At 41.6% G+C, this 71,439-nt stretch overlaps 1 protein-coding gene and 1 non-coding gene across 4 annotated transcripts; one reads left to right on the plus strand and one right to left on the minus strand.

Annotated features, from left to right (window-relative positions):
* Window positions 1-5,181: 5,181 nt before the first annotated feature.
* LOC106995551 (ribosome biogenesis protein BMS1 homolog) lies at window positions 5,182-59,064 on the plus strand. Of its 3 annotated transcripts, none has more exons than XM_077946305.1 (23): window positions 5,182-5,704; window positions 7,495-7,703; window positions 8,607-8,797; window positions 9,978-10,057; window positions 13,108-13,296; window positions 14,377-14,519; window positions 15,250-15,371; window positions 15,714-15,901; window positions 16,606-16,745; window positions 18,710-19,470; window positions 19,661-19,762; window positions 20,712-20,869; window positions 24,329-24,410; window positions 44,188-44,261; window positions 44,909-45,085; window positions 47,797-47,985; window positions 48,069-48,249; window positions 48,496-48,554; window positions 49,659-49,781; window positions 50,689-50,836; window positions 51,223-51,398; window positions 57,924-58,085; window positions 58,529-59,064. In XM_077946305.1, exons 2-23 carry the CDS (start codon window positions 7,528-7,530, stop codon window positions 58,757-58,759), a joined length of 3,852 nt encoding a protein of 1,283 aa, XP_077802431.1. In that variant the 5' UTR covers window positions 5,182-5,704; window positions 7,495-7,527; the 3' UTR covers window positions 58,760-59,064. The 3 variants fall into 3 exon arrangements, with proteins under 3 accessions (XP_077802431.1, XP_077802430.1, XP_077802429.1); XM_077946304.1 differs by lacking the exon at window positions 5,182-5,704 and adding an exon at window positions 5,879-5,934; XM_077946303.1 differs by lacking the exon at window positions 5,182-5,704 and adding an exon at window positions 5,879-5,914.
* Window positions 32,110-32,213, minus strand: LOC144331460 (small nucleolar RNA U13). The gene has a single exon (XR_013398523.1). It is a non-coding gene; the product is annotated as a small nucleolar RNA U13 (small nucleolar RNA).
* Window positions 59,065-71,439: the final 12,375 nt, after the last annotated feature.

A 71,439-nucleotide genomic window follows, 5' to 3' on the forward strand; every position in this document is an offset into this window, starting at 1 on the left:
TACAAGATGCTTCAGGCTCCTCTTATGTATTTGCTACCCTAGCCCTAGACTCAGCCATTTCTCCAAGGAGCTCTGGTTCCTTTTATTGGAGAATGGTTTTAGAAACCAAGATCTGGGAGCTCAGTGTGCACACTAATGCTGGGATGTCATTGCTTTGGGGCATACTAGGCAGAGCTAAGACACACACATGTGTGCGCACACACACACATTTTGACTCTAATCCAGCACCACAGTGTTCATTCTAGCTTCCCCACCTTGCTCACTGTGACTTCTCTCTCCAACAGTGAGAAATCTGACTCTCACTATCCATGACTCATTTATTCAATCTTAATATGCAAGTAAAGCCATCTCTGACTTGTTAGTGCATACCCCTTGGAAAAACAAATTCACCAACTAGAGTACAATGTTTGTGAACAATTCCTTTCATCCTTAGTCTTTTCGTTTCTAGTCATAATATTACTTTCCAAAGTTACTTAGGCCAGTTTCTTTTTTCTTCACCTGCTCCAGTGATGTTATATCATACATTTATAGTTAAGTTAGGTCATTTGTTACAAGCTGCATTCCATCCTGGGATTCTCCAGACATCTTGGCTAATTTTTAAATTTTGCATACATTAAAGTTCCCACTTCATCACGTATGGTTCCATGGGTTTGATCAGGATATAGTCATGTAAGCACCTCCTCAGTATGATACAGAACAGTTCCATCCCCTTAAAATTCTCCTATGCATCCTCTATGTAGTTAATCTTTCCTTTTCCTCAGCCCCTGGCAACTGCCAATCTGTTTTCCATCCCTACAGTTTTTCATTTTCTGGAATGTAATATAAACAGAATCTTTTGGGGATGACTTTTCCCTTAGCAAAATGCATTTAAAATCCATCCATGTTATAGTGTGAATCAATAGCTCACTTCTTTTTATTGTCAAATGATTTTCATTGTATGGATACCACAGTGTGTTCATCCATTCATCTGTTGAAAGACACCTTGGTGACTTCACTTTGGGGTAGTTATGCATAAAGCTGCTATACATATTTTTGTGTGAACGTAAGTTTCAAATCAGTTGGCTAAATAGCTAGGAGCACAGTTTGCCATATTAAAGCTCAGTAAATAGTTACAAAGTAAACACATTCATCAGCTAGCACCAGCAACAGAACAGCCCTCACCCAGTTATACATTCCCTCCTCCACAAAAGTCACAATTATCTTCACTTCTGTTGCCACACATTAATTTTGCCTGGGTTCAAGCTTTGAATGGATCAACTGATATGTTCTTCTTTGTGTCTGGCTTCTTTAGCTAAGTATCCTCTATGTTGGTGCATGTGTTGGTTATTTTCATTGTTCTATATAGTTCCATTGCAAATATATATTACAGTTTTGTCTCTAGGTTTTTGCTGGTGGATGTCTGGGTTTTTCCCAGTTTGGATAATGCTATGAACATTTCTTTCTTTCTTTTTTTTTTTTTTTAGAAGGAGTCTCATTCTGTTGCCAGGCTGGAGTGCAGTGGCGCAATCTTGGCTCACTGCAACCTCCACCTCCCAGGTTCAAGTGATCCTCCTGCCTTGGCCTCCCAAGTAGCTGGAACTACAGGTGCGTGCCACCAAGCCCAGCTAATTTTTTGTATGTTTAGTAGGGATGGGGTTTCATCATGTTGGCCAGGATGATCTCCATCTCTTGACCTCGTGATCCACCCTCCTTGATCACCCAAAGTGCTGTGATTACAGGCATGAGCCACCACACCCGGCCAAACATTCTTATATGCCTTTCTGTATCTACTTCTGTTGCTGGCTCACTGGGTAAGTGCATGCTCAGTAATAATAGACATGCTGAATCATTTCCAAAGCATTTATACCAATTTAAATTACCAATAGTGCCTTATGTTTTAACAGGAGCCCTCTGGCTGCTTCATTGAGAACTGACTGTTCAAGGGCAAAGGTGGGAGCAGGGAGGCCAAGAGAAAGGTTTCACAGTCATCCATGTGTGATTGCATGGGGCACAGCCCAAAGGGGTAGCAGCGGAAGTAGTGACAAGTGGTTGGATTCTGGTTGTACTTCAAAGGTAGAGTCAACAGGAATTTTCTGATGGATTGGAAATGGAGGATAGAAAAAGCGAACAGACAAAGGTGTGTGGGAGGCACTTTGACTAATCATCTTTATGGATGGAATTGCCATCAACTGAGATCATAAGACTGCTGAGCAGTTGGTTTGAGAGGGAAGATCCTGAGTTCTGTTTGGCATATCACTTTGGAAATGTCTATTAAATATCCAAATGGATATGTCATGGAGGCAGCTAGAGTTCAGGTTAGAGGTCTGAGTCATTGATAAAACTTTGGGAGTTGTTGGCAAATGATAGTGTATTGGTCAGAGTCTAATTAGGAAAGAGAAGCCCCACAGTCATTTGAACAGGAAACGTGTATATAAAGAAGTGTTCATTGCAACAGGGAAGTGGAGTAACCAGGCACAGACTAGTAGGAAGTATAGAAGGAGCAACCACTAGTCTAGGGCTGAGGTAGAGAGCCCAGGAGAGTCCTCTCCTCTTAGTGCACCTCCCTTGCACCTCATCAGAGGAACCCAGTCATGGTCCTCTGCATGTCAGGAGAGTCACTGGTGCTATGTCACTGGAACTTACTAGAAATACTTCTTTAGGTGCTGGGGAAAGGAGTGGTGTCTCAGAAGAGTTACTCTATAACAAAACTGCCTGGAGCTGGTGGGAGGAGTGGGACCTGCTGGGCACTGGCCACTGGGTTTCTGGAGAAGACCCCCACCTGCAGGAGCCAGGCCAAGCAGCACAGGAGAACCAGGAACAAAGACTGCTTTCGCCTGCAAGGTCTCTCCATTGCTCTCTACTGACAAAACCTAACATCATGTCTGAGGGAAATATTTAAACAGCCCAGTTCAGTTTTTGCAGAGCAGGCAATGAAGAATGAGTTTATAGCAGAGATGCAATAAATTGATAACTGTATTAGTCCATTCTCTCACTGCTATGAAGAAGTACCTGAGACTAGGCAATTTATAAGAAAAGAGGTTTAATTGGCTCACTATTCTGCAGGCTGCACAGGAAACACGACAGCTTCTACGGAGGCCTCAGGAAACTTTCAATCGTGGTGGAAGCTGAAGGAGAAGCAGGCATATCTCACGTGGCTGGAGCAGGAGGAAGTGGGGGGCGGGGAGGTGCTACACACTTTTGAACAACCAGATCTTGTGCGAACTCTATCACGAGAACAGCACTAGAGGAATGGTGCTAAACCATTCATGAAGACTCTGCTCCCATGATCCAATCGCCTCCCACCAGGCCCTACCTCTAACATTGGGGATTACAATTCCACGTGAAATTTGGGCAGGGACAGACCCAATACATAACAATTACTGACACAGATGGAATATAAAACTGAGACAGAATGAGATCATCCAGGGAATAAGTATAGACACAGAAGAAAAGAAAACTGAAGCCCGAAACCTATGGCCTTGCTCTAATTTAAACAGGTGAGAGCAGGGGAACCAGCAAAGGCAGCTGAGAAAGAGCAACCAGGGCTGCAGGTGGAGTCCTGTGAGACAAGTGAATCAAAGAGAATAGGAGAGGGGCCAGAGTATGTATTGACCGTTCTTTTATGAAGTTTTGCTGCAACAGGGAACGTAGAAAAGGTGCAGGTCCTGGTATAGGAAATAGGGTCGAGTAATTTCTGTGTTTTGAAGATGACAGAAATAGCTGCATGTTGTGTGATGATGAGAAGAGTCCAGTAGAAAGGAAAATACTGCTGATGTTAGAGAAAGGATAGGCTGGCTGGAGTGACACCCTGGAGCAGTAAGAGATGATGGGATTTAGCAGTCCAGTGCAGGATTCTTTGGCTGGACATAGCGGTTGTTCATCCACAGTCACAGGCAGGCAATAGGAGGCAGATGGGTGGAGGTGGAGGTGGGAGTCTGTGGAAGACTTTGACCAATTCTATTCTTTTAGTAAAGCAGGAGGCAAGGAAGGGAGAGGCAGTGGGAAGGATTGAACAGAGAGAAGGAAGTGTGAAATATTCATTTGGAACAATGGGAGATTGAATAGACCAGGCAAAGAATGATTAAAGTGAGGACTGCTGGCATGGTCCTGTTTTCCTCCAGCCATGTTTAGTTGCATTGTTGTGGCATGGAATAGATGGAGAGCTGGGTTTATCCAGTGCCCCCATCTTACCAAGCAGATAGAAGGTGACAGGGAGGTGCATGAGTTAAGGAGGTGTGCAAGGGATTAATGAGAATGGTTGGCCATGGAGTTTAAGCTGGCTCACTAGAGAGGGCCATAAAGGAAGGAAGAAACAGTGAACAGGTAGTAAGATCTGGATTGGAGGTGCTGGTAAGGTTGCAGGAGTTTTGTTTCAGGGCGGTATAGGGAGTGACCTGGATAGACAGGAGGTGGTGGTCAGAGTGGGATACTGTGGGGGTTGCAGTCCTTGGACCTGACAAGGTCTGAGGTCTGATCATGGAGGGAGGGGGAAGCTAAGGTAGGGCAGAGGACTGGAGTGGGCTTCATGAGACCAAAATGACGTTGGAAGGATTATCTATCTGGATACTGAAATCTTCAAGAAGTAAGCGGTGTAGTGTGAAGAAGTTACAATATTCTAAGCTCTTCACGGATAAGGGAAGCATGTGCCACGTAGGTAGCCTCTCTAGTCCAGCACCCAGTATATAGCATATGCGGAGTGAATACCTGGGGGCTGCTGAAGGCCAGAACAAGGTGCCTGTGAGAGGACCTGATGCCTGGGGTTCTCGTGACAGGAGTGGGCCTAGTTTTTGGTGTAGAATTGAGCCTTGAATGCACCAGCGGGATCATATTGAAAAGAAACCTTCTAAGACTACAGGAAGATGCATCCTCTGACAATGTACGCTCTGTAGGCATCCCAAGTAGCTGGGCTGGGGATTAGGTGGACTCCAAGGCATTTCCTCATGTGGCAATGGGCGGATCCCTGGGAAGGCAAAGCTGTGCAGGAAAAAAATGGCAAGATGCTCTATTCCCTCAGGGAAAGCCCTTTCCTGGGAGCAGGGAAGGCGAGGCAGTTTGGGCTTGGTCAGTTTGTCCCTGCCCTCAGGGTTTGTTGGTCCTGGCAAAAGAGGGCCTTTTATTTATTTTTCTTAGAGACAGTGTCTTGCTCTGTCGCCCAGGCTGGAGTGCAGTGGCTCATCTCAGCTCACTGTAAACTCCACCTCCTGGGATCAAGCGATCCTCCCACCTCAGCCTCCAGAGTAACTGGGACCACAAGCACCACAGGCGCCCGGCACAACGCGGCTAATTTTTTTTTTTTCTTTTTTTAGAAAGAGAGAGTTAGTCTCCCTATGTTGCCCAGGCTTGTCTTGAACTCCTGGGCTCAAGCGATCTTCCCGCCTCGGCCTCCCAAAGTGTAGGGATTACAGGCGTAAGACCCCGCGCCCTGCCAAAAGAGGGCTTTAGGGCACCCCAGAACGCGAGATCCCCCTCATCTGTCATCTTTAAAGAGGAGGAAGTGGACTCCAAATCGAGCGATAGTCCATTCGTCCCTGGTACGGTGACTGCCGGGAGGCCAAGACCAAATGTGTCTCCTTCCGGCTTTTGCACCACACTAACTAACCGGCGCCAGGCCGCAGAGCCGCCCTGGCCTTCGGCGAGGACTTGGGCGAGTGCGGTGCTCGCTGCTCCAGAGTCCCACCGCGGAAGTTGAGGCCGCGGATTCCGAGGGCGGGGTGGAGCGCGTTCGGTAAGTACCCGGACCCGGTGAAACGCACTGCGTGGACTGCGCCTGCGTCCGCACTCAGCTTTTCAGCAGTCTTTCTTCAGGCCCTGAAAGCCGTCCCCACGCCGGTCTCTTTTTTCTGCCTTCTTGTTTCCCTCCGGCGAGTCGGCGCGACGGTGAATTTCCGTTTCCGGCGGTGTCCATGCTGAACTGAGGAGTCGCAGTTGCCAGCAGGTTCAGTACAGCCGGCTGGGGTAGGCGGCGGGGGGGTCCCTGATTCTGGGGCACTGGGAGGATCGCGAGTCGTGCGCGTGGGAAGGTCCTTCCCCGGTCCTCCGGGTCATCTTTGCTCCCGAGGAGCGGCATATTTCTCATCTGCCGGAGGTGTCCTGTGGTAGTTGGGAGAGTGACCGGATGAATCCCTGCAGAGAGCCCGGACAGGGAGGGAAGGTGGCTGGGAGACGTAGTTTCCTGGCGACGTGGTCTCGGCAGGCGACTTAGACCTGAGCCGGATCTGTTGACCCGAAATTGTGCTTTTCCCACCAAAAAAGGACAGGGAGAGAAACATTAGTACAAGTTCCGAACTAAAATATAGCAGAGAAGAAACATAATCATTGAAATCACACAGCTCTTCAGTTTCAAAGCGTTCCTAGCGCCTAGTTCTTCTAACTCCCGGCCAGTGTTCTTGACATTATGGTGATATATAAAGACTTTTCTGTTTCCGCTGGTGTGTGAGTCTGTGGGAAGCCTCTGACTCACCTCCGTGCTCCAGTAGCACCCTGTGCAGCCTTCCAATGTCGCCCTTATTGCATGGCGCGGAAGATACTAGTTTGGATTTCCTCTGCAAGTCAGACCATAGCTGTATCCATTTACTGGCACAGTGCCTAGCACATCATAGACAGACAAAATATTTATTAAACTGAATGAATACAGTACCTTAATTGAATGAAATAGTATCCTGCTCCCCCCTTTTTTTTAAATCAAGCTGTCAGATTTTATGAAGCCCCATTTCCTAAAAAAAACTCACTAATTTAGTGATTACCAATTTATTAGCCACAGATTCCCAGGTAACTCAGAAATCACTGGAAGGGTCTCTGTAAGTTCATGGGGTCTCCAGGTATCATCTAGAACCAGTCCTGTCTCACAAGTTAATACTTGACAATTATATATTGTCTGTTGTACTCTTTATAAAATGTGCTAAGATATTGCTATTTCTCAAATGTATATAAGTAAATTGTAATTTAGGAGTTTTACAGAGTCAACAGGTACTAAAAGTAATACTGCGATCATATTGGAAGTTCATAAAAACGTTTTACATTTTTTTATTAAAATGTAAGTTTTAGTTTAAGTTGGGAAACCACTTCTTTACTCCAGTTGATACTTAGGTCTGAGCTGTCCGGTGTGGTAGCCACATGTGACTTTAGAGTTAGAATGAAATTAATTAAAAATTCATTTTTTCAGTTTCCCTAAGTATATTGTTAAGTAACCACATGTGGCTGATAGCTAAATGGCTGAAAAGTACAGATATAGAATATTTCTATCCTTGCAGAAATAGATACTGCTGATGTTGACACTTAAGATGAATAAAAAGTAACAGCAATAAAATGTAACTTTAGGAGAGGTAACTCATCTAATTTATAGCATAACAGAGAGAAATGAAATTGGCAATGGTTAAGCAATTTCTACCCTTGTTCAGTAAATAAATACATCATCTCTTCATAAAGAAATAAATGAAATTTACTGTTTTTCCCTGGGTATTGCCTGGATTGTAAAATGCTTCTCCCACCTCCTTACCCCAACCTTCTTCCTTGTAGGTTAGAGTTACTTGTTATTGGTAAATAGCTACAATGGAGACTAAAGACCAGAAGAAACACAGAAAGAAAAACAGTGGGCCCAAAGCTGAAAAGAAAAAGAAGCGGCATCTGCAGGATCTCCAGCTAGGAGACGAAGAAGATGCCCGGAAGAGAAATCCCAAAGCTTTTGCAGTTCAGTCTGCTGTGCGGATGGCTCGATCCTTTCACAGGTATGTTAGGGTACAGTCTGGTCGTTCTTCCATTGATTCTTTTTAAATAGTAGGAGCCTCTCACAGGTGACATTTGGATTCATGAGTCTAGTCCAGCTCCAAAGGACATGGAGATGCGTGGTGTGTGGCTTTCACTAAAACGTGAGAAGCTTTCCCATAGAAGCTGCCTTGCCTCCAGCATCTGCACACTGGTTGGTGTTTATTGCCCAAGATGCAAGAATTTATAGAATTTGTTTGTTCCTAAATTTTAAACTGTTTCTATGGTGATAAGTGTGCTTTTTTCCCCCTAGGTATGTTTTACATAGTTGTAATATAAAATACAAAAATTACAATATTTAATACTAACATAGCTTTATTTAGTGTGCCCTTGTGATATGCCTAGCGGTATACTTTAAACATTATTCAACTAAATGCTTCCAGCAGCCTTACCAGAGTAGGAATCATTCTTGCCCTCATTTTATGGGTAAGAAAACTGAGGTCAAGAGAACAAGTTACCTCCAATCATGTAACCAGTAAGTAGGAGAGCCAAATTTAACTCCAGAGCCTCTGCTCTGTTATGATGCACTGCCTCGGTATTTACCTTTTGGTTTTTTTAAAAACTATTAAAATCACTCTTAAAACAGTCAGATTTAAGGAGTGTTTAATTTTCAGCTCTCTATGCTATTGAAGTCATCTTGTTACATCTTTATTGAACAGCAGTTATTTGGATGGGGCCAGAAGTTAACAAGTTAATAACGGACAAGTTAATTATATATTGTCTGTTGTCCTCTCAATAAAATGTGCTAAAGTACTCATATATATAAATATACTAAAAAAGTTTACTTATGAAGTTGATAACCTTTTACTCTATTTTGAAAGTGAGTTTACTATTTATTTATTTATTTATGTATTTTTAATGAATAGGACTCAGGATTTGAAGACAAAAAAGCATCATATTCCAGTGGTTGATCGAACTCCACTGGAGCCCCCACCAATAGTGGTAGTGGTGATGGGGCCTCCAAAAGTTGGAAAGAGCACTTTGATACAATGCCTCATTCGGAACTTCACCCGGCAGAAGCTGACCGAGATCAGAGGCCCTGTGACAATTGTGTCAGGTAGGAGATGCCGCAGCAGACACAGAGTTGGCGTGGCTGTTGTCATCTGAGGGACATGCATGCATTTGTTGTTTTCTTGAGCGGAACATGTTAAATATTGTCATATCATGTTACCTGTCTTATACTTTTACTAAGTTGGCTATAGCTTCAGAAAAGGGTAAGTTCCCGGAGATAACTTACCCGGAGATAAGTTCCCGGAGATAACATGTGATAATGTTCACATTGAAAATGTGCACGTTTGCCTTATGAAGCCACATTCTGGTGGAAGTGTGAGTTTTCTCTTTTTCCTATGAGAATTGTCTGCTTTGGGAGATGGTGACCTTTCCAAGTTTGAGGGAAAATGAAACAAACTTCCAGTGGTAGAATGGGAATGTGCAGTCTGAAATCTCTTGTTATTGCAATAGTATAGTTGGATTGAGGCTTTTCTTTATCTTTGGAGCATCCATATTTTCTTTTCCCTTTTTTGAGACAGAGTCTTACTCTGTGGCACAGGCTGGAGTACAGTGGTGTGGTTACAGCTCACTGCAGCCTCAACCTCCCAAGTTTAAGCAATCCTCCTACCTTAGCCTCCTGAGTAGTGTATGCCACCACGCCTGGCTAAGTTTTCTTTTTTTCCCCCTTTTTTTTTTTTTTTTTTTTTTTTTTTGTAGAGATGGGGTTTCCCCATGTGGCTCAGGCTGGTCTCAAAACTCCTGGGCTCAAGGGATCTGCCTGCCTTGGCCTCCCACTGCACCCAGCCCATATTTTCTTGACCATTTTCTTTTTACCTTAATTTAGAAATAATTATTGTTATGAATATTCTGTTGCATTATGTTTGAGGATGTTTGTAGCTATAGTGGGAATACGGGAAGTTTTGATAGAGGTAAAGACTTTGGCCTGCAGCTGAACAGCAGGATCATGGTTATCATGGAGCCTGTGCAGTCCGAATTTTCCCTGTTTGAGCACTTTTATTCATCTGGGTAGACTTTTGATATTATTTAAATTTAGAACACAGCAAGAAAAACAGAATGGAATTTATTTTATTTTACCAGTTTTTGCCTATAAAAACGAACTTCTGGTACACTCCTGTAAACTTATATGATGTTTTACTGGATGCAGTTAAAAAATGAAACTTAGAGTTGATGGTTAGAGTTTTTTTCAGGATCTTTTTAAAGTAAAATTTTCATCTTTTCACGTATAGGTAAAAAGCGCAGACTCACCATTATTGAATGCGGGTGTGATATTAACATGATGATTGATCTGGCTAAAGTAGCAGATCTGGTAAGTCAGCAGGGGCAGCCTGGGGTGCTGATGGAGACTTAGAGCATCGTGATAGGTTATTTATCCCGTGATGAAAGGAAGAGAGTCCTATGATTATTAAAGGAATCATAGTCATCATCAGTAATACAGTAGATATGATTGAATTGATGATAATAATTATGGTAATAAATGTTGTTATATTAATAATAAAAATGGAATGTGCACAATGAAATGTATTCCAAAATCTAAAAGCAAATCACGGGATGGAGAAAACCTTTAATGAACACAACTAATAAGAGCTTATTAATATGTATACATATATATGTACAAATATATCATAGTAAGTACCATTTTTTCTTGGACTCTTCCTGGCACTGTGCTAACTGCTTTCTACAAATTTAGCTTACATAAATCCTTGATGCACCCTTGAGGTGAGTAGTTATTATCTGTAGTTTACATAAGATGAAATAGAGCCTCCCAGCAGTTAAATAACTTGTGTGAAGATGGGACCCTTGTTCCTGATGGTTCCAGAACCTTCATCCTTAATGATAATGCTGAAGTAAGTACATGAATTGCCCTGAAGAAGTGGTCAGAGTTTAGCAATAAAAAATCTAGACAGTACTCAGTGTATGGAAAATGTACATACTCTTGCATTTATGGAAATGATAATGTTCACTGTTGTGGTATTCTATTAACTTACGTTTTAAATTAGAAAAAATAAAAACAAATTAGCAAAAAAGTAAGCCATATTGATGAGGAAGTGTGGGGTGAGAGATACCTTGGTTTTTTTTAGACAGCTGTTTGGTAACAAAGAGCTACAGATTTTATACTTTGGCCCAGGAATACTCCTAAAATATGAAGTAAAAAGTAATACACATTTTAAAGTTGTGTCATTGTAATGTCAGAAAACTAAATAACATTCAAATTTTGAACATGTAATGTTACTATTAGTAAAAATAAGTGTTATTAATGTAGTGTAAGCTTACTAAATCTTATGTACTTGAAATGATCAAAATAGTTCATAGAAGTCATTTGTTTCTCTTTTATGTAAAATGTAGCAAGTTTCTAATATTAAAGACATGTATTAAGAGATGTTTTTAATTTTATTTTTAATTATTATGGATACATAATAGTTATACATATTTATGGGGTACATGTGGTATTTGATAGAAGCATACAATGTGTGATGATCAAATCAGGGTAATAAGGATATCCATCACCTCAAACATTTATCATTTATTTGTGTTAGGAACATTTCAGTTTCATTCTTGTAGTTATTCTGAGTTATATAATAAATTATAGTCCACCCTATTGTGCTGTTGGACACCAGAATTTATTCTGTCTAACTGTATTTTTGTACCTGTTAACCTTTCCCTCTTTGTCCCTCCCTCCCTGCTCCCCTTCCCAGCCTCTTAACCATCATTGAGAGAGATGCCTATTACGTAAATCTTTTAAAGATTTTTCAAAAGGAACACACACATTTGGTAAAGTACTCTAACTGTAATGCAGGATACGCACAATGTGCATTTTTCTTTTTCCTTGGTGTAACCGCTGGTCATTCAGATCCCTGCAGAGCAGTATCCTTCTAGATGCATATAAACACGCATACCACCCTTTAAAAACACAAATGGTAGCTTATTTTACACACTGTTCTATGCTTTGCTTTTTTCATATAATGTATCTTGGAGGTATATAATAAGTACTGTAACTCTGCCTCCTTTTTAATATAATATTCCATTTTATGGAGGCACCATGATTTATTTAGCCTAGCTTATGTTGATTGCTCTGCTGTGGGTTGTCAAAGCCTCCTGTGTACAGCAAAGGCACACACAATACATGAATTTGGGTGTGTACGTGCGTGTGTGGATTAGGGGAGTAACACTGGCTTAGATGACAAAGACTGGCAGCTGAGGGACTGTTTGTTCTCCGTTCTTCCTGACCCTACAACCAGCTGCTTGCCCCCTGGCACTCTGTGACATTAAATGTAGTGTGAGGATATTCTGCCTGTCCTTTGAGCTGGTCCAGTGTTGCTGGAACGCTGTGCTTGCTGCCTCAGTATGCAGTGGCAGCTGTGCTTTCTCACAAGCCCACCTTCATATATTCTGTGGTTTCGGATTTTGAGTGTTGCCTAGTTTAATCAAAGATGGGCATTTCTGTTTCCATTTTTCTTTGTTGTTAATTTTAGTTATCTATGCAAAGATAAGAACAGAAATGTTTTTAATACTTAAACTAGAAGTTTCCAGGAATCAATTCTGAAATTATTTTGCATCTTTGAAGCATCTTAAAAGTTAAAAATTGGTCTCATCTGCTTATATTTTCTTATAGACTACCATTCATCATAATCTTACTGTTTTTTTGACCTAATTCTAAAATGGCAGCTATTTAAAAAAAATTTCTTAACAATTGAGTTATCCAAATTAATATATAAGATAGAGGTTTCCACTGCGTACTTCTCAGCAAAAAAACAGATTTTTTTTTCTATGAGGAGATTGAAAGAAGAGATTGGTTTTCTGTACATATTTAATATATTTCATTGATTATCACTTTCTTCCCATTCTTTGGATGTCAGAGACCTGTTATTTGGCTTAAAAATACCTTACAGAAAACTTGATTTCTTTAAATTAGAATTTCTTAGGTAAGGGCCAGGTGAGACCCAACCTTTTCTGAGTTACTTCTCATACATTAAAATTCTTATAATGGAAGTTTGCATCCTAGTGGACATCGTCTTATGGTTGGCTTTTAGAGCAAGTCAGAGGGTGGTGGTTTCTCTGTCTGGGTGATGCCTATGTAGTTATTTGATTTAGTCTGGAGTGCAACTTTTCTGTTGAGGGCCAGATAGTAAATATTTTTGGCTTTGTGGATCATATCTTTTACAGCTACTTAGCTCTGCAGTTGTAGTGCACAGGCAGCCATAGGCAAAATGTAAATGAATTAATGTGGCTATGTTCCAATAAAACTTTAGTTACAAACACAGGTGATGGGCGGGATTTTGCCCGTGGCCAGTTGCCAACCCCTAGTGTAAGTGGTCTGTTTTGGTAGTTTCTTTGAAAAATGATGTGTTCTGCTTTTAGGTACTGATGCTTATAGATGCCAGCTTTGGGTTCGAAATGGAAACATTTGAGTTTCTAAACATCTGTCAAGTACATGGCTTTCCTAAAATTATGGGAGTTCTCACCCACCTCGACTCCTTCAAGCATAATAAGCAACTGAAGAAGACAAAGAAGCGATTAAAACACAGGTTCTGGACAGAAGTTTACCCGGTAAGAGGAGAAATGATTGTTGGATACTAGCAGTATAATCCTTTTAAAATAGACTGAAGAGGCCGGGCGCAGTGGCTAACACTTGTAATCCCAGCACTTTGCAAGGCAGAGGCGGTCGGATCACTTGAGCCTAGAGTTTTGAGCTCAGGGCAACATGACCAAGCCCCATCTGTACTAAAAATGCAAAAATTAACCGGGTGTGGTGGTGCGTGCCTGTAATCCCGGCTACTCAGGAGGCTGAGAAGTGAGAATTGCTTGAACCTAGGAGGCAGAGGGTGCAGTGAGCTGAGATCACGCCACTGCACTTCAGCCTGGGTGACAGAGTGAGACTCTTGTCTCAAAAAAATAAGTAAAAATACTGAAGAGACATTACTAAACGTATCTCTAGGATTCGCCTCCTGAATTCCGTTTGTGTATGTTCACAGTCCCTGGCCTCCTGAATTCCTTTGTGTGTGTGTGTTCACACTCTATGGCCTGCTGAATTCCTTTGTGTGTGTGTTCAACCTCTGGCCTGCTGAATTCTTTTGTGTGTGTGTGTTCACAGTCTCTGGCCTGCTGAATTCCTTTGTGTGTGTGTTCAGTCTCTGGCCTGCTGAATTCCTTTGTGTGTGTGTTCAGTCTTCTGGAAGGTTTCCCTCAAGAGAGTGCTTGTTCTGGGCCTCTTGGTGTATCTCATTTGTCTCTGTACCTGCTGCGCCAGGCAGTGTCTGGCTGTTTTGGGGTCGGGACTTTATATAGAGTACATCAGAAATTTCTCCTAGTTACAGGACCAGGCACTGCCCCTTCCTTTCTATACTGTTCTGGTCCATCGGCCACAGAACCATTTCTGTGCTCAGACGCCTCACCTCCCTCTCCTCACCGTACTTAGATGGATGCCCCGGCTCAACTGCAGAGCAGTCTGCCTCTGTGGGGTTCTAATAAGTCCTGAAAGAAGCCAGCAAGGCCCTGGAAGCCTCAGGACAGTGGCTTTGCTGGAAGTCTCCCTTCTTAGGATTGCTTCTTGTTTAGAACTTTTATTTTGTTGCAGTATTGATGAGAATTTAATTGAAATTTAATTTTTAATTTTGCTCTAATGTTTAGGGTGCCAAGCTGTTCTACCTTTCTGGAATGGTGCATGGAGAATATCAAAACCAAGAAATCCACAATCTGGGCCGTTTTATTACAGTTATGAAGTTTAGGCCTCTCACATGGCAAACTTCTCACCCTTATGTCCTGGCAGACAGGTAAAAAGTGATTGTACATTTTTTCTTCTTGGGCCATATATTTCAAAGCTAAAAAGGCTAGAAAAAGAACAGTGATAGGATTTATTTTGTGCCTGTTTGAATAGTGGGGATAGAAGTGTAGTTGATGGAAAATGTCTACTTATATCATTGCTCAAAGATTCTGTGCCTTTGGGAGTAAATTAATTATGAGATGTTTAGGAAAATGGGAGGACTTGGAAGCATTTAAGGCTACAGAATGTGGCCCCATCCTATGTTCAGCCTCAGTTTTGAGTGATGCTGCCTTCGTGCCCGGGTGCTTGAGTCCTTCGTGTGTGCCTTCAGTTTCCTTCCTTTGTGCTCTTCTTTGTGCTGTGGTTTTTCTCAGCCTGGGATACCCTTTTTCCACCTGCCAGAATCCAAGCCACAGTAAAAATCCCAAAGCACAGGCTCACTCTCTTCCAGCAAGGGATTTTCTGAATATGTTCTTCACTCTTCCCTGACCCCAGGTGGACATCATCTCCCTGTCTGGTGTCTTCTGGAATGAAAATGTCACTTTCAGCCTAGAGACACAGTTGTGTGCCTGCCCCTTTTCCTCTGGTGGATGGGGAATGGTGCTTCTTTATTTCTGCATTTTCTAGTTTTCTAAATGATGTGCTTAGTGGACAATAGTGTGATGAGTCATTGACACCTGAAAGGAGGTATAGGAACTTTGGCATTCATTTCTGCTGCATGATTGAGTTTATTTTTCTAGGATGGAAGATTTGACAAACCCAGAGGATATCCGAACAAACATCAAATGTGACCGGAAGGTGTCGCTTTATGGTTATTTAAGAGGAGCACACTTGAAAAATAAAAGCCAAATTCACATGCCAGGTATTCTCTTGTTGTAGAACATACTAGAATTACACATAGGATTCTTGGGATGACTTCATTTCTCAGGAAAACTGAAAAATGACCAAACAAGGGAAGATGGCCTCGCTGGAGGTTTTTAAAGTAACCCAGATGTGTGTAGGCCTGCAAAGGTGTTATCAAATCCCCTCTTCTCTGACCTCTTGTCTTGTAGCTAGAGGGCCACTGTTCCAGTGTGGCACAATGCCCTTCTTTAGTGTCATGGGTTAAGCCCTTGGACTATGGCTCGTTTTTAACCCCCCAGTCAACAGTAGATACTTCTGACTTCTTGTCAGCTGAAGCTTGCTTTTGGATCCTGTCTTCCAGGGGTAGGAGATTTTGCTGTGAGTGACATCAGTTTCCTCCCAGACCCTTGTGCTCTTCCTGAACAACAAAAGAAGCGCTGTTTAAATGAGAAGGAGAAGCTGGTTTATGCGCCTCTTTCTGGAGTTGGGGGTGTGCTGTATGACAAAGACGCTGTCTATGTTGACCTTGGTGGCAGCCATGGTTTTCAGGTATCGGTGAGATGGGCGTCATTTCTCTGAACTCTCATTATTCTTTCCGAGTCTATTTTTTAATCAAAAAATAATGTAGTCAGCTTTTATTTATTGAAGATTTTTCTCTTGTACTTATAATAAAGGCCCAAATGCATATTGTAAATATATAGGATAAAAAAAATACTTTTTTTTCATTGTACCAAGCAGAAGAGTCCTGTCCTCCATTCCTCCTTGATCCATGGCCCCAGCGCGGGCCCTGCTGCCATGTGGTGCCTGCATGGCCCATCCCCGTTTCTACAAAATCAGTGTGCTTGCCAGCTCTCATTGGTCTTTTTCTCATTCACAATGGTCTCCTCATTCTGTATTTTAAAGTGGATTTCAAATATTTATTTCTTAGTTCTGAAGTGGAATTTTATTGGGTTAAAATTAGGGTTATTTTAAAATGTTAGAAGAGCTAGCATTGTTGTAGCATTGGAGCTGAGGTTTTTCTAGCTAGGTGTTTAGGTTATCAGGTTATATACTCCCTGAACTTTGGAAAAGTTTAATGGAGATGGGGATCCATTTCAAGCTTTGTTGTAAGGATTTTCTTCTCTGCTTTTTGAGGCATTAAGAAAGGTTCTTAGGAAATGTGTCTAAGATAATTTTGAGAAACTGAATGAAACCAGTGTCTCTCCAGGATCTTTGTGCTTTTCTCACATGCCCTTTCTTGGTGGTCTTGACAGGACGAGGTGGGGCCCACCCATGAGCTGGTCCAGAGTCTCATCTCTACCCACTCCACCATTGATGCCAAGATGGCTTCAAGTCGAGTGACACTGTTTTCTGATTCCAAGCCACTTGGGTCAGAAGATATAGATAATCAAGGGTAAGTCTGCTTTTTTTCTATTTTTAATAAAAAGATGTATTACAGAAGATCATATCACCCATAATTCAGCCATCATAACACATTTTGGTGGGATTCATTCTATGTTGTTTTGTTTTTCTTTGTGTGTGCATGTCTCTGAGGGCTCTTCACTTACCTGACATTACAAGGGAGTCTTTTCTTGAAATAAAATACAGGATGCATTTTTCAACAGACCCCAAATATTCCTCAAATACCACGCCATCTTCCATAGGTTGCCTTTTGTTTTTTAAGAGACGTGAGGCCACTTGGCTTTCTTTTGGTGGCCAAAACACTAGAGCAGAGTCAAGGAGTTTGTGGCTGTCCAGAAGCCACATGCCTTGTCTCTGAAAGTTTTATTTACATTATGCTGTATTATCTCCCGTGGGTAGGTTTCCATGGACGTATGGCTTATGTGAATTATTTTTCAGTCTGGGTTGGGAATTTGTATACCTTTATACATAGTCGATGTTTGCAAAACATTGGTTTTGTTGGATTGATTTATGACTCCCAGTAAAATTTAGCTGAAAATTTTGAGATTATCTAGTTTGTAATTTGTTACAATGTGCATAAACTACCTAGCAGAATGCCTGACAGATACGAAGTGTTCGCCGAAAGATCACTCCTTTATAATGAAGTTACTAGCGATTTTCATTTTTGTATATCCTTCTAGTCATCTTTATCTACAAGAATACTCTATTCTACTATAGTTACAGTTAAAATACATAATTTTATTTCTATATTCTGAGCATTTCCTTTTTCTATACAGTCTTTATGTAGTCACCATTTTGTTATTATTGGTGTATTCTTTTTTGTGTGTGTGACAAGATCTTGCTTTGTCTCCCAGGCTAGAGTGCAGTGGTATGATCTGGGCTCACTTCAGCCTTGAACTCCCAGGCTCAAGTGGTCCTCCCGCTTCAGCCCCCCAAGTAGCTGGGACTACAGGAGTGCGCCACCACTCCCAGCTAATTTTTTTTTTTTCTAGAGATTAGGTCTCACTGTGTTTCCCAGGCTGGTCTTGAACTCCTGGGCTCAAGCAATCCTCTTGCCTTAGCCTCCCAAAGTCCTGGGATTACAGATGTGAGGCACTATGCCTGGCCTATTATTGCTATATTCTAACTTATCCATCTCTTTTGGTGTGATTTTCAGTTTTTTCAAATTTATGTTTTCATAATTTTATATATCTTGCTACATTAAATAGCTTCATACAGTTTTATACTGTGATTTTAGCCTCCTGATGATTCTTCTCTATCAGATATGAAACTGGTGACTTAAAATGGATGTTCTTCCTCTGTCATTCCTCCTACATTTGTTAGCTGGCATTTTTAACAAAGAGCTTTCACTTCTCCCCTTTATTTCCGTATCACTGCTGACTAATGCACTTGCGTTTTGTTCCATGGGTTATTTTCCATCACTATCATTATTCTTCCTGATGCCTATGCTGTCCCAGATTTGGCCGCAGGAGCCTTCAGCCTGTCTCCTGTGTCCTTTCAACTGTCTCTGTTAGTCTTTGAGCATTTCTTACTTTCTGACAGAACAAGAGGATCCAGGCTCATTTTGCCCTCTTTCTGCCTTGGGCCTGGACTCAGCCATTGCTCTTAAGGATCATGTATTTTTAGCTTAGAAATTAATCAACTTTCAAAAAAATCTACAAAACACTAACTTCCCTTTTGAGCAATTTTTTTCTAAAATTAGATTTTTGTTTTTTAAGGGTTATTCCTTTATTCTCTTTCTAAGTTTTTTTGAAGTGTGGTGTTAGGGAACCATGTCCGAGTTTGCTTATTAATTCTTCCAATGTTTATCAGATCATTTTTTCCCTATGCTATGTCATCTTAAACAATTCCTTGACATTTTCTGTTTCTTTGTATTTTTCATTGACTGTATTGCCATTTGTAGATTAGCTGATTAATGTACAAATTGAATTATTTTGTATTTCCTTGGTAATACAGGCTGTTGATGCCAAAGGAGGAAAAACAAATGGACTTAAAAACTGGGCGAATGCGTCGGAAAGCCATTTTTGGAGATGAAGATGAATCTGGAGATAGTGATGATGAAGAAAATGATGAAATATCCGAAGATGACGAGTTGGAAAACGGCTCTAGTGATGAGGAAGCAGAAGAGGAGGAAAATGCTGAGATGACTAATCAGTATATGGCTGGTAAGGGCGTCAAACGACGGAAACTTGAAGAGTTGGAAGAAGACAGTGAAATGGATTTGCCAGCATTTGCTGACAGTGATGATGACCTTGAGAGGAGCTCAGCGGAAGAAGGGGAAGCAGAGGAAGCTGATGAAAGCAGTGAAGAAGAGGACTGCACTGCAGGAGAGGGGGGCATTTCAGGATCAAAGGCTGTTGGAGAAGGTAGTAAAGCAGGGCTGTCGCCAGCTAATCACCAGAGTGACCGTGTGAATCTGGAGAAGTCTTTGCTGATGAAGAAAGCAGCTCTCCCCACTTCCGATTCTGGGCATTGCACAGCTGAAGAGGCGTTTGCATCTGAAGATGAATCTGAAGAAAGCTCCTCACTCGGTGCAGAGGAAGAGGACTCAGAAAATGAAGAGGCTGTTAGAAAAAAGCTTTCAAAGCCTTCTCAAGTGAGCAGTGGTCAGAAACTGGGGCCAAGGAACTTAATTGATGAGACCAGTGATATAGAAGATTTACTCAAAGAGGAAGAAGATTACAAGGAAGAAAATAATGATTCCAAAGAAACCTCAGGTAAACTTAAATTTAGTTGGTTGCTGCTATCAACTTGGCTCTCGAAATGGTACCCAATGGAATGTCTCCATTTGGGGGTCTGTTGATTCTGTGATTTTGTTAACTGTTGAAATGCTGCATTGTGGATGGATCTTGAGGGAGGGGAGACATGTAAACAAGCCTAACTGGAGGTTGGCTTTGGTCGTTTCAGGTGCCCTCAAGTGGAAGGAAGACCTTTCCAGAAAGGCAGCTGAGGCCTTTCTGAGGCAGCAGCAAGCAGCTCCAAACCTCCGAAAGCTTATTTATGGGACAGGTAAAGAATTCTGGTTCAGAGCTGGAAATGTTTTAGTTTCTCTGATTATTTAGATGAGGGAATTGGTTGGAGGATTGGGCTGGTATTGTTGACATCCATAATTGCTGCCCATCACATTTCATGTTTGACGGATGTCTCTAATCATCAGCTTATGAGGACTACACATTGGTCTTATAAAGTAGACTTAATGGGTTTGCTGTAAAACTTGATGCAAATGCTGTCCATTGCATTATGTTATGTTCCCTATTTAAAAGTCCTTCATGAGAATTTTTTTGTAGATTAGTGCCAAAAAAATATTTCTGCCCATAAAAATATTTACTTTTTTGCTTTCTGAGAATTAGAACACTGTATAACACATTTTGTTCTCCCTTTTGCCCTTGTCCTCTGATTTTATGCTTTACTAAACTTACCTATATATTCTTTCTGGTAGAATTAATGCAAAAATAAATATATAGTGATGAACTTTACATTGTACTCCCTGGTTACTGCATGGGGAGATCAAGGTCACATGGTGAGACTTTTGGGCTCAGCCCAGTGAATTGGGAAGATTGTTGTATACTGTTTTTCATTCATGTTTTGTCTAGGTACTCTTAGTGATGAGAGGCTCAACATTCTTTAGCGCTCTTCTTTAGTAATCTAAAGCTCAGCCTTTAAATGTCCCTTCCCTCCCTCCACCGCCAATATTCTCACTCCTTCTCGGCCTCTTAGCTGCTGCCGTGCAGGAGCGCAGGAGCCCCACACATGTACAGCAATAGCTTCCTGGCTTTCTTAACCTGTGACTGCCCTGCCCTCTCAATGCCTAACTCATATGTGGCTATTGCCATACCCATCACAGACAGAGGCCCTCAGTTCCTGAGTTCAAAGACTCATGGCCTAACTGGTTAAAAACGATGGGTCTTCTAGGGCTGTAGTTTTTGTTCTCACTTTTCTACCATGGTGTCCTCTTTAGTGGCAGAAGATAATGAAGAAGAAGATGGTGATACCCGAGAAGAGCTTGGAGGGTTGTTTCGTGTCAACCAGCCTGACAGAGAGTGTAAGCATAAGGCTGACTCTTTGGACTGTTCTAGATTTCTTGTGGAGGCCCCCCATGACTGGGATTTAGAGGAGGTAAGGCTGGGTAGTACATTTGATTTATTAGAGAATTAGAGAATTGTTCTAGAATAAGATTATCTGATGTCAATATTGCTTACCTGTTGTTGGCTTCTCATTTTTACAGGATTACAGGTCATTCTTCCAGATATTGCAGTGGGCACTTCATGCATCCTAAACAGTAACATGTTCTGAGTTTAGTTAGACCATGTACGTGGCCCACGGAGGACAGGTTCAGCTTCCAGTGTGGACAGTAGTGTGCATCTTTATTTTGAAGCATCACACATAGGTTTTTATACATCAGATGTATTTTTTGTCTTATCACTAGGATATACGTAGCACCCTTGAGTTAACATTTATAGTTCCTGCTGTTTGTAAGCATAGAGAAATCTGTGATACCTGTAAATGTTCTTCCTGCAGCTCACCACTTTGTAATCACACTGGAATTCATTCAGTACTCAAACTCACCACAGCTCACCCTCCTCTGAGACCTCTTCTCTTTCTCTCTCTCTCTTTTTGAGATATGGTCTTGTTCGGCAGCCCAGGCTGGAGTGTAGTGGCACAAGCCTACACTCAATGCACAAGTGACTCAATGCAGCCGCAGCATCCTGGGCTCAAGAGATCTTCCCATCTCAGCCTCCAGAGTAGCTGGGACTATAGGCATGAGCCACCAGGCCTGATTAATTTTTGCATTTTTTGTAGAGATAATGTTTCACCATGTTGAGCTACTTTCGAACTCTGGGTTCGCGTGATCTTCCTGCCTTGGAACCTCCCAGAGTGCTGGGATTACAGGAGTGAACCATCACGCCAGCCCCTTTCTCTGTATTCCCTTCTGGAATATTCTGATCTTCCAAAGGCTGCCTTCTTTTTTGTCAATTCAGTTTGGCTTAGATGTCACTTCTCACAGAGGCCCAATTGCTATCATACTGCCTATTGTAATTCGCCAGATAACAGTGCACTTTATGAGATTTTATTTAACCATTCTTTTTGGTGAAATTTAATACAGATGTAGAAAACCACGTAAAAACAATTGTTTAGCTTAATGGGTTGCCAGAAGGTGAATACCCCTGTACTCAACACTCAGGCTGGGAAATCAAGCTTTGCTGCTCAATTGTGACACCAGCCACAGTCCCCTTCCTCCCTGTAGAAGGAGGTGTGGTCCAGCCTCTTAAGGTGATGCTTTCCTTTTCTTCCTGGTTTCTTCCTCCATGCTTCTATAAGCATCACAGTTTACTTTTACCTGATTTTCCTTACTGTTTTTCAGTCTTATCTTTTAACATTTTTAGTGAACAGTCTTTCCTTCCCATTTCTTTTTTTGGTTACATTTTATTTAATAAACCAAGTCTTTGGTCTGTAGAGTTTCTTGTATTCTGGACTTTGTGGATTGCTTTGCATCCCTCTGCAGTTTCACAGGCCCTCCTGTATTTCCTGTGAGTGGGTACTGAGCAATACTAATAGAACTTCTGTGATGAGCGGAATGTATATCTGAGCTGTGGGTTGTGGCTACTTGTGGCTACTAAGCTCTTTAAATGTGGCTAATGAGACTGGAGAACTAAATTTTAAATTTTATTTAATCTTTGTTAAGATTAATTTAAATAGCCACGTATTTGTAGTTACCCTGTAGACAAAACATCTAGCGGTTGGACAGGATTTAAATTTGATTTTTATTTTTCAGCAAAACTGCTTCCTAAGTGGTGGTGTTTTCTCATTAGGAGGCGCATAAAGATTGGTTGTGTCCTTTTAATGATGTTAGATGTTATCAGTTGTTGGTGCTCAATGCCTAGAACCATCAATTTCTTAAGAACGTAGAGTGGTGATGTTCTATTCAATCATTTCTCTTTATGTATTAGCTGTAATACTTTAAAGAGAAACTTTTCCTCTTCTACTATTTGGTTATTCACTTCCATGTATGTAGGGTAAATGCTTGATTTTTTTTTTTTTTTTTTTTTGAGACGGAGTTTCGCTCTGTCACCCAGGCTGGAGTGCAGTGACACGATCTTGGCTCACTGCAAGCTCTGCCTCCCAGGTTCATGCCATTCTTCTGCCTCAGCCTCCCAAGTAGCTGGCACTACAGGCTCCCGCCACCATGCCTGGCTAATTTTTTATATTTAGTAGAGATGGCATTTCACCATGTTGGTCAGGCTGGTCTCAAACTCCTGACTTTGTGATCCACCTGCCTTGGTCTCCCAAAGTGCTGGGATTACAGGAGTGAGCCACTGCGCCCGGCCCATGCTTGATTTTTTAATCAGTTTTTGGAGTGATTCTCCAAAGGATACTTGTTTGTGAGTATCACTGTGATGTCATGGATATAAATGTAGTTGATGTGCCTTGTGCTCCTGCACCTGTTATCCGTTATTGAAGCTCCTCTTTATCCCACCTGTGGCCTGTGAGCGTCTGTGCACACCAGCTCCTGAGTCCTTGTGTTACAATCGTAGTCGTTCTGGGTCAATTCTTGCTCTGTGATATGAGAGAGCACTTGGAATCACCCATAAGAAGTCCTGATTTCTTTTAGTACAAAATGGTATTTCAACATGGCAGCCTAGGCATAGGAATGCTTACTGCCATGAGTTGGTCATTACTTCTAGGCCTTCTCAGCTACCCGAACCAGGAGAGTTCTTATAGATATTTCCAGTTCACATTCAGGACTACATCTTACTCATTCTTCCATTGGAGAATTATTCCTTGGTTGAATCAGAAGATGATGAAATTAGAGAATCACATAATTACTCATTTGCTTTATACTCTCTCATTTCTCTTTTCAAAAGTGACTGTGCCATTTTACTTACTCACTGGCACTGTATATGGGTTCCAGTTTCACCACTTCTTCACCAGCACTTGTTATTATCTGTCTTTTTGATTATAGCCATCCTAGAGGGGGTGAAATTGTGTCTCATTATAGTATTGACTTGCATTTCCCTGATAATGATGTTGAACATCTTTTCATGTGCTTATTGGCTATTTGTATATATTCTTCATATTGTTTGCCCATTTCAAAAATTGAATTACTTAGTTGTATGCGTTGTTTATATATTCTGGATGTAAGTCCCTTATCAGATACATAATTTACAAATATCTTCTCCCATTTTATAGGAAGTAAGTTTTCAAACAGACAGGTTTAGATTAACAAATAGCAAGACCAACTTTGTAAACTACTGTCTCATTAGTTTCTAAGGCATCGCCTTAGAAACCTTAATACAATTGAAAATTAGTTGAATTAGTAATTATCTGTTTGTTTACTTACGAGGTTAGTAGACTAGTAGTATTTAATACTTTCCCTATCTGCTGCTTAATGTGTTTTATCTCTGTGGTTATACTGTCTCCATCAAAGGTAAAGTTATTTCCTGGGCTCCTTTGGAATGAGAATATTCATGAAGGTGGGAAATATTTAAAGGCAAGTCATTGCCTACTGCCATTTCTTAGAGTTGTTTTGCTGAGTGATTGGAACATCTCACCTAAGTGCTGACTTTTCTGCGTAAGGTTATGAACAGTATCAGAGATTGCTTCGTGACTGGAAAGTGGGAAGATGATAAAGATGCAGCCAAGGTCTTAGCAGAAGATGGTAAGTGAAGAGCTGGGTTCTTCAGGAAGACTGGCTTCTCTAAACTTTATTTTCTTCTGTATCTTAGACAATAGTCAAATTGAAAATCATAGTCACTTGTGAAATGCTTTGGGGAATTCAGACAGGAGTAATGAGCCAGGTAATATTCCGGATTGTCCTTTTATGATTATCTTATTTTCTCAGTTGGCTAACTGATTTACTACGTATGGACCTTAAAAGTGAGAAACTTTCCATAAATTTTAATCATGTGTTTGTTAAAAATAGATTTTGTGTGATGTGAAAAATACATACAAATGGCATTTATGTTTTTCTTTTCATAATAAAGGTAGTATGCATTGTAGAAAATTTAGAATGAAAAGTACATAACATACCAGAATTCTACTAACCCATAAAAAACCTTTGTTAACCTCTTCAATAGTTTCCTTCTAGTCATTTAAAAATCATATGTATAAACCTTTTTAGTTGTACTTTATATAATTTTTGGCAGGAGGATTGCTTAAGTGATGTACTTTATATAAATTTTGTCATTAAATTTTTTCAAAGATTTCATATTTATTATTTAAATATCATACCATTATTGAAGTCGTAATTTTTTCAATATCTAAGTAGTTTTGTACTTTGCTCATTTTATAGAGAACTCCACACTGAACAACTTTGAAATAATTCTTGGCTCATGCTTTTTATTTTCATAAGATAGATTCATAAGTGTTAGAATTGAGTCATTTTTATGGATTACAACTGCCACATGGTTTCTTGGAATGTCATTCTTTTTGTTTTGTCTTGAGACAGGATCTCGCTCTGTTACCCAGGCTGGAGTGCTTTGGTGTGGTCATGGCCCACTGCAGCCTCAGCGTCGCAGACCCAAGCCTCCTGAGTAGCTAGGACTACAGGCTTGCATCACTACACCCAGCTAATTTTAAATTTTTTTGTATAGACAGTCTTTTTATGTTGCCCAGACTGGTCTCAAACTCCTGGGCTTAAGAGATCCTCCTGCCTCAGCCTCCTAAGTAGCTTGAACCACAAATGTATACCACCATGCCTGGCTAATTTTTAAATAGTTCGTACAGATGGGAGTCTTGCCATGTTGCCTAGGCTGGCCTTGAATTCCTGGGCTTAAGCAATCCTCGCACCTTACCTCGCACCTTAGCCTTCCAAAGTGCTGGGATTATAGGCATGAGCCACTGTGACTAGTCTGTAGTGTGTGCATGTATTCTTTTTTTATATATATATATATATATATATATATATATATATTTTGTCTGGGCTTTCAGATTCATATCATTGATCTCTCTTGGTTCATTTATTATTACTATAATTTAGTACTCTATGTAGCTTTATCATGTTATTAAGACCCCAGTTATTAAAACTGTGTCTTAGCAGTTTCTTTCTCTTTTTATTCTGCTGGGGGCTTTTTTAAGCGTTCTGCTGACTATTCTCACTTGCTTATTGTTTTTTCCACAGGAACTTAAGAATCGTCTTTTGTTTTCAAAAGAAAGTGTGGTGGGTTTCTTTTTTAATCACTTTAGTGAGGTATAATTGATGGTAAACTACAGTGTTTAAAGTGTACAATTTGATAAACTTTAATATGTGAGTATACCGTCGCCACAATCAAAATAATGAACACATTTATCACCCTCACAGTTTACGCCACTGTGTAACCCTCCATCCTGTCCTCTTCCATCGCCAGGTACATTCAGCTGCCTTGTGTCACTATTCAGTAGGTTGTGCCCTTTAGAATTTAATCGAAATGGGATCCTACAATATGTGCTCTTTTCTGTCTGACTTCTTTTACTCAGCATGATTATTTCAAGATTCATCCATGCTGTTACATCTTTATTTCTTTTTGTTGGCTAATGGGTAGTCCATTGTATGATGTATAGCAGTTTATATATCTGTTAACCTGTTAAACAATTATTTCCAGGTTTTGGCTATTATGAGTAAGGCTGCTGTGAACATTTTTGTAGAAGTCTTTATATGAACCACTTTTATTTCTTTTGGGTAAATAAGTAGTTCAGAATGGACTAAATGGGTCATATGATAGGTACACATTTAATTTTTTAAGAAATTGCCCAACTGTTTTCTAAAGTGTTTACACCATTTTCCATTGCCACCATAACTTTATGTGACTTCCGGTTGCTTCACTCTTACATCTTTGCCAGTCCCTGGTAGTATCAGTCTTTTTAAATTGTAGGCTTTCTTTTAGGCGTAGAGTGGTATCTTGAAGTTTTAGTGACTAATGGTTTCGGGCATTTTTCCATGTGTTTATTTGCCATCTGTGTCTTCTTTGATGAAATATCTGTCCAAATCTTTTGCACATTATTTTAATTGGGTTGAACTCTAAGAAATTTTATGTATTTTTGATACAAATTCTGTATGACATGTGATATGCAATTATTTTTGCCTAGTGTGTGCCTTGTCTTTTCTATTTTTAATAGTGTTTTTCACAGAACAAAGTATTTAATTTTGGTGTAGGTCAATTTATCAAAACAATTTTTTTTCGGGGCGAATGGAGTCTTGCTCTGTCTCCCAGAGTGTGATGCGATCTCGGCTAACTGCAACCTCTGCCCACTGGGTTCAAGCCGTCCTCCTGCCTCACTCTCCCAAGTAGCTGGGATTACAGGCGCCCGCCATCATGCCTGCCTAATTTTTGTATTTTTAGTAGAGATGGGGTTTCGCCATTTTGGTCAGGTTGGTCTTGAACTCCTGACCTCAGGTGATCCACCCGCCTCAGCCTCCCAAAGTGCTGGGATTACAGGCATGAGCCACTATGCCCTGCCCAAAATTTTCTCTTATGGACTGTGCTTTTGATAGTGTATGTAAGAAATCGTTGCCTCACCCAACGTCACAAATTGTCTCATATATTCTATAAGTCTTATAGTTTCAGGTTTTACATTTAGGTCTATAATTCTTTTTGAGTTAATTTTTTATAGGGTGTTAGGTATGGATTTAGGTTCCTTTTGACATATTGATATCCACTTTTCCCAGCACCTTCTGCTGATAAACTATTTTTTTCCCTGTTGAATTGCCCTGTATTGGTTGGCCATATTATGGGTGCATATTTCTGGGCTCTCTGTTCTGTTCCATTGATATATTTGTTTATTTTTATACCAATACCAACACTGTCTCTGTTACTTACAGCTTTATAATTAGTCTTGGAATTGGGTAGTTTTTAACTTTAGGTAGTTTTTCAAACTTTAGTCTCCTTTTCAAAATTGTTTTGGTTAATCTAGGTTCTTTGCATTTTCATATAAATTTTAAGATGAACATGTCAATTGCTATAAAAAAGCCCACAGCAATTTTGATTGGGATTTCATGGAACTTGTAAACAATTTGGGAAAATTGACATCTTAACCACATTGAGTTTTCTGATCTATGAACATAGTAACTCTCCATTTATCTTGTTCTTTACTTTCTCTCAGCAAGGTTTTCAGGATTCAGGTCTTATATCACTGTCAGCAATTTATTTTCATATCTACTTGTATTTATGTATGGCTAATATATAAGAAATGCAGTTGATTTTTTTATATTGGTCTTGTATCCTGCAATCTTGCTAAATTACTTGTTAGTTCTTTTTTTTTTTTTTTTTTGAGACAGAGTCTCATTCTGTCACCCAGGCTGGAGTGCAGTGGCATGATCTCAGCTCACCGCAGCCTCTGCCTTCCAGGTTCAAGCAATTCTCATGCCCCAGCCTCGCGAGTAGCCGAGATTACAGGCAGCCACTACCATGCCCGGCTAGTTTTTTTATTTTTAGTAGAGACGGGGTTTTACCACGTTGGCCAGGCTAGTCTCAAACTCCTGACCTCAAGTGTGTGTTTGGAGGGGAGGGGTAAACTTTGACTAAACAATATTCATGGTTTTCTAAGTAAATACTTCTTACTACCCCAAGGATTCTTTTCTTTTATGCTGCTTTTTCTCCTGTTCTGCCTGGGCTTCCAAGTTCTGCTTTGACCTTTCACCCTGGTCCAATCTCATATGGTTCCCCCAGTTTCTGTGCGGGATGGTTCTGGGAGCCAAGCAGGATTCTCGTTATCTACAGAAAGGCTGAGATAGATCCCAGTGGTTTTACTTTCTTTCTTTCCTATCTGGATGACTTAATTTTTCTTGCCTTACTGCCCTGGCCTAAACTTCCAGGACAGTGTGGGTTAGAAGTCAAAGTAAACATCCTTGCTTTGTCCTGATTTTGCTTATTTTCCACGTGAACTTAAGAATCGCCTTTTCTGGCTGGGCGCAGTGGCTCACACCTATAATCCTAGTACTTTGGGAGGCTGAGGCGGGCAGATCACGAGGTCAGGAGTTTGAGATCAGCCTGGCCTGGTGAAACCCCATCTCTACTAAAAATACAAAAATTAGCTGAGCATGGTGGCACATGCCTATAATCCTAGCTACTCAGGAGGCTGAGGCAGGAGAATTGCTTGAACCCAGGAGGTGGAGGTTGCAGTGAGCTGAGATCGCACCACTGCAGTCCAGCCTGGGCAACAGTGCGAGACTCCGTCTCAGAAAAAAAAAAAAAGAATCACCTTTTCTATTTCCAAAAGAAAAGTTTGTGGTACGTTTTTTCCTAATTAAACTTTTAAGTTTGAGGTAATTGTAGATTGACATGCACTTGTAAGAACGAATACAGAGAGATCTCCTGTATCTTATACTATAGCACTATCTATATATATGTACTGTGTATACTGTGTGTACTGTAATACAAGGTCACAGCCTGGATGCCAACGTTGATACAATCTGCTGATCCTCTGTAGATTTTTCCAGTTTTGCCTGTGTGTGTGTGTGTTTTACGTTTGTGCGTATATACTTCTGTGCTCTTTTATCACATGTGTAGGTTTGTGTGTCTACCAACAGTTAAGATACAGAGCAGTTCCATCACAAGGATCGCTTGTATTGCTGTTTTATAAACACACCCACGCCCCTGCTGTTTCCCAGCCCCCAGTTCCTTCCCTTGTGAACCATAATGTGTTTTCTGTTTCTACAATTTTGTCATCTTCAAGAATGTTAAATAAACAGAATAATACAGTCTATAACCTTTTGTAAGGGGCTTTTTTTCACTCAGCATAATTTCCTGGAGATCCATTCAAGTTGGTACATATACCATAGTTCATTCCTTTTTATTGCTGAGTAGTGCTGCATTGTGTGGATGTACCGGTTTGTTTAACCATTCATCTAAGATCAAGCTGGATTGTTTTCAGTTTGTTTTGTTTTGTTTTCAGACAGGGTCTTGCTCTGATGCCCAGTCTGGGTGCAATGGTGTGGTATTGGCTCACTGTAGCCTCGACCTCCTAGGCTCAAGTAATCTTCCCACATCAGCACCCCCAAGGAGCTGGGACTACAGGCATGCACCACCATGCCTGGCTAATATTTTTTTATTTATTTGTTTGTTTTATAGAGACAAGATCTTGCTGTGTTGCTCAGGCTGGTCTTGAACTCCTGGCCTATTTTCAATTTTTGCCTATTAGAATTGAGCTACTATGAACATTTGTATACAGGTTTTTGTGTAAATATGCACTTCCCATTTTTCTGGGAAATAAATGCCCAATAATGCAATTGCTGGGTCATACGGTAATTGCACAGTTTCATAGGAGACTGCCAGAGTAGTTGGGCCATTTGATGTTTCTACCCGCAATTATGTGAGTGCTCCAATTTCTTTACATCCTTGCCAATGTGTGGTGTTCTCATTGTTGTTTATTCTAGCTATTCTAATAGGTATGTGATATTTCATTGTGGTTTTAAGTTATACTTCCCCAGTGGCTAATAATGGTGAGCATTTTTTCATGTGTTTATTTGCATTTTTATCTCTTCTATACAGATAAAAAATGTCTGGGGATGTCTTTTTTTTGCATTTTTAAAAATTGGGTTGCATTGGGTACTGTGAGTTCATTATATATTTAACTCCATTGTCAGATGTGTGATTTGCAGATACTTTCTCCTAGTCTGTAGTTTTCATTTACTTAACAGGGCCTTTCACAGAGCAAAAGTTTTTATTTTTGATGAAATCCAATTTGCCAGTTTTTTTGTTTTTTGTTTTAGGGAATATGAAACTTGTATCAAGTCTAGGAATTATTTCCTATTCTTTGATCCTGAAGTTTTTCTCCTATGTTGTTTTCTAAAAGTTTTACAGTATTTTTTGTTTTCTCTTTACACCCATGATCTATTTTGATTTTTTCATTTTATGAGATATGAGACTTAGGTCAAGGTTTGTATTTTCGCCTGCGGTTGAATAATTTTTCTAGCACCATTTATTTTATTGAATTGCTTTTGACTTTTGTAAAAAGTTAGTTGAGCATCTTTGTGTGAATCTGTTTCTGGGTTCTCTTATATTCCACTGACTTCATGTATCAATCCTTTGGCCAGTACGACCCTTGCTGTCTAGGTTCCTGTAGCTTTATAGTGAGTGTTAATGTTGAGTAGAGTGACTGCTCTTACTTTATTCTTCTTTTTCAAGATTGGTTAAGCTATCCCAAGGCTTGTGACTTTCCATATAAATTTTAGAATAAACTTGTTTATGTCTACAACAACTTAGCTGGGATTTTGATAGGGATTGCATTAAACCCATAGATCAGTTTGAGGGGAGAATCTTTTTCTATTTTGAGTATTAAAATATATGAACACAGTATATTTATTCATTTTAGTTTTTTATTTCTTTCATCAGTATTATGATTTTCAGCATACTGGTTGAGAATATGTTTTGATAAGTTTAGACCTAAGTATTTCATTTTGATTGATTTTCATTTGTTTATCTTTTATCCTGCTAAACTCACTTATTAGTTGTAGAAGGATTTTGTTTTGTTTTGTCTTTGTAGATTGCCTGGTATTGTCTACACAGACAGTTGTGTAGAAAACATAGAGACAGTGTTATTTCTTTCTTTTCAACCTGTATGGCTTTATGGCTTTTCCTTCTTTTTTTTTTTTTAATTAAATTTTTTGGGGGTAGTGATGGGGTCTCACTATGTTGCTCAGACTGCTCTCAAACTCCTGAACTCCAGTGGTCTGCCTGCCTCAACCTCCCAGAGTGCTGGGATTATAGGCGTGAGCGACCACACCCAGCCTTCTTTCTGTTTTAAATTTTTCTGCCTTAATTCAGCGACTGGACTTTTAGTACAATGTGGAGTAAGAGTGCTGGGAGTGGACTTCCTATGTTGTTCCCAGTCTTTTCACTGTTATTTATTTATTGTCATGATTGGATGTTGAATTTTGTCTAATGCCTTTTGGTGTCAGTTGATATGATCATCTGGATATGAGTTTCATTCTTTACTCTTTTGATATAGATTACACTGATCTTTTTATTTTTTGAGACACAGTCTTCCTCTGTCACCCAGGCTGCAGTACAGTGGTGCGATCATGGCTCACTGCAGCCTTGACCTCCTGTGCTCCAGTGATCCTCCTTCCTCCACCACCCAAGTAGCTGGGACTACACTTGTGTGCTATCATGCCTGGCTAATTTTTTTTTTTTTTTGTAGAGCCAGGTCTTACCGTGTTGCCTAGGTTGGTCTTGGCTTCAAGGGAACTCTTGGCTTCAAGGGATCCTGCCACTTCAGCCTCCCAAGCATTAGGTTTACAGGCAGGAGCCACCGCATCTGGCCTGATTAATTTTTTGAATGTCAAAGCAGTCTTGTATTCCTGGAATAACTCTCACTTGATCATGAATGAAAATGAAGATACAACATATGGAAATATGTGTGTTCTTTGTTTTTTCTTTTCATGTCAGATGGTTAATGTGCTAATGTTGTAACAAGGGTCAAGGGTGGCATATCCCACATATATGCGTGAATACCCAGTCGTCACACTTACGAACTATGAAAAGATCGCCATGTGAAAATTTTTAAACAAATCTTTTTATGTGTTGTTGGATTCCATTTGGTAGTATTTTGTTGAGGACTTTTTCATTCATGAGAGATATTGGTCTGTGGGTTTTTTGTTTTGTTTTGTTTTTTCTTTTTGTGGGGGTACTGTCTTCATCTGATTTTGGCATTGGGATAATACTAGCCTCATAAAAAGAGTTGCAAAGTGTTCCCTATTCTGTTTTCTGGAAGAGTTTGCATAGAATTGGGATGAATTCTTTAAATATTTGGTGTAATTCTGCAGTGAAACCATCTGTGCCTGGAGATTTCTTGTTCCAGAAGCTCTTAATTACAAATTTTATGTCTTTAATGGTTATAAGACGATTCAGATTATCTATTTCATCTTGCCTGAATTTTGGTAGTTTATGATTTTCAAGGTATTTCAAGTCCTGTTAGGGAAGTGGAAGTTGCACTGAGTGCCTTGAAGAGACCAGCTTGAGTAGTCTGAGGGTGATGTTTCGAGTATTTGCTTAACACTCTTTAACGGCTGCGGGAGCCTTTTTGATAACCCCTGTTTTATTCGTGATGTTGTTGGTTTGTGTCTTCTCTGTTTTTATCTTTGTCGTAAAATTTATTAGTTTTGTTGATTCTATTCAAATAACCAGCTTTTTGTTTCATTGATTTTCTCTGTTTTTCTGTTTTCAATTTTATTGATTTCTGCCCTTTATTTTTTATTTATTTAGTTAGTTTTTTTTTTTTTTTTTGAGACTGAGTTTCACTCTTGTTGCCCAGGCTGGAGTGCAATGGCACGATCTTGGCTCCCTGCAACCTCCGCCTCTGGGTTCAAGTGATACTCCTGCCTCAGCTTCCCGAGTAGCTGGGATTACAAACATGCACCACCACCCACAGCTAATTTTTTGTTATTTTTTGTAGAGACGGGTTTCTCCATGTTGGTCAGGCTGGTCTCAAACTCCCTACCTCAGGTGATCCACCCGCCTTGGCCTCCCAAAGTGCTGGGATTACAGGCATGAGCCACCACGCCCGGCCAATTTCTGCCCTTATTATTTCTATTCTTCTGTTTGGGGTTTGTTAATCTTGAAGTTTCTTAGGTTATTGGTTTATCTTTTCTCATTTCTAATGTGAGCATTTAGTGCTTAAGTTTCCTTCTCTGTACTGCTGTGCTGTACCCCACAAATGTTCATGTGTTGTATTTTCATTCATATTTCCTTTGGGACTTCTTTTTGGCCCATGCATTATTTATATATATGTTGTTTTAATTATCAAGTATTTAGAGAGTTTCCTGTCTTTCTGTTATAGATTTCTAGCTTGATTACATTATGTTCTGAGAACATATTCTTATGATTTGAATTCTTTTAGATTTGCTGTGTTTTCTTTTATTGCCCCAAATGTATTTCATCTTGGTAGATTTCTGTTGGCTTTAAAAATGTGTGTATTTTGCTGTTGGGGAGTGGGATGTTGTACAGATGTCAGATTTTGCTGGTTGACTATTCAGATCTTTTGTAAATCCTTGCTCCTTTGCTGCCTAGTTTCACTCTGTCACTTATGCTAGAGTGCAGTGGCACGAACATGACTCACTGCAGCCTTGACCTCCTAGGCTCAAGCAGTTCCCCTGGCTTAACCTCCTGAGTAGCTGGTACTATAGGTGTGTGCCGCCATACCTGCCTAATTTTAAAATTTTTTGGAGAGACGGGGCCTTGCTATGTTTCCCACGCTCAAACTCCTGCCACAAGCAATCCTTTGTCTTGGCCTCCCAGAGTGCTGGGATTACAGGCATGAGCCACTGCGCCCAACCTCTGCCTAGTTTTAACAGTTGCTGAGAGGAGGATGTTGAAGTAGATGTCTTCTTGGTGGGTTAATCCTTTTGTCATTAAGCAATTGTTATGGTCACTTCCTTTTCACGCCATTGGTGAAGGAGGGGTCCCTGCCCTAAAGTGTAGGAGATGGCTGAACACAACACCTGGTGTGGATGGATGAGATTGACAGCAGTGTTTTAGTCACATATACCCACAGCTCAGAGGAGGACACTGAATGCCACACAGGGTCAGATGGGCACCGTACTCTGTAGCGGAGTGAGGGCTGGGGTCTGAGGAGGCAGGCAGGCTTGGTAGTAACAACAGCGCACAATGACTAATGGTTCCTGAGGGGGAATGCAATTGGCTTGTTTGAATACATTCATGGCCTGGCAGACAGGTGAAGTGAAACTTCTTAGGCTGAGGTGCAGCTGCTCTGGCTGATAAAAGAACTAGCCAGGTGGGGAGCCTTTCCTGCTGGGTGGCAGGGTAGGAGCTGTCTGTCAGAAACAGGAAAACCCATGGCTAGGCCTTTGGGGCCCTGTAAGGCTCAAAGATGTCAAGGCAGCATAGGAAATTTTATATCTTAAAATTCAGCGAAGACCCTCTCTCCAGCTCTGGTAAATTATTTTGCTTGAAGTCTACTTCATGAGATATTAATATATTCATTCCTGCTTCCTTAAAAAATTAATGATTATATAAGATATCTTTCTCCACTCTTTTACCTTCAGCCTACTTAGGTCTTTAAGTGAGTTTGAAGTTTCTTACGAACAGTATCTAGTTGGGCCATGTGTTTATTATAGGCTCTCCATCAATCTGTCTTTTGGTTTATTTAGACCATTTACATTTAAGGTGCTTATTATTACATAATTGCTTATATCTGATGTTTTTATTATTTGCTTTTTTGTTTCCTTTTTCTTTAGCTCCATCTTGATCTATTTCTGTATAATGTTGTTGCGTGTACCTCTTTGTATAGTCTTAAAGTGTTTGCTCTGGATGTTACAATATGCGTTGTAATATAGTAGTCCACTGGTACCAGTATTTACTACTTCAAAGTGTGGAAACCTGCCTTGCATTTATGTCTCTTTACCTTTTCCACTTTTATAAATCACTGGCTTGAGTATTAGGTGGTGGTATAGTTTTTGTTTGAGTCGTCAAATGTGATTTTAAGAACTATGGATTGTCTAGTGTGTGGTTTCCACATTTCTGGTCTTTCCTTTGTCCCTCCTCCCATAGTCCCATATTCATCCCTTCTGCATAAGAACTTTCTGTAGTCATTTTTTTTATTTTGATTTTTTTGTTTTAATTTTTTGTGTAGTGGAAATGACAGAATATATTTCTGTAGCCACTTTTTAGCATTTCTAAATTTACCAGTGACAAATTCCTATATTCTCTTCCTCTGAGAATGTCTTTATTTCTCTCTTCATTTCTGAAGGGTAGTTTCATGGGATATAGAATTTGTAGCCAACATGTTTTTTTGTTTGTTTTTTTGTTTTTAAGCACTTGAAAATGTTGTGCCACTTCCTTCTGGCCTCCATGATTTTAGAGGAGAAATACACTGGCATTTGAGTTGGCGTGTCCCTGCTGGCATTCTGCCTTTTTTGATCTTTGTTTTTAGTTTTGAAAGTTTAATCAGTGTTGCTTTCTTTTGGTATACTTCCAGGTTTGCTCAGCTTCTTGAATCTGTAAGTTTATATCTTTCACCAAATGTGGGAAGCATCAGGAATTAGTTATTTGCATGCTTTCGCAGCTCTGGTCTCCTATGGGACTCAGATAACATAAATGCGGGGTCTTTTGTTATTGTCCCACAGGTCCATGCAGCTCTGTTCATTTGTTTTCAGGTTATTTTCTCTCTATTTTTCAGACTGGGTGAATTCTGTTGATCAGGTTTCAGCTTCTCTGATTCTGTCCTCTGTCACCTCCACTTTTACTCAATAGAACCCATCCAGATAGATTTTTTTTTAAATTCTGTTACTGTATTTTATATTTCTGTAATTTCCATTTGATTCTTCTTCAGTTTCTTTGCTGACATTTTCAGTTCTTTGTTTGTTGCCATAGGATTTGTAGTTGCTTGTTGAAGCATTTTTATACTGACCGCTATAAGCGATGATGGTTCCAACATCTGCCTATGTAATTTTTTTATTTTTGCAGGCAGTCTTGTTTCGGTTTAGTCTATAGGTCCTGGTCTACTTTGTGGGCTGTAATTCCATTGACAATTTAATTTCAGAGCCTTCATGGTGTTATTTTGGTCTGTTTGGCGTATCTGGTATCACTGGGGTTCTCCCACCAGTCCCTGCTGATGCCCACCTGAGGGAACAGGGGAGCTGCCCCAGGCTGGGCCACCTGCTGCAGCTAGGTGGGTGGGGAATGGTGGTTGTCTTGGTGTGTGGAGCTGGTTTTCTTGTTGTGGGGAAGATCTCCTTTGATCTGGGAGGACTGAGTCTGCCTGGGTTGCCTTCTATTGCTACCTTGGAGTTGGGAGACTCTGGGCCTGGGTCACCTTCCTATTGGATGAGGTCCAAGGAGACACCTGGCCACTATACATTCCCTAGTCCTAGAGTGTGTCAGCAGCCTTTTTCTTTCCACCTTTCAGAATTCTCCATTGATCATCTCCTGTCTATTATTTCTAGAGTTTAAGTTACACTTTTTAGGAGGGAATAATGTGTTATCTTCTCTAGATCAGAAATCCTTAGTGGTGGTTTTGGGTTGTAACTGTGCTAAAAGGAGAATTGGCGTATTTGTGAAGTCGAGTCTTTCTTTTGAAATGAGAACATATCATTATTCCGTAGATAATATTTACAACACCTACTTCCTTGGGTTGAAGAATGTGGTTAAGCATAGGAAAGTACTTAATGCAGTGCCTGGTGTGCAGAGCACATACGAGTGTTGGTGGTGATGCTATTCCTTTCATCCTTTGGTAGCATATTAAAGCTTTTCTTCTTTTTTTTTTTTTAAATAAAGTTCTGGTGCATTTCTTGTTAGGTTTATTCCTATTTTATCCTTTTTTGCTTTTATTACAAATAGGCGCTTCCTATCTATTATAACTTCTACCTGGTTCTTTGGCCCTTAAGTGAAAATGTTTTAATAGCCTTCTAAACATTGCTCTCCCAAATGAGTTTTAACTTGCCTGTTTCTTTTGTTTTCCTTTTTTTGAGACAGGGTCTCACTCTGTCACCCAGGCTAGAGTTCAGTGATGCAATTATGGCTCACTGCAACCTCTGCCTCCCAGGCCCCCAAACTGCTGGGTTTACAGTCATGAGCCACTGCACGCAGCCTTACTTGTCTACTTCTTTTAAGAGTGGGAACTGTAATTGAGCCCAGAGCTCCAAAAACAAATGAAGGAATGAATGAGTGAATAAGCTCTTCCCATGGGTTTGGTGTGGTTTGGGGCTCTACTCTTTTTTTTTTTTTTTTTTTTTGGGTAGGCAGGGATTCTTTTTTTTTTTTTTTTTTCTTTTCTTTTATTTTATTTTTATTATACTTTAAGTTCTAGGGTACATGTGGATAATGTGCAGGTTTGTTACATATGTATACTTGTGCCATGTTGGCGTGCTGCACCCATCAACTTGTCAGCACCCATCAACTCGTCATTTACATCAGGTATAACTCCCAGTGCAATCCCTCCCCCCTTCCCCCTCCCCAGGATAGGCCCCGGTGTGTGATGTTCCCCTTCCCGAGTCCAAGTGATCTCATTGTTCAATTCCCACCTATGAGTGAGAACATGCGGTGTTTGGTTTTCTGTTCTTGTGATAGTTTGCTGAGAATGATGGTTTCCAGCTGCATCCATGTCCCTACAAAGGACACAAACTCATCCTTTTTTATGGCTGCATAGTATTCCATGGTGTATATGTGCCACATTTTCTTAATCCAGTCTGTCACTGATGGACATTTGGGTTGATTCCAAGTCTTTGCTATTGTGAATAGTGCCGCAATAAACATACGTGTGCATGTGTCTTTATAGCAGCCTGATTTATAATCCTTTGGGTATATACCCAGTAATGAGATGGCTGGGTCATATGGTACTTCTAGTTCTAGATCCTTGAGGAATCGCCATACTGTTTTCCATAATGGTTGAACTAGTTTACAATCCCAGCAACAGTGTAAAAGTGTTCCTATTTCTCCACATCCTCTCCAGCACCTGTTGTTTCCTGACTTTTGAATGATTGCCATTCTAACTGGTGTGAGATGGTATCTCATTGTGGTTTTGATTTGCATTTCTCTGATGGCCAGTGATGATGAGCATTTTTTCATGTGTCTGTTGGCTGTATGAATGTCTTCTTTTGAGAACTGTCTGTTCATATCCTTTGCCCACTTTTCGATGGGGTTGTTTTTTTCTTGTAAATTTGTTTGAGTTATTTGTAGGTTCTGGATATTAGCCCTTTGTCAGATGAGTAGGTTGCAAAAAGTTTCTCCCATTCTGTAGGTTGCCTGTTCACTCTGATGGTAGTTTCTTTTGCTGTGCAGAAGCTCTTTAGTTTAATTAGATCCCATTTGTCAATTTTGGCTTTTGTTGCTGTTGCTTTTGGTGTTTTAGACATGAATTCCTTGCCCATGCCTATGTCCTGAATGGTATTACCTAGGTTTTCTTCTAGGGTTTTTATGGTATTAGGTCTAACATTTAAGTCTCTAATCCATCTTGAATTAATTTTCGTATAAGGAGTAAGGAAAGGATCCAGTTTCAGCTTTCTACTTATGGCTAGCCAATTTTCCCAGCACCATTTATTAAATAGGGAATCCTTTCCCCATTTCTTGTTTTTCTGAGGTTTGGCAAAGATCAGATGGCTGTAGATGTGTGGTATTATTTCTGAGGACTCTGTTCTGTTCCATTGGTCTATATCTCTGTTTTGGTACCAGTACCATGCTGTTTTGGTTACTGTAGCCTTGTAGTAGAGTTTGAAGTCAGGTAGCATGATGCCTCCAGCTTTGTTCTTTTGACTTAGGATTGTCTTGGCAATGCGGGGTCTTTTTTGGTTCCATATGAACTTTAAAGCAGTTTTTTCCAATTCTGTGAAGAAACTCATTGGTAGCTTGATGGGGATGGCATTGAATCTATAAATTACCTTGGGCAGTATGGCCATTTTCATGATATTGATTCTTCCTATCCATGAGCATGGTATGTTCTTCCATTTGTTTGTGTCCTCTTTTATTTCACTGAGCAGTGGCTTGTAGTTCTCCTTGAAGAGGTCCTTTACGTCCCTAGTAAGTTGGATTCCTAGGTATTTCATTCTCTTTGAAGCAGTTGTGAATGGAAGTTCATTCATGATTTGGCTCTCTGTTTGTCTGTTACTGGTGTATAAGAATGCTTGTGATTTTTGCACATTAATTTTGTATCCTGAGACTGCTGAAGTTGCTTATCAGCTTAAGGAGATTTTGGGCTGAGACAATGGGGTTTTCTAAATAGACAATTATGTCATCTGCGAACAGGGACAATTTGACTTCTTTTCCTAACTGAATACCCTTGATTTCTTTCTCTTGCCTGATTGCCCTAGCCAGAACTTCCAACACTATGTTGAATAGGAGTGGTGAGAGAGGGCATCCCTGTCTTGTGCCAGTTTTCAAAGGGAATTTTTCCAGTTTTTGCCTATTCAGTATGATATTGGCTGTGGGTTTGTCATAAATAGCTCTTATGATTTTGAGATACGTTCCATCAATACCGAATTTATTGAGAGTTTTTAGCATGAAGGGCTGTTGAATTTTGTCAAAGGCCTTTTCTGCATCTATTGAGATAATCATGTGGTTTTTGTCTTTGGTTCTGTTTATATGCTGGATTACGTTTATTGACTTGCGTATGTTGAACCAGCCTTGCATCCCAGGGATGAAGCCCACTTGATCATGGTGGATAAGCTTTTTGATGTGCTGCTGGATCCGGTTTGCCAGTATTTTATTGAGGATTTTTGCATCGATGTTCATCAGGGATATTGGTCTAAAATTCTCTTTTTTTGTTGTGTCTCTGCCAGGCTTTGGTATCAGGATGATGTTGGCCTCATAAAATGAGTTAGGGAGGATTCCCTCTTTTTCTATTGATTGGAATAGTTTCAGAAGGAATGGTACCAGCTCCTCCTTGTACCTCTGGTAGAATTCAGCTGTGAATCCATCTGGTCCTGGACTTTTTTTCATTGGTAGGCTTTTAATTATTGCCTCAATTTCAGAGCCTGCTATTGGTCTATTCAGGAATTCAGCTTCTTCCTGGTTTAGTCTTGGGAGAGTGTAAGTGTCCAGGAAATTATCCATTTCTTCTAGATTTTCTAGTTTATTTGCATAGAGGTGTTTATAATATTCTCTGATGGTAGTTTGTATTTCTGTGGGGTCGGTGGTGATAACCCCTTTATCATTTTTAATTGCATCGATTTGATTCTTCTCTCTTTTCTTCTTTATTAGTCTTGCTAGCGGTCTATCAATTTTGTTGATCTTTTCCAAAAACCAACTTCTGGATTCATTGATTTTTTGGAGGGTTTTTTGTGTCTCTATCTCCTTCAGTTTTGCTCTGATCTTAGTTATTTCTTGCCTTCTGCTAGCTTTTGAATGTGTTTGCTCTTGCTTCTCTAGTTCTTTTAATTGTGATGTTAGAGTGTCAATTTTAGATCTTTCCAGCTTTCTCTTATGTGCATTTAGTGCTATAAATTTCCCTCTACACACTGCTTTAAATGTGTCCCAGAGATTCTGGTATGTTGTATCTTTGTTCTCATTGGTTTCAAAGAACATCTTTATTTCTGCCTTCATTTCGTTATGTACCCAGTAGTCATTCAGGAGCAGGTTATTCAGTTTCCATGTAGTTGAGCGGTTTTGATTGAGTTTCTTAGTCCTGAGTTCTAGTTTGATTGCACTGTGGTCTGAGAGACAGTTTGTTATAATTTCTGTTCTTGTACATTTGCTGAGGAGTGCTTTACTTCCAATTATGTGGTCAATTTTGGAATAAGTGTGATATGGTGCTGAGTAGAATGTATATTCTGTTGATTTGGAGTGGAGAGTTCTGTAGATGTCTATTAGGTCTGCTTGCTGCAGAGATGAGTTCAATTCCTGGATATCCTTGTTAACTTTCTGTTTCGTTGACCTGTCTAATGTTGACAGTGGGGTGTTGAAGTCTCCCATTATTATTGTATGGGAGTCTAAGTCTCTTTGTAAGTCTTTAAGGACTTGCTTTATGAATCTGGGTGCTCCTGTATTGGGTGCATATATATTTAGGATAGTTAGCTCTTCCTGTTGAATTGATCCCTTTACCATTATGTAATGGCCTTCTTTGTCTCTTTTGATCTTTGATGGTTTAAAGTCTGTTTTATCAGAGACTAGTATTGCAACCCCTGCTTTTTTTTGTTCTCCATTTGCTTAGTAGACCTTCCTCCATCCCTTTATTTTGAGTCTATGTATGTCTCTGCATGTGAGATGGGTCTCCTGAATACAGCAAACTGATGGGTCTTGACTCTTTATCCAGTTTGCCAGTCTGTGTCTTTTAATTGGAGCATTTAGTCCATTTACATTTAAGGTTAATATTGTTATGTGTGAACTTGATCCTGCCATTATGATATTAACTGGTTATTTTGCTCGTTAGTTCATGCAGTTTCTTCCTAGCCTCGATGGTCTTTACATTTTGGCATGTTTTTGCAATGGCTGGTACCGGTTGTTCCTTTCCATGTTTAGTGCTTCCTTCAGTGTCTCTTGTAAGGCAGGCCTAGTGGTGACAAAATCTCTAAGCATTTGCTTATCTGTAAAGGATTTTATTTCTCCTTCACTTATGAAACTTAGTTTGGCTGGATATGCAATTCTGGGTTTAAAATTCTTTTCTTTAAGAATGTTGAATATTGGCCCCCACTCTCTTCTGGCTTGTAGAGTTTCTGCCATGAGATCTGCTGTTAGTCTGATGGGCTTCCCTTTGTGGGTAACCCGACCTTTCTCTCTGGCTGCCCTTAAGATTTTTTCCTTCATTTCAACTTTGGTGAATCTGGCAATTATGTGTCTTGGAGTTGCTCTTCTCGAGGAGTATCTTTGTGGCGTTCTCTGTATTTCCTGAATTTGAATGTTGGCCTCCCCTAGTAGGTTGGGGAAGTTCTCCTGGATGATATCCTGAAGAGTGTTTTCCAACTTGGTTCCATTTTCCCCCTCACTTTCAGGCACCCCAGTCCGACATAGATTTGGTCTTTTTACATAATCCCATACTTCTTGCAGGCTTTGTTCATTTCTTTTTCTTCTTTTTTCTTTAGGTTTCTCTTCTCGCTTCATTTCATTCATTTGATCCTCAATCGCTGATACTCTTTCTTCCAGTTGATCGAGTCGGTTACTAAAGCTTGTGCATTTGTCACGTATTTCTTGTGTCATGGTTTTCATCTCTGTCCATTCGTTTATGGCGTTCTCTGCATTAATTATTCTAGTTATCAATTCTTCCACTTTTTTTTCAAGATTTTTAGTTTCTTTGCGCTGGGTACGTAATTCCTCCTTTAGCTCTGAGAAGTTTGATGGACTGGAGCCTTCTTCTCTCATCTCGTCAAAGTCATTCTCCGTCCAGCTTTGATCCATTGCTGGCGATGAGCTGTGTTCCTTTGCAGGGGGCGATGCGCTCTTATTTTTTGAATTTCCAGCTTTTCTGCCCTGCTTTTTCCCCATCTTTGTGGTTTTACCTGCCTCTGGTCTTTGATGATGGTGACGTACTGATGGGGTTTTGGTGTGGGTGTCCTTCCTGTTTGATAGTTTCCTTCTAACAGTCAGGACCCTCAGCTGTAGGTCTGTTGGAGATTGCTTGAGGTCCACTCCAGACCCTGTTTGCCTGGTTATCAGCAGCAGAGGCTGCAGAAGATAGAATATTTCTGAACAGCGAGTGTACCTGTCTGATTCTTGCTATGGAAGCTTCCTCTCATGGGTGTACTCCACCGTGTGAGGTGTGGGGTGTTGGTCTGCCCCTAGTGGGGGATGTCTCCCAGTTAGGCTACTCAGGGGTCAGGGACCCACTTGAGCAGGTAGTCTGTCCCTTCTCAGATCTCAACCTCCGTGTTGGGAGATCCACTGCTCACTTCAAAGCTGTCAGACAGAGTCGTTTGTGTCTGCAGAGGTTTCAGCTGCTTTTTGTTGTTGTTGTTGTTGTTTAGCTGTGCCCTGTCCCCAGAGGTGGAGTCTACAGAGACAGGCAGGACTCCTTCAGCTGCTGTGAGCTCCACCCAGTTGGAGCTTCCCAGCCACTTTGTTTATCTACTTAAGCCTCAGCAATGGCGGGTGCCCCTCCCCCAGCCTCGCTGCTGCCTTGCGGGGGGACTGCTGTGCTAGCAATGAGGGAGGCTCCGTGGGCGTGGAACCCTCCCGGCCAGGTGTGGGATATAGTCTCCTGGTGTGCCCGTTTGCTAAGATCCTTGGTAGAGCGCAGTATTGGGGTGGGAGTTACCCGATTTTCCAGGTGTTGTGTGTCTCAGTTCCCCTGGCTAGGAAAAGGGATCTGGGGCTCTACTCTTAATCTAAATGCTATGTTTTATATAATCTAAGATTTCCCCTAGGTGTGTTACACGATTGTGTTGTGTTGAACTTCCATTGAGACTCCTTTTCACATGTGCTGGTATCAGCGTGGGGCTTTTCTATTCACTCTTTGTACTATTCGTTTGGGGGACACGGATAGACCTCTGTGTCTTTTGAGTGTCCATTGGTTGGGTGCAGTGGCTCATGCCTGTAATCCCAGCACTTTGGAAGGCTGAGGAGGGCAGATCATGAGGTCAGGAGTTTGAGACCAGCCTGGCCAATATGGTGAAATCCTATCTCTACTAAAAATACAAAAATTAGCCAGGCCTGGTGGCGGGTGCCTATAATCCCAGCTACTAGGGAGACTGAGGCAGTAGAATTGCTTGAACCCGGGAGGCGGAGGTTAAAGTGAGCCAAGATCATGTCACTACACTCCAGCTTGGGTGACAGAGCGAGACTCCATCTCCAGGAAAAAAAAAAACAAAACAGTATCCATTATCTATACTGGAAAAATTGAAATTGGGATTTTGACTAAGTGTGGAAATGTGGATTGGGTCCATTTAGTTTACCTAAACAGATGATGAAATACTAATTGTTTTACGAAACATTCCCTAGTGCAGTTTTGCCTGTGTGTGTAGTGACGGGAAGTGAGAATGAGGCTTGGAGCGTGGAGTGTGCTGTGGGCCTGTGGTGGGTGGGGCCAGCAGCACCTGCATGCCTGGCTCACGGAGTAGCCTTTGGGTGTTCTTTTCCCAGAGGAGCTCTACGGTGACTTTGAAGACTTGGAAACAGGGGATGTGCACAAGGGAAAATCAGATTCCGATACTCAGGTATGACTTTGCTGTGGCTGGCTGTTCTTAGAGGTCATTGTGTTCTGAGAGAGGCCCACATTGAGAAATGCAGATCTTACTTGTGATGTGTGAAGATTGCAGACTGGATGGATAGATTCCTTCCTAAAGGGTGGGGATGTGGGGACCAAAGAGAAATTTTCTTGTTTACTTGTTAAGTTTTGGATAATAATTACTACCGCTTCTTGCCACAGTCATTTGCCAAGTCCACTGTGATTTTTCACTCACAGTAGTCTTAGTTTCTTGGACTGACATTCGACCATTGCCATCATTCTCCTCTTCTTAAATTTAAGTGTCATTTAAAAGAACAAAGTCCCTGTTCTCCCTAATATTTCTTTGGAACAGGGTCTGGGAGCATCTCCCTGAGGGACACATCTGTTATTTTTATTCTAGTTTGTGTTCCCAGCCAGCTTAAGGAATGGCAGCTAATTGTAATGCAGATGTAACCATTTCCTGTAGCAGTACCATGTTATTCAGAGACAAAGGTTGTGTTGTGTTTTGTTTTGTTTTATTGATAGTGATAAGAGATTTTGCTAAGATTTTTGTTTAAATCGAACTTTAAAAAATCTAATGTTTAAAGAAAAGACCTTCGTAAACATACACAAAATTTTTTCTTCTGGAAATTTAAGAATGAAGAGGTAGAGAAAGAAGTTAAGGAAGAAATTGACCCCAACGAAGAAGAAAGTGCCAAGAAAAAGCATTTGGATAAGAAGAGAAAATTGAAGGAGATGTTTGATGCAGAATATGATGAAGGAGAAAGCACATATTTTGATGATCTTAAAGGAGAAATGCAGAAACAAGCACAGGTGAGAAGCCTCAGTTCCTCTCAGCCCCTTGTCAAGACTATCATAGCACAGGAATCCCTGATTTTATTTGGGTCCCTGCTCCCTATCCTGCTTCTGTGCCTTTCATTTGGACTCCTGCGTAGAGATGCATATGAGTGTGTTTATTCATGCAGTGAGCTCATTGTGTCTGCAGTCAGAAGGTCACCAGAAAAAGATCCATACCTATTTTGTAACAAGAATTAGGAAACAGAAATGACTGACACATGGTCTCTACTTTTGAGACTTTTACAATGTAGTGATCTGAGACAGTGTATTCATTTCAGTGCAAGCATTGGCTGCCTATTCTGATTGCTGCTTCCTGATTTGAATGGCAGGTGATCAGTGGCCCATGTGGCTTATGGACACACCAGAGCTCATAGGAGGAGTGCTCTGAAAACTCATCCTGGTCAGAGTTCAGAAGGACATGTGGAATGTAAGGTCTGATGCAGAGATAAAGGGATATGGTGTGGCCCTCCTGCCTGGGGGTGCTGAGCAGGTTGCTGGAGGCGGTGATCTCACTCTGAAGGAGACAGACACAGAAACATGTGTACAGTTGATGGTGAGCATCTGAGTTGCGCCTTGTTAGTGAGGCCAGGAGTGCCTGTGTAAGCTGGGACAGATCTAGGTCTTCATTTAGTCAAAGAACTATCTCCTGATTAGGCATTAGCTTCGTGGTTGCAAGTCTGTGTTGACCTTTGATTGGCATGACTAGGCTAACTCTGAAGTTTTTGCTTCACACCATTTACAATTTAAAATTACCTAGAGCCTTGTGGGCCATTGGAAAAGACTGAATGTTTCACTCTGAAATGGGAGTCCTTGGAGGGTTTTGAGCAGAGGAGAGACATTAAGGTAATCGGATCACTCTGCCAAAAGATCAGGCAGGTGGCACAAACCAGAGAGCTGGCAGTGGAAATGAGACAAAGAGTCAAACCCGGATAGACTTTATTTAGAAGCTGGGTCAGTAGGATTTCCTGGTGGACTGAATGTGGGGTGTGTAAGAGGAAATGAGGATGGTGACTGGAAGTTCCTGGAAGGATGGGTTGTTGTAAGTTAGACAGGAAACCCTCTGCAGATGCAGCTTTGGGAAGATGATGTTTGTTTCGGTTGGGTGTCATGCAGACAAGTGGAGTGTCAGGTCTGGAGAGAGGTCTGGCCAGGGACTTAGATGTACAGCCCTCAGCATGTAGATGCCACTTAACGTTGTCAGGTGGCCAGGGAGTGAGTGCAGAGTGAGTGGGAGGAGCAAGACTGGCATGGGCGAGATGGGGCGACTGTGGCCGTGAGGCCTGAGCAGTGCCCAGGCAGGAGAAGCAGTGTGAGCATGCAGGCACACGGGAAGCCAGTTGTACACGGAGGCGAAGCGTTGTTCAGACCCTGCTGTCATGTTAACTATGGTGAAGGCAGAGTTGACCACTGGAAGAGTCCTTCAGTGTGGGGGCCTTCATCAGTCTTGGCAAGCACCAATTTTCATGGATGTAGGAGAATGGGAGCAGAGGAACTGGAAGCTGTGACTGCAGAAAACTTTTGTGGGGTTTTGCTGCAGAGAGAAGCAGAGAAATGGAGCAGTTGTTGGTGGAAAAAGTGGAATCAAAAGGTTTTGAGATAAGAGAGGGAACAGAGGGAACAGCTGTTGGGGTAAAGTCCAGGAAGAGTGGATGATGTCTAGTGAGCAAGTGATGTGTGGCCCTGAGTAGAAGCCTGGACAAATCATCTGTTCCTGAGCTGCCCGTAGAACTTTCTGTGATCATGGAGATGCACGTCTTTGCTTCCCAGTATTGTAACCCTGGCCGCAGGTTGATATGGACCACTTCCAGTGTGGCTAGTATGATTGAGGAACTGCATTTTAAATATTACCTAATTGTAATTAATTTTAATTTAAATAGCCACACATAGCTGCCCTATGGGCCAGGTCAGAACTCTGATAAGGCTGGATATGGGAGGAAACCCTGGTAGAGGGTTGACCAGGGAGGTTCTTTTGGTTTTGGAGTGAATCAGGAAACAGCCATCAGCTGAGTGGAGGTGAGGGTGGTGTTGGGTGTTTGAAGACGGGAAAAGTGTGAAAGAATTGTTTGGAGAGGAAGGAAAGAAGGTGTGGACTGGAGACATTTCCAGTGCTCAGGCACGCAGGGCTCCACAGAGTTATCTACATTTGCTGTCCCTTGGAGCAGCAGAGAAGAAAACGGTTGGGACATATTCTGAGCAGACTGTAGAGGTAAAATGTGTAGGTTTTTTTTGTTTGTTTGTTTCTTGCTTTTTGCGTTTTGAGACGGAATCTCGCTCTATTGCCCAGGCTGGAGTGCAGTGGCACGATCGCAACTCACTGCAACTTCCGTCTCCCGGGTTCAAGCAGTTCTCTCACCTCTGCCTCCTGAGTAGCTGGGACTACAGGCACACACCACCACACCCAGCTTAATTGTGGTATTTTTAGTAGAGACGGGGTTTCACCATGTTGAAGACTGGTTTCAAACTCCTGATCTCATGTGATCCACCTGCCTCGGCCTCCCAAAGTGCTGGGACTACAGGCATGAGCCTCTGTGCCTGGCCAAATGTGTAGTATTTTTAATAGGATAAAGCCTACATAATTCTGTCCATAGTTCCTTTATTTAGAAATTGCGCCTTTGTTCATGTTAATCTTATGTTTATTACAGATAACGGCATATGGGTTTGTTTTTTTTTTTTCCTGTCATGTGTAGCTGAATCGCGCAGAATTTGAAGATCAAGATGATGAAGCCAGAGTTCAGTATGAGGGTTTTCGACCTGGGATGTACGTCCGCGTTGAGATTGAAAATGTTCCCTGTGAATTTGTGCAGAACTTTGACCCCCATTACCCCATTATCCTGGGTGGCTTGGGCAACAGTGAGGGAAATGTTGGATACGTGCAGGTGGGTCCCTTTGCTGCATATTTGGTGCCTGAGGCTCTGTGGATTTCCCCTCCATCAATCATCTTACCCTCTCATCCCCTCAGATGCGTCTGAAGAAACATCGCTGGTATAAGAAAATCCTCAAGTCCCGAGATCCAATCATATTTTCTGTAGGGTGGAGGAGGTTTCAGACCATCCCACTCTATTATATCGAAGACCACAATGGAAGACAAAGGCTTCTAAAGTATACCCCACAGCACATGCATTGCGGAGCAGCCTTTTGGGGTAAAATATGATTACAATAACTTGCCTATTGCAGAGATTAAACCTTACAGGCTGCATTATTATAGCTTTTTGCTTTTCCTTTCATAAAATTTCACTCCTAAGATTTTTCTCTTTTCTGGGAGCGGGGAGTTGGTTTGGAGTATATATGTAAATCTATATCCAAAGCCAAATGTCCATATCCAGTATGTTAAACTAGAATCTAAAATTTGTGGTTTGCTATATTTCTTTTTTTGCTTTTCCTTTAAGGCCCTATCACTCCACAGGGAACTGGTTTCTTGGCAATACAGTCTGTCAGTGGCATAATGGTAACTATCTTGGATGATTTCTTTTACAGATTGGTTTGAGAAATATATCCTGAATGTGGGTTATATACATGAGACTTTTAAGTTGAAAATTACTCATTTTTATTAATATAAAGTAAATTTCCCTTTGCTTTTACTCTTCCTACATCCTTTTCAGTAGGGTGTGGGATTAAAGGAGGGGAGGTGGAAGAATTATAATGGTACATTTCCTATTTTTGTGCATCTTTTGGATTTATTTATCTAAGCAAGTACTTAAGAAGTGCTCACCATGTGCCAAGCACTATATGAGGTTGTGAGGAGCCATCAGAGACCAGCCAGACACGAGACTCCCTGCAGCCGTGCTGGGGTAGCAGTCTGTTCACACCATTTTCATTTGACCAGTCAGGCAGGGCGGGGTTTATCGGTCCCATTTAACAGAAAAGAAAGAATAATGAGCAGATGGAATCTGCCCTGGAGGTCCAAATTTTAACTTCCTAAACATTGCAACTGTATTTTCTTTTCCATTTCATTCCAAATAAATCATTATAGTGAAATAACATTCCTCTGAAATCACTCTCAGGAAAGTACTCAAGTAGCCCTTGTTTTTTGTTTGTTTGTTTTGTTTTGTTTTGTTTTTTGAGACAGAGTCTCAGTCTGTCATCCAGACTGGAGTGCAGTGGCACGATCTTTGCTCACTGCAACCTCTGCCTCCTGGGTTTAAGCGGTTCTCCTGCCTCTGCCTCCCAAGTAGCTGGGATTACAAGTGTGCATGGTGGCATGCCGAGCTAATTTTTGTGTTTTTAGTAGAGACGGGATTTTACCATGTTGGCCAGACTGGTCTTGAACTTCTGACCTCAGGTGATCTGCCCACCTCAGCATCCCAAAGTGCTGGGATTACAGGTATGAGCCACGGTGCCAGCCTCATGTCACCCTTGTTATTTTGGCTTACCAACTTTAGTTTTGGATTGCTTTTGTCAGACCACTGGGTTGCAAGTTCAGATGGTCTCTCTTGTTTTTCTTAGCTAATTGTAAGTAAAATTCACTTTGGTAATGTATTGTGTCACATAGAATTGAAGTTTTTCTCTTGCTGATATTATTCCTATTTTCAAATTTTGGGGTTCCTGTTAGCCTGATTTTCGGATAGCTGCCACAGGAGTTGTCCTTGATCTGGATAAATCCATAAAAATTGTGAAGAAATTAAAGCTAACTGGTTTTCCATATAAAATTTTCAAGAATACTTCATTTATTAAGGTCTGTATATCTATATATTCTCATATTTATAAATGTCCATATTGTTTGAGAAAAGGAATGAAATACCTCTAAAATATGGGCCTCATGTTTTTAGAAAAGTATTTGAAATCTTTTATAGACTTCATATTTTGTTTGCTCCTTTATATTCTGTTACTTAACTATGCCGAAGAAAGCAGTAGTAAAACAGCTATTTTTGAGGCTGTTACTCATGACTTCCATGTGAGACTGCCACAGAAGTCATATTGAAAATATGTCATTTTATCCACTGGGTTTTGTTTCCTACTTTTTAAATTTGTGTTAACAAAGGAAAAAAAAATCACAAGTTGTCTAACCATTCAGCAGAAAAATCGACAAAGCATTTGCAGACAACTTGGCAAGGGTACAGAGAAACAGATGTACTGTTTTTCAGTATTTGGGGAGGGTGGTTTGAGCAGCATTTATTGACAGTTTCATTTGTGTGGATGTTTCTATTGAAAACACAGTTAGGAAGATCATAAAATGTTCTTGCAATATAAGGTAATAATACCACCGGCGTTTATCTTACTGTTTTCATGTTCTAAGTGTATGCACCTGAGTAAAAGGTTCTGAGCTGTAGTCCAGTCTGAGAGACGCCAGCAAAGGCAGCCTAGGCCAGTTCAGTCCTGTTAATCCCTCTTCGATCTTCTCTTCCACACAGACAGTGGTGATGAGCATGCCCATGAACCCACATGATTATTTTGGGGGAAACGAAAGGGTTGTATTTTTGAGGTAGTAATTCCACTTTCAGGGGCAAATACATTTTGATTATTGTATCACCCTTCAGTGAGTTGTTTTTGTCCTTTAACCAAGTATGTATCTTTGAAGTAAGAAGTAAAGCATAAAGTATATGATTTTGTGTGTGTGTGTTTTTATCTTACTATACCTATAGGGAATGTTTAATTCTGCCTTGGAAGTGGCCAAATTTGAAGGTGCTGTGATTCGAACTGTCAGTGGGATAAGGGGGCAGATCAAGAAAGCGCTCCGAGCTCCAGAAGGCGCTTTCCGGGCCAGCTTTGAGGATAAACTGCTGATGAGTGGTGAGTGTCTTGAGTAGTGTTCAGGGCAGGGTGTTACCATTCATGCTTGACCTCTAACTAGTGTGATGAGAGGCTGGAGTCAGGTCTCTAGAGGCTGGAGTCAGGTCTCTAGAGGCTGGAGTCAGGTCTCTAGAGAGTTGAGCGGCTCCAGCCTTAGATCTTCTAGTGTTACGTGATGTGCCCATTCACCTTGTGTCTGCAGTCCCCTGGCCACACCCAGTAACAGTTCTGTGATCTATGAGAATAGTTTCCTTAGCGAGCTTTCCCTTCAAATACTTTGCAGCCAGGCAGAGAAGTTTGGAGTGAAGGTTTTTTTCTTTGTTTCTTCGCAATATGGCTATGAATCTTCTTTTGAAAATGTTAAAATAAATTACCTCTCTTTTCAGATATTGTCTTCATGCGAACTTGGTATCCTGTTTCCATCCCAGCCTTCTATAACCCAGTAACATCTTTGTTGAAAGCAGTGGGTGAGAAAGACACCTGGTCAGGAATGCGGACCACAGGCCAACTCAGGCTCGCCCATGGCGTCAGACTAAAGGCAAACAAGGACTCTCTGTATAAGGTACTGGTTGCGTGTGTGTTAGTGGAGATGAAGCCTATGCTGTCCAGACAGGGAGTAACACAGATACTTTTCTATAATTTCTTACGTGCTTTGAATGTTCAAGTGTAAAGTCTAACGTTAAATTTGATTGAACAACTGTATATTCATGGAATATTTTGGAATGGAACACCAAAAAATGGTAATAGTGGTTCTTTCTGGATTGAAGACAAACTTATCTTTTTTAAAATAAATTTTATTTTATTTTATATATTTGAGGTTGAACACATGATCTTAGAGGACACATATAGATATTAAACTGGTTACTGTAGTGAAGCAAATTAATGTATCTACCATCTCACATAGTTTTTTTGTGTGTGACAAGAGCAGCTAAAATCTACTGATTTAACAAAAATCCCAAAGACAATACATTTTTATTAACTATAGCCCTCATGATGTACACTAGATCTCTAACTTGTTCATCCTACATGTCTACTACTTTGTATTATTTTAATGTACGTCTCCCCATTTCCTATTGGTCATTTCCTATTTGGCCCATTTTTCAACTGGGTTGTTTTTCTGCTATTATAAGAGTTCTTTACTGATTTTTGGATATTAACACTTTATCAGATATGCGGTTTGCAGATATTTCTTCCAGTCTGTAGGTTCCCTTTTCATTTCGTTGGTTGTTTCCTTTGCTGTGCAGAAGCTTTTTAGTTTCATGCAGTCCTCCTTGTTTATGTTTACATTTGTAGCCTGGCTTGTGGTGCGATATACAAAAATTATTGCTAAGGCCAATGTCAAGAGGCTTTTCCCCTGTGTTTTCTTCTAGGAGTTTTATGGTTTCAGGTCTTATTTGGGTCTTAGGTTTCATATCTGTTTTGAGTTGATTTTTGTATATAGTGTATGATCAGGGTCCAATTTTATTCTTTTGCAAGTGGAAATCCAGATTTCTCAGCACTATTATTGAAGAGACTATCTTTTTTTCCATCATGTTGTCTTGTTTCCCCTTGTCAAAAATTAGTTGACAGTATATGTTTGGATTTATTTCAAAGGTCTCTGTTCTGTTCCATTGGTCTAATTTTTTTGTTTTTATGCCAGCACCATACTGTTTTGATTACTATAGCTTTCTAATACAATTTTAAATCAAGAGGTGTGATGCCTCCAACTTCTTCTTTCACAGTAATCTGTTGGCCATTTGGGGTTTTTTGTGGCTCCATATGAGTTTCAGGATTGTTTTTTCTTTTCTTTCTTTTTTTTTTTGAGACAGAGTTTCACTCTGTCACCCAAGCTGGAGTGCAGTGGCATAATCTTGGCTCACTGCAACCTCTGCCTCCTGGATTCAAGCAATTCTCCCACCTCAGTCTCCCAAGTAGCAGGGACTACAGACACGTGCCACTATGCCTGACCAGTTTTTGTAGTTTTAGTAGAGATAGAGTTTCACTATGTTGGCCAGACTGGTCTCCAACTCCTGACCTTGTGATCAGCCTGCTGCGGTCTCCCAAAGTGCTAGGATTATAGGCGTGAGTCACTGCGCCTGGATTGTTTTTTTCTGTTCTGTAAAGAATGCCATCAGAACTTTGATGAGGAGTGTGTTAAATCTGTATATTTGCTTTGGGTAGTGTGAACATTTTAACAATATTAATTCTTCTGATCCATAAACATCAGAACTTTGATGAGGATTGTGTTAAATCTGTATATTTGCTTTGGGTAGTGTGAATAGTTTAACAATATTAATTCTGATCCGTAAACACAATATTAATTCTTCCATTTGTTCATGTCTAAATTTCTCTCATCAGTGTTTTATGGTTTTCAAGTGTACACATCTCTCACCTTCTTGGTTAAATTTATTCCTAAGTTTTCATTTTTCTTTGATGCTATTGTAAATGAGATTATTTTCTTGATTTCTTTGTCAGCTAGGTTATTTGTATATAGAAATGTGACTGATTTTTATATGTTGAGTTTATACCTTGCAGCTTAACTGAATTGATTTAGTAGTTCTCACAGTTTTTTGTGGAATCTTTGGAGTTTTTTACATATAGGATCTTGTCATCTGCAAATAGAGGTAGTTTTACTTCTTTAATTTAGTTGCCTTTTTTTCTCGTCTAATTGCTCTTGCAAGTACTCTGTTGAATAAAAGTGATGAGGCTGGGCATCCTTATCTTGTACTCAATCTTAGTGGAAAAGCTTTTAGTTGTTGCCCACTAACTATGATGTAGACTGGGTTTTTCATAAATGGTCTTTATTACATTGAGGAACTTTCCTTCTACACATAAACTATTAAGAGGTTTTATCAAGAAAGGTTGCTAAACTTTGTTAAATGCTTTTTCTGCATCAATCGAGGTGACCATGTGGTTTTTTCATTTTGTTAATGTGATATATCACATAGATTGATTTACGTATGTTAAACCAGCCTTGCGTGCCAGGGATAAATCCCACTTAAATATGATGTATAATGTTTTTGATGTGTTGTTGAATTCTATTTGCTAAAATTTTTTTAGGATGTTTGCATCAGTGTTAATTTTTTGGAGAGCTTGACCTGTAGTTTTTGTTTGTTTTGTGTGTGTGTGTGTGTGTGTGTGTGTGTGTTTTGGTTTGGCTCAGGTATTAAGGTGATACTGGCCTGGTAAAATGTGTTTGGAATTATTTCCTCTCGCTCTATTTTTGCCAAGAGTTTAAGAAGTAAAATTCCATGGGATGGGAGTGACTCTGGACATGGGAGTGACATGATAGTGACTCTGGACCCTGTAGTTGTGGAACACAACTCCCAGTCTCTGTGAGGCCAGGCGCAGCATCAGCAAGGACCTCAGAATGGTGGAGCACTACTGTGGCTTGGGCCGTCGGGGGCAGGGACCAGTGCAGCAACTACTTCTCTCCCTGGGGAGGCAGGTGCCTAGGCAACTCAGATTCTCCAAGGCTAGTCCAGTTCCAAGGAAGCAGAGTTCTACAGTTGTTTGTCCTGAAGGGCAAGGTACCCCAGTTCAGCCAATGCCATTTTCCTGGGATGTGGGGGTGGGTGCCATGTTGGCTCATCCGTGGCAGGTGTGGCTGCTCAGGTCAGCTAAGACACTGATTCCCTGTGAAGCAGGGTAGTGCTTCAGCTCTTGTGCAGTGAGGGGTATGACTGCTCAGAGTGGCCAAGGCACTGATTCCCTGGAAAGCAGGGCACTAAGTCAGCTCAGGCCCCAAGGGGCAGGGTGCAATGACAGCTGGGAGGGGAGGGGCACAGCAGCGTGGCCTCACAGGGTAGGGTGTATGCTGTGATGTGGACGTGTTTGTTCCCACCAGCACTCATGCTGAAATTTGATTCCAAATGTGGTGGTGTGGGAGGTGGGGCCTAGTGGGAGGTATTTGGGTCACTGGGGCAGATCCTTTATGAATAGATTAATGCCTTTTCATGGGACTGGATTAGTTACCAGGAGTGGATTATCAGAGTGAGTTCAGCTTCCTAGACTCTCGTGTTTCCTCTCTTGCCATGTGAGCCCTTTGCATACACCTGTTTCCCCTTCCACTTTCCCCATGAGATGAAGCAGCACAAGACCCTCACCAGATGTGCTGCCCTATCTCAGACTTTTCAGACACAAGCAGGGTGAGCCAAATAAACCTTTTTTATAAAATAAGTTCCCGAGTCTCAGGTATTCTGTTACAGCCATACTAAATGGCCTAAGACAGTGTAACAGCAGCTCAGGGGTGGTGGGGCCACTAGGCAGGGGTGATACAGAGCAACAAACCCTGAGGATGGTAGAAGGGTGCGGTGGCTGCTCACCCTGGGCGGGACATGCTCCCAAAGTGGTTCCGGGTCCAGGAGGTCACGTTGCAGCAGCAGCTGGTCCATAGGGGTGGGGCGCAACGTCAGTTCCTTCTCTGAGGGGAGTGCTGGGGCTGCTGGGCCCCTTTTGCTTCCTTATCTCCGCAGGGAGACATCCCCTCTGCTTCAGGCTGATCCCTCTGGGGATGGGTGGTAGGGGACAGATGTTTCCTTCTCTCCTTTATGTGACCGTCCTGGTTTTCTGTGCTCTACCGGATTTTTGCTACTCCTTGATGCACTCTGGGCTCTCCTTTAGTGACTTTCATCAAAATATAGTTGTTTGCTGCTTTGGCTGTCTTTGTCAGAGGATGGACGCAAGGGGCTATTGATTGGCCCCTTGCTAGTGTCCCTCCCTCTTAAACTTTTCACTGGGTACTCTTTTGAACTATTTTTTCCCCACCATATACATGTATTTTTAAAACATTAATGTGCTAATTTCTATTGAAGCAATGTGGATTTTTCTGAAAGTTTTAATGTTTTAATAAGCTTTTTATTGAAATGTTAATGTACATACAGAAGAATGCCCAAATCGCAGGTGTGCAGCTAGATGAACTGTAGCACACCAGGCTGCCACACCCTGGACCAAGCAGTAGCCTCGCCCTGTGGCCTCTCCCAGGCACTGCCACCCCAACCCACAAAATAGCTACTTTCCCAGTTCCTGACGTAGATTTGTTCTGCCTGGTTTTGACTTTTATAAAATACAGCACATTCTATTTAGCCTGGCTTCTTTGGTTCAGTATTACAGGACACATCCATGTTCTTGTCTATGGCAGACATTGATTTATTGTCATTGCTGAGTTCCATTGTATGACTGTATCACCATTTATCCATTGATGGGTAAAATGATTTCCTGTTTTTGGCCGTTATCCCACAGCCCTTAACACTAACGTCTGGATATGGGACTTGCGGGTATGCAGGGGCACACACACTTCTGCTGGAGGATCCCTGGGTGGGGTGGAGACTCCAGGGCACCTGTGCTCTGCTTCAATGTGGAGGCTTCTGTGTCGTGTTCTGGGAGCACAGTGGCTTGGCCTCCACCAGCAGCAGCAGCTTAAAGAGTTCCTTCTATTCCATATGCTTGCCGACAATTGGCCTCTTCAGGTTTTTGTTTGTTTGTTTTTTTAAGGTTTTCAGTGCCTACCTGGACTTGTGTTTTCATTTAGATTTTGGTTTCTTAGAAATTTCGTTATTCTCTTCACAGCTTAACAATGCATTTAAAAGATTTGTTTTCATGTGGAGTATTCAGTTTTGTAAGAAGAGGGTTGTTCAAGGCATCAGTCTGCCACTCTGCTAGAAACAGAAGTCTCCCAAGCATTTGTTTTTATATAAAGTAGTTAATGAAATTTTGAACCGTCTTACATGAATTTTTATTAAAATACACTTCAGGATGTGGTGCCCATTATCCATTCTACTCTTTTGTAAGAAGCAGATTTCTCTGAATTCTTGAATTTGAAAACAATTGGGGTTCCTAAACAGAGAATATGGAATATTATTGGGGATGATGTCTTTAATAATACATTTCAAGATAGCAGAAACTTGTTCCATATAGATGACTTTAATAAAAGCCTAGGGCAAAACTTTCAATTTATTAACAGTATTTATGAGGCAGTTAAGAATCTGGGTCATCTCCGTCTCCACTAAAAATACAAAAAATTAGCCAGGCGTGGTGGTGGGCACCTGTAGTCCCAGCTTCTTGGAAGGCTGAGGCAGGAGAATGGTGTGAACCCAGGAGGTGGAGGTTGCAGTAAGCCGAGATCATGCCCTTGCACTCTATCCTGGGCAACAGAGCGAGATTCTGTCTCAAAAAAAAAAAAGAAAAAGAATTTGGGTCATCTCAATTAAACACAGAATTTAAGATTACCTTGAAAATTCAGTACAGAGTATTTTGCCTTCAAAATTGTTTTTTTGAGTCTCCCTTCTTTCAGCCAGCCTTCCATCAGAAATAGAATAAAGTTAAACTTCTTAATTGGAATCAGGAATCAGGACTCTTTGGCTGCCGATTGAAGGAAGAACTGTCCTTAAATCCACAGTGGGCCGGGCATGGTGGCTCATGCCTATAATCCTAGCACTTTGGGAGGCCAAGGCAGGTGGATCACCTGAGGTCAGGAGTTCAAGACCAGCATGACCAACATGGTGAAACCCCATCTCTACTGAAAATACAAAAATTAGCTGGGTGTGGTTGTGTGCGCCTATAGTCCCAGATACTTGGGAGGCTGAGACAGGAGAATTGCTTGAACCCAGGAGGTGGAGGTTGCGTGAGCCAGCATCTTGCCACTGCACTCTAGCCTGGGCAACAGGGCGAGACTCCATCTCAAAAAAAAAAGGTAAATCCAGAGTGGTTGATAGTCAAGATGAAAAGCTAGATTATTTTTGTTAGGCTGGGAAATAAGCACCTCAGTGGCCCAAAAATAAGGCCTGAAATTTCCATTAAAAGAAACTGGGATCTATTCATCTGTTCTGTTGAGATCCCATAGTTCCATACCATAGAAATGGGCACAGAGGGCTTTGAGAGGAGAGTTGTAAGTGTAAGCTCTCTGTTCCTCTGTATACTGAGAATTGTGGGTGTCCACTGAGGCAGTTCATATTTGGCGGATGATTAAGTCCTGATTTCTCAGGGCCAGTGGACTCTGGTGTTACTGATCTTGTGGAAAAGTTAACCCAATGAGAAGATTGTATGCAGAAGTTTTAAATGCACATTGATCATAATTTGAATATGTCACAGTCTTTATTTTTCTTTTCAGCCAATCCTGAGGCAAAAGAAACATTTTAATTCACTGCACATTCCAAAAGCCTTGCAGAAGGCCCTGCCATTTAAGAACAAGCCCAAGACCCAAGCAAAGGCAGGCAAGGTGCCAAAGGACAGGCGGAGACCGGCCGTCATACGCGAGCCTCATGAAAGAAAGGTACTGTCGCCCATGCCATACTGCACACTGCATTTAGATAGGAAAGAATGCTCTCCGCAGTATACTTCCTGTTTCTACTGCAGTCTCAGTTATTCAGGGCACTGGAACTAAAGTCAGAGGAAGAGCCAGAGTTCGTTTCCCTTCCTTTGCCTGGTCCTGCTCTGCCCTGTGCTTTTGATGGGGATAACAGGCACATGGCTGGGGAACTCCTCTGTCTTGGTTAGCTGCACACAGTGTCCACAGAATGATGAACACAGGTGGTAAAGGTAAAATGCGATCACACCTGTGTCTCAATGCCAACAATGACTTCCCATCGCAGGATGCATTTTCATGCAGTTAGCATTCATTTGGATCGTGGGTTGCCTCTAGTCTTAGTGCTTAGGATGCAAGTGTGTCAGGTGGCTGAGAGCATTCTGATACTCACTGGCTTTTGTCCTGGTCAGATCCTCGCGCTGCTGGATGCTCTGAGTACGGTGCACAGTCAGAAGATGAAGAAGGCCAAGGAGCAGCGGCACCTGCACAATAAGGAGCACTTCAGAGCCAAGCAGAAGGAGGAGGAGGAGAAGCTGAAGCGGCAGAAGGACCTCAGGAAGAAGCTCTTCCGAATTCAGGGGCAGAAGGAAAGAAGAAACCAGAAGTCCAGTTTGAAGGGGGCTGAGGGCCAGTTGCAGTAAGCCTTTGGACTGGAGGGACTGTCCCTGGATCTGCGGAGGTGGACAGTTTCAAACATCACAGTTTGAATGCCTGTGAATGACAAGTCAGTGGGCAAGAGCCCAAGAGATGTCTCTACCCAAACTGTGCCTGCAAGAGGAGGAACGGAGAAGCCTGGACTGCTGGGACTGGGTTCGTTCTCACCACCTGGGGCTGTCGAGATTTAAAGTGATGTAAGCTGTGGTTATGTGGATTCTCTTACTTTCCTCTGCCTGCCTCAGTTTAATTATTTTGTCCTACAAAAATATCATTAAAATATTTTTTGTTAGTTTTGGCTTAGTAGTTTTCATTAGGGATGAATGCCTGACAATCCTTTGTGGATAATTATTTATGCTACCACCTTCGTGAGGAGCCTTCCAAAATAGAAATATTCACTTGAATCCTCAGCTCCCATGGAAAATTTTAGAGAAGGGTGTGTAGTGTTCTTGTTGTGTTTTTAGTTTGAGTGACACGCAAACCTAGATGGTACAGCCTACTGTGCATCTGGGCTCTATGGGCTCCTTTGATCACTGGCCCTTGTGGACATTTTCTATCTTATTTCATATGTTCTGCACATTAGTATAGTGACAAGGTAACAGTAAGTACCTTTTTAAAGCTTTAGACTTAGGAGATTGTTGTCTCAGGTGCAGAGACCAAGGAAATCGTATGTATCAGTGAGATAGGCTTCCCGTATTATGCTCATGCGTTATACCTGCCTAGCTACATTGCCTTTTTTAAAATTAAACATTATATTGATGTAATCATACTATTACTTAGGCGATGTATGTATTTTATGATTGTATGTTAATATAGTTATGGGGAATCTAATCTTATACGATGTAATCATAGATTCACATATAGTTGTATATTTTGCCCAATTTCTCTCAGTGATAACGTTTCACACATATCACAATCAGGATGTTGACATCAAAACAGCCCACTGATTTTATTCACATTTCCCCAGCTTTACTTTCCCCAATGTATACTCCTCCATATGTGCATGTGTGTGTAGAAATATGGAACGCAGCTGGGCACAGTGACTCACGCCAGTAATCTCAGCACTTTGGGATGCTAAGGCAGGAGGATCACTTGAGCCCAGGAATTTGAGACCAACTTGGGCAACATGGCAAAAACCTCATCTCTACAAAAAATACAAAACTTCACCAGGTGTGGTGGTGCACACCTGTGGTTCCAGGAGCTTGGGAGGCTGAGGTAGGAGGATCACTTGAGCTCGGGAGGTCAAGGCTGCAGTGAGCCATAGCACCACTGCACTCCAGCCTGAGTGACAGAGCAAGACCCTGTTTCAAAAAAAAAAAAAAAAATTTATATATATGTAGAACACTTCATGAATTTGTGTGTCATCTGTGCATGCTGACCTCTGTGTTGTGCCAGTTGTAGTATGTGTGCTGCTGACATGAGTACCGCATTGCCTTTACAGCATCACAGGGGCCAAAGAGGGTCAGCAGGATTGTGAGCAGTTGGCCTAGTCTGAGAGGCTGTCTAAAAGCCGAAAGCTGTCAATAGACAGGTGCTCAGCTTTGTGTCTCCATAAGAAGGGAAGGGGATGTGAGAATCCCATCAGGGCTGGGTCTGTCTGGGAAGTGACAGTTGGAACACACCCAGACCAGACCTTTCTGAGCAACTCCGGGTGTAAATTTTCCTCTATTCCTCAAGAGCTATTAGGAATTTCATCATTCAGTATGCTGATAGGCCTGGGGACTGACACATAGTAAGCCCATAACAATTATAATTTAAAACCAATTTGTTATATAGCATAATTGATACATTTTAAAATGCAAAACTGTAATTCAACTAAAATATACAAGGCACTCTAAGTCATACCATGTTTTACATTTAAGTAGCTTACAAGGTGATCAGCAAGTGTCTTATACAACAAGCAAATTTGTTCAAAGAGAAGCCTTGCAAATAAGTATTTATAATTGTATAGTTTTATATTTTAGCCAAAAGAGTGAAATCCTTTAGCAATGGGGGAAATAAAAGAATGTTTAATTACAGTTGCAGATAATTGCCTTTTCCAAAGACAATGTATGTAGGCAGAAGTCATACCTGTTAATATTTAAAATCTTGGTTTATCATATTTGGAGAACAAGGGAAATAAAAAGTTTGTATATCAAGATTATTTAAAACTAAAGTTAAGGAATCTCTAATGTCTGAAAGAAACAATAAATAGCATTTTCCATGTAGAGTTTTTATTGGTGAAGGTGTCACCTGGCCAGGTTAGTAAATGCATCAGTTTACCAGTCACGCATCAGTTAAGGATGGGGATATATTCTGAGAAATGTATCATCAGGCAATTCTGTTATTGTGTAAACATCATAGAGCAAACCTAGATGGTACAGCCTACTGTGCACCTGGGCTCTATGTTATGGTCTGTTGCTCCTAGCCTGCAAACCTGGACAGCATGTGACTTACTGACTACTGTAGGCAATTGTAACACAGTGGTAAACATTTATGTATCGAAACATAGAAAAGGCGTAGCAAAAATACAGTCTTGTGGAACCACCACCATATATGTGGTCCGTCCTTGACTGAACATCATGCAGCATGTGGCTGTATGTATACACACAGTTTTTGCTGTGAGTTTGCATCCATCTCATAGGAAGACATATATCAAAATAAGGACCAGACTGGAGAGTGTGTAAATTATTTTTCAATACTAATGGCTTATTCATTTGATATTGTCAGCAAGTATGTTGCAAAAATAAATTCCACCAGAATGTGAGTTCCCTGAGAGCAGGAACTGGGTTGTTCACCTTGCTGCCACTTGGAGTAGAGCCACTGAGCTTAACACTGCATAAAATTGCTTGGAAGAAAGAAGGGAGGGCATTCCAGGTAACTGAAGCATTGCTATGCAAAGTAAGCATTTGCCCTCTAAAATATTTTAACAATTTTTATAGAAACCTTTCTCAATTGCATTAAACTTTGTAAATTGTAAAAATTATTCTTTGTTATATCTTTCTATCTTTTTACTGTGCACAAGCAGCCATAGGTGCTGGGTATGTTTTGAAAACGTTGAATCTATAGTGTGCATATCATTCCATGCCATTAAATATTCTTATTTAATCATAGATGTGTTCAGGTGTGTTTGGTTTCCTATTCATGGATGTACTAGATTGTTTCTTTTTTTTTTTTAACAAAACCTGTGAACTTGCTTTAAGTATTATTATTTGGTGACATGCTCACCATTTCAGAAATAAATGAGCAAAGAGGAAAGCCATCTGATTCAGCTCTCTGGAGGCTTCAGAGCTTACCCCGCTGACGGGAAAAGAGCATCGGTTTAATTGCCCTTGGTAGTGACTTCTATTATCTAATATTTTGCCAGACTTAATGTATTTCTTAAAGTCATTATTCAGAATCTTCAGCAAGGAGATTGTATTTTATTTGTTTCTCCTTCGTTTTACCTAGTTTATTTCATGGTTTCAAAGTATTGTACATTTTTGTAATCCTTTAACAAGACAAAAGTTTGAGATGTTGGACATTTAAATGCCAAAGGTGTTTTATTATGAGACTTAGCATTTCATATTTGGGGATGGTACCTTATTATTGAAAATCAGATAAACTTTGGTTGAGTGGGTATTTGGAGGAATCTTTTAAATCTTTTCTTAAGCAAAGTTTGGACATTCTAAAATAAGGTTGCCAACTGGCATGTAGAGAGGGAAGGATGTGTCATACATTTAGACCAGGTGGCCTGTCCTGTAACTTTTTTGGGGGGAGGGGTGGGCTTGATTTTTGTGTGTTTTGGTTTTTTCCAATTTTTGTTTTGTGATAAAATATGCATAATAAAACTTACCATTTTAACAGTTTTTAATTGTATGAGTCAGTGGCATTAATTACCTTCACAGTGCTGTTGCAGCCATCTTCAGAGCCTTTCCATCATCCCAAACTGAAACTTTGTACCCATTAAACAATATCTCCTCATTCCCTTCTTCCCCCAGCCCCTGCAACCACCATCCTGTCTCTGAGTGACTACTCTAGATACTTTTGCAAATAGAATCATACAATATTTGTCTTTTTGTGTCTTGTTTATTTCATTTAGCATACTGTCTTCAAGGTGTGTCCAGTTACAGCATGTGTCAGAATTTCCTTCCTTTTTAAGGCTGAATAATATTCCCAGTGAATGTCTTTATGTTGCTTATCCATTCATCTGCTGATGGACGTTTGGGCTGTTGGGAATAATGTTGCTGTGAACATTGGTATGTAAATATCTGTGAATCTCTGCTTTCAGTTCTGTGTGTAAAAGTGGAATTGTTGGGTCAAATGTCATTCTGTGTTTAATTGTGTGAGGAACTGCCACACTGTATCCACAGCTGCTGCACATCTTACATTCCTTCTAGCGGTATGTACAAGGGTTTCAATTTCTCCACAGCCTGAACCACCCTCATTATTCCGTTTTTTTCTTGGTTGCTTGGTTGATAGGTTTCTTAAAAAACTGGTATCCTAGTGTGAAGTTACATCTCGTTGTGATCTGCATGTTGGTAATGACTAGTGACGTTGAGCTCTTTCTGTGTGCTTATTGGCTATCTATAGACCTTCTTTGGAGAAATGCCTATTCAAGTCCTTTGAATCAGGTTTTTTGTTGTTGTTGAATTGTAGAAGTTATTTTTATATTCTGGATATTAAACCCTTATCAGATAAACCACAAACATTTTCTCATTCTTTGGGGTGTCTTTTCACTCTGATAGTGTCCTTTGATATGCAAAGGTTTTTTAATTTCGATGAAGTCCAATTTATTTTTTCTTTTGTTGCCTGTGCTTTTAGTGTCATAGCCAAGAAATTACTAACTTATTGTTTAGTTTTTTAAAAGCATTTATGCGATTATTTGGCTGATACCTGTCTCTAATGATTGACGGCACTTCTTGAGGGTGACTTTTAAACATGCAAATTTGATGTCACTTTCAGAGGCTCCTTCCATGGCTTCCCTTTACTTCTAGGCCGCAGCCCTTGTCTGGCCTCGCAGCTGCTCTGGCCCCTGCCCTCCTCTAGGGCCTCTCTTCTGCTGCCTCCAGCTCTGGCCACAGTGGCCTTTCATTCCTCGGTGCACTTGCCTGGGGGCCTCAGCACATGCAGTTCCCTCTGCCTGGAATGCGGCAGCTCCTAAGTCCCCCTCCCGGCCTCCACCTCCTCGCTGCTCCTTCTGACGCTGGCCCTGAGACCACTGGTCGGTGCGGCCTTCCCTGGACCCTCTCCGAACTCCCCAGTACTCCTCCACACGTTTCTTCAATAAACCAGTGGCACTCAATTGTGCAGTCCAGGGACCCCTGGGATTTTCACGACCCTGTCAGCGGCTGGGTGAGGTCGAGTCAAGAATGTTTCATGACAATAAGGAGACGTTATTGACCTCTTTTTACTGGAAGTGGGAGCGTCTTGCGCGGGGCAGCGGGCTGAGGATGCGGCTGTGTTAGGACTTGACGGCTCGCACAACTGAAACACCGTCACTTACCCACAATTTTTTTTTTTTTTTTTTTTTTTTTTTTTTTTTTTGCTTTGGAAAACATTTCTCACAAAAATATGCGACTTATGTTACCATGTAATGGGCTTGCTTCTGTTATTTTAAAACAAACTAATAAATACCTTAAATGTTTCTCGGCTTTATTTTTTGTTGTTATGGTTCCTTTTCTTCTCTTTCCCCCAGCTTTATGAAGGTATAATTGACAAACTTGCGTATCTTTACTGCTCACAGCGTGCTGTTTTGTTGTATGTGTGCCCCGTGGAACGCTTCGTGGCGCTGCTGCACACTTCCATCACCCAGTGCGTTGAGGGTCCCTGGGATCCACGCTCCCGGCGCTGCGCCCTCGACCCCACGCTGTGCCTGCGCCCTGGGACCCGCGCCCGCCGCTGGAACCGCACCTACGGCCGACGCCCCGTCCCCCACTCGGTTTTAGTTTCCACCCACGCGAAGAAACTCAGCCTCCGTCCTGTTTAAGCACGGAAAGGGCTGGAGAACCGCATCCTTCCGAGGCGCCCCCAGCGCGGCTCCCCACGGCGCGCAGGACCCGGGACTGTCGCTCCGCGCCTGGGGACGCACAGGAGGCAGGACCCAGGAGCGAAGGCCCTGCCGCGTCCCAGGCTGGACATGGCCCTGCACCCCCGGCTGCGGGGCGGGCCGGGGCGTGCACGAGATCGCGCCAAACCGTCGGTCGTTCTGGGAAAGTTGAACGCGCTGCAGCTACTTCACCTGCTGCTGCAAGGAGCCCGGGCAGGGCTGGTCACTCCGCGCCGCGCCCCGCGCGCCAACACCAGAAAGTGAATGTTCAGAACATTTTTATCATTTAAAGCCAGTATACCGGCCGGGCGCGGTGGCTCACGCCTGTAATCTCAGTTACTTGGGAGGCCGAGACAGGAAGATCCGATCGAGCCCAGAGGTTCCAGAGCACCCTGGGCAACATGGCAAGACCCCATCTCTACAAAACAAAAACAAAAACAAAAACAAAAAACAAAAAACCTGGAGTGGTGGCGCGCGCCTGTGGTCCCAGCAACTCAGGAGGCTGAGGCGGGAGGATGACCTGAGTTCAGTAGGTCTCCAGCCTGGGTGACAGAGCGAGACCCTGTCTATCAATAAATAAAGCCAGTGTGCCTAAAATACCGTCACAACATGGACTCAGTATAAAAATGATTATTGAACTGGTTGACATTCCTATTTGGTGCTCTTTTGTTTGTTTGTTTTTGTTTTTGTTTTTGTTTTTGAGACAGAGTTTCGCTCTTATTGCCCGGGCTAGAGTGCAATGGCACGATCTCAGCTCACTGAAACTCTCTGCCTCCCAAGTTCGAGAGATTCTCCTGCCTCAGCCTCCGAAGTAGCTGGGATTACAGGCGCCCACCACCATGCCCTGCTAATTTTTTGTATTTTTAGTTGAGATAGGGTTTCGTCATGTTGGCCAGGCTGGTCTCGAACCCCTGACCTCAGGTGATCTGCCCACCTCGGCCTCCCAAAAGTGCTGGGACCACAGGCGTGAGCCACCGTGCCCGGCCCAGTGTGTTGTACTCTTATAGCACCTCTCAATTCAGATCTAAATGTTGTGGGAAATAATCTATATTTATATTTCACAGTATTCACAGTTGAAAAAAATAGATGTATATCCCCTTGTTTCAATTGTAATTGAACCTAGTCACTCGTTTGAAATTCAAAGTAATTAAAATTAAAATTTTCCAGTTCTCGGAAGCAGTTGCACATTTCAAGGGCTCAATGGCCCCAGGTGGCAGTGGTCCCGTAGAGGACGGCACAGCTCTAAACATGGCTTAGGAAGTTGGGGAAGACTTCCTTAGGGAAGCAAGTGATGGTTGAGCCATGACCAGAAGTTGGTTAATTTGGCAAAGTCTGGGAGTTGGGGAAGCAGAAGAATGTGTCAAGCACAGGAATGTGATGTGGAAAGGCCTGTGACACAGGGCAGCGTGACGCCTGCATACCAGCCAGGACAGCGGCAGAGAGTCCTAGGAGCTGGGGAGGAAAATAGAGAAGCAGGGGATGAGGCCACCTGAAGATGCTATCTTCATCCCAAGACACCAGGAAGCCCTGGGAGAACATTTAGCTGGGACAGCATGGTCAGATTTCCATTTTTTAAAAGCCGTTTTGCTACTGGGTGGACATAGTTTGCAGGGAGTTCAGGGGAAGGAGGCACAGAGAGGGAGAAGTGATGGGTGCTAGAGCTCTGAGAGGTAACATTGGAGGGGTAGTGGGTCTGAGGGTTGCGAGGAACAAGGGGTTTTCGGGGAGTACCCCAGGGCCCCCAGGTGTCTGGCTGGGATGCCAGGTGGAGTGATGGGCACCTGTGGGACTGCCAGGTAGAAACATCTGAGGCGGTAGCTGGAGAACTGTCTGGAACTCCGGTTGATGTGCTACCTGGGCTTAAGATGTACTCCCAAGAGTTACCAACACCTACACTTGGGAGTGGGTGCATTATCCAGGGAGGAGCCAAGATTGAACACAGGTGGGTTTTTGTTCAGCATTTTAAAATTTTTAAATTATTTTTGTAGAGACAAGGTCTCACTATGTTGCCCAGGCTGGCCTCAAGAGATCCTCCTGCTTTGGCCTCCCAAAGGGCTGGGATTAGAGGCGTGAGCCACTGGTTCCAGCCTGTTTAGCACTTTTTCCACTAGCTTAGTATCTCCACACACCTCAAAGAGATCACCAAGTCCAACCCATATATGCAAACCAGTGCTCAAGAAGTCCACATGATCCTGCTGTGGTTCATTTGACCAAAACTGAGTGGTGGAGCTAAGCAAGGCTGTTGCAAAGAAGCCGGATATGTAAGTGGCCTCAATACAGAGGGTAGTCGCCATCTCCCAGTGTCTGACTACTGCATGCACACTTGGCAACCTGTGCTCAGGTCAGGGATGGTCTGGATGGGGGCTCCAGTTTCTGCCACTGACCAGTGATGTGACTCTGGGCAACATATAAAATCTCTTGGGTTTTAAGTTTCATATCTGTAAGATGGGAATAATAAACCAATCTTGCAGCATGTGAGGATTTAATGAGACTACAGTTCCCATGAAGGGGAGGGGGTGCCGACCTTCCCACACAGTCAAAAATCCACATATAGGCCTGGTGTGGTGGCTCACGCCTGTAATCCCAGCACTTTGGGAGGCCCAGGCGGGCAGATCATGAGGTCAGGAGTTTGAGACCAGCCTGATCCACATGGTGAATCCCCATCTCTACTAAAAATACAAAAATTAGTCGGGCATGGTGGTGCACACCTGTAATCCCAGCTACTCAGGAGGCTGAGGAAGAGGAATTGCTTGGACCCAGGAGGTGGAGATTGCACTGAGCCGAGATCTCGCCACTGCACTCCAGCCTGGGGGACAGAGCAAGACTCCGTCTCAAAAAAAAAAAAAAAAAAATTCCACATATAACTTTCAACTCACCACAACTTTTGTTAATAGCCTACTATTGGCCAGAAGCCTTACCAATAACATAAACACTCAACACATATATTATTTGTATTGTATACTGTATTCTTACTATGAAGTAAGCTACAGAAAAGAAAAATTACTAATAAAATCATAAGGAAGATAATGTATTCACTATCACTAAATGGAAGTGGATCATCATAAAGGTTTTCATCCATATCGCCTTCACATTGAGTAGGCTGAAGAAGAGAAGAGGTTGGTCCTGCCATCTCAGGGATGGCAGAGGCAGAAAAGATGGGGGAGATGGGAATGAAGGCAGGAGATGCATGCATGCTAAGAAATTCATCATTATTTCTGTCTGACATTTTTGCTTTTTCATTTCTCTAAATATGTTTCTTTATGATACCAATCCTTCTTCCACCATTTGTTTTAGTTTCGGTGCCTGTACCATAGAAAGGTCCATGTGGTAAAAGAAGTCACAAGCCGTCTTGAATAATCGGAGCCCCTCTGCCAGATTGTCGAATGTCAACTTGTTTTCTGGCACTGCGTCTACATCCTCTTCCCCATGATCTGGTGCAGATTTGAAAGCACTCATCTCCATCAAGTGGTCTTCTGTTAATTCCTCTGGTGTGATGTCTATTCACTCTTGAATTTCTCCAAGATCCATATCCTGAAAGCCTCTATTCCCCAACTGTTTTGCCATAGGCACACTCTCTTTCATGATTTCCTTGATTGGCTCTGTTGTAAATCTGGACACAGTTTTTTCCAGTAGGAAGCCTAGGCACTGAGAGCCTTTGAACCTTCTGCTTCACCTTTTGACATATAGGGCCCAATTTTAATGCATTTAAATGTTGCCTCCACCCCAAAATGAACATGGGACGTATGTAATGTGTGAAATAGGTGTGTCTCACCCCCTTCATGAATACTCATAGAGTCTTCTATAACCTGTTGAATATGTACATTTAGCCAACCCTTTCAGCATAACTTCCTGTCTCACCTTTCTGTCCCTGAAAGTGCCTGCTTTTGGTCTTTGCTGGAGGCTACACTTCCCAGCCTGTCAAGATGGCCAGCCTGCAGGCTGCAACCTTTCTAAGAAATAAGGCTCTTGGGCTTGCCCAGTGGCTCACGCCTGTAATCCCAGCACTCTGGGAGGCTGAGGTGGGTGGATCACTTGAGACCAGGAGTTTGAGCCCAGCCTGGCCAACATGGCGAAACCCTGTCTCTACCTAGAAGAAAATACAAATACTAGCCAGGTGCAGTGGCATGTGCCTGACTTCCCAGCTGATCAGGTGGCTGAGGCAGGAGAATTGCTTGAACCTGAGACGTGGAGGTTGCAGTGAACTGAGATCACACCACTGCACTCCAGTCTGGATGACAGAGCTAGACTCTGTCAGACAAAAAAAAGAAAAAGAAATAAAATAAGGCTCTTGACCTGGCACAGTGGCTCATGCCTGTAATCTCAGCACTTTAGAAGTTCGAGGTGGGAGGATTGCTTGAGCTCAAGAGTTTGAGACTGGCTGGGCAAGATAGTGGGACCCCTGTCTCCACAAAAACAAGTTTGAAAATTAGCCAGGCATGGTGGCACACACCTGTAGTTCCAGCTACTTGGGAGGCTGAGGTGGGGGAACACGTGAGCCCGGGAGAGGTTGCAGTGAGTCATGATTGTGCCACTGTACTTTAGCCTCTCCAGATTTGTAGATCTCATAATTTTAAGTCACCATCCTCCACCAGTCTTTTGTTTTAAGTTGTCATATAATGACATCAGTTTTTCTTGAATCATATTAGAGTCTATAGATATGCTTTACTTATAGATATTCTGCATCCACATAAAAGTTGCATTTTCTCTCTTTCTCTGTCCTTCCTTCCTTCTTTCTTCTTTTCTTTTCTTTTATTTTTTTTCCGACAGAGCCTCGCTTCTAGGCTGGAGTGCAGTGGTGTGATCTTGGCTTACTGCAGCCTCCACCTCCCGGGCTCAAGTGATCCTCCTGCCTCAGTCTCCCAAAGTGCTGGGATTACAGGCATGAGCTACTACATCCAGCCAAAAGCTACATTTTCAAGACTAGATAAAAAGATTTTATTTGTCAAAGAGAGCAAAGTTTCATGTCTGCCAGCATGGTTGCAGTGATGACATTGCAAATTTCCTTTTCTTTTTTTACAATGGTTGTTAGGCTGGATTAATTTATCTTGAAATGGTGGCAGCTGCAGCTGCAGACCTCAGTCTATAGTACATATCAATCAATCCACCTTTTTCTTGTACTGACTAGACTTTTCTCTGCTTCTTGGCAGCACTTCCAGCATCACTAGTGGCACTTCGTACACGTCCCATTGTCTTCTTCAGGTTTATCGTATTGTACTAAACATGAAAAATACATGAGAACCATGAGAGATTACTTTTCACTGTGATACACAATTTACAGGAGAGACAAGTGCTCACGCAGAGATGGCTAGTGTCACATGGCATTTTAAGTGGACACTCGATACCTGAGCTCACTGCAATAGTAGCAGGACGGGCGACAGAATTACTACAGCAGTACAGTGGGCTCCCATTAATTTATGCAGTTATGACTTAATACTGCATCTTTACATTTGTTTACATTTCTCTTGACTGAATGGTACCATGTACTGTGTTTGTGTGCATAGCTTTTGATAAATTTTAACTGTTTATAATAGATTTATGTACGTCTTATGGTGGTAAATGATAAAATTATGCTAGTATTTTATGCATTCATGACATACCTTTTTCTTAACTTTTTCAATATTTCTAGGCTACAAGGTTCATCTGCAAGTTTCTTCAAATGGTTGCAGTGCTTACTGCAACCTCCACCTCCTGGGCTCAAGTGATCCTCCTGCCTCAGCCTCCCAAAGTGCTGGGATTACAAGCATGAGCTACTACATCTGTCCAAAAGCTGCATTTCCAAGACCAGGTAAAAAGGTATTTGGCCAAAAGAGCAAGGTTTCACATCTGCTGGCATGGCTGATGTGAAATTTTCCAATACATTTTTCTAATATATTTATTGAAAAAAAACTGGGCCTGGTGTGGTGGTTCATGCCTGTGATCCCAGCAATTTGGGAGGCCAAGGTTGGGAGGGTTACTTGAGTCCTGGAGTTCGAAAACAGCCTAAGCAACATAGCGAGACCCCGTGTCTTTTTTTTTTTTTTTTTTTTGAGACGGAGTTTCGCTTTTGTTGCCCAGACTGGAGTGCAGTGGCGTGATCTTGGCTCACTGCAACCTCCACTTCCCGAGTTGAAGCGATTCTCCTGCCTCAGCCTCCTGAGTAGCTAGGACCACAGGTGCGTGCCACCATGCCCAGCTATATATTTTTTTTTTTTTTGTATTTTTAGTAAAGACAAAGTTTCACCACATTGGCCAAGGTGTTCTCAATCTCCTGACCTTGTGATTCGCCCACCTCAGCCTCCCAAAATGCTGGGATTACAGGTGTGAGCCACCACGCCTGGCCAACTCCGTGTCTATTTAAGAAGATTTAATTAAAAAAAATTTTTTTTAAAGGAAAAATCTGTATGTAGGTGGACCCATGTGGTTCAGACTTGTGTTGTTCAAGGGTCACAACTGTACCTGTGGTGACTGATATGAAACAGAGGACCAAAAAATGTTAGTTTTATTTCCCCATCTGGTCCCATTTAAAAGAGGTGTTTAGGTCTGAGAATTTTCACATGTACGAGGTTCCACAGTCAGGATGCCGAGGATCTGCACCCCTCTTGCTGGAGTCCAGCCCTCCCCACCCAACCCTGCTGACTGCTGATGCACCTTCCATCCCTGTCACACTGTTGTCTCGGGAAG

This window comes from Macaca mulatta, chromosome 9, assembly GCF_049350105.2.
Source record: "Macaca mulatta isolate MMU2019108-1 chromosome 9, T2T-MMU8v2.0, whole genome shotgun sequence".
NCBI lineage: Eukaryota > Metazoa > Chordata > Mammalia > Primates > Cercopithecidae > Macaca > Macaca mulatta.

Bases quoted from the DNA above. Each gene is read 5' to 3' on its own strand.
- LOC106995551 (XM_077946305.1), top strand. From the start codon at position 7,528: ATGGAGACTAAAGACCAGAAGAAACACAGAAAGAAAAACAGTGGGCCC. The intron at 44,262-44,908 runs GTATGACTTTGC...TGGAAATTTAAG, and splicing joins AATCAGATTCCGATACTCAG to AATGAAGAGGTAGAGAAAGA. The intron at 51,399-57,923 runs GTACTGGTTGCG...TTTTCTTTTCAG, and splicing joins ACAAGGACTCTCTGTATAAG to CCAATCCTGAGGCAAAAGAA.